The sequence below is a fragment of the Melanostigma gelatinosum genome (assembly GCF_949748355.1).
Source record: "Melanostigma gelatinosum genome assembly, chromosome: 8".
Lineage (NCBI taxonomy): Eukaryota > Metazoa > Chordata > Actinopteri > Perciformes > Zoarcidae > Melanostigma > Melanostigma gelatinosum.
Window position 1 is genome coordinate 19,294,631 of NC_136641.1, and position 71,905 is coordinate 19,366,535.

The window sequence follows — 71,905 nt, forward strand, 5'->3', positions numbered from 1 at the left end:
TGTTCTCACTTTCATTCAATGAGTCTCTCCCGATGTGAAGAGGAGTACACTGTATTCCTCATAATAGCACACTCGTATTGTGTAAATGTAATGTTTTTGAATTCCTGTACCTCTTTTATAATATGATTTGTGTCTTTTAAGTCTACATGACACTCAAATAAGCAAATCAATCTCTTAACTCTGTCATAGAATGTGTGGAATTTTAATCCAAAAAGTAAAAATTGTGACTTTGCACCACTGATTGCTGTATTGTTGTCCTTCTGCATGTGTGTTATGACACCATGCATGCTGTCAATGGGATTGGATGTCTACCAAGTGTGGACATTTTTTTTATTATTATTTAACCTTTGGGACTGAACGAAAGCAGAGAGCATCTTTACTGACGTGACACTGGTTAGCACGACATCAACAAATCCATTAAAACGTCAACGATCAACGATGAGAAACATCACTATGTTGTTGGATCATGAGGACACCGTGCTCTTCAGCTGTATTTTTTTGTCAAATGCACATTTCACATATTGGAATTACGTCATTGTTATGCTCGAATGCTTTATTGTGGGTTTCTTTCGTAACTTAAGACTTCCATTTGATATTCTGTGACCATGTAATGTTTCATTCATCTTTTAAATCATGAATCAATCATAAATCTTTTGAAGGAAACATTTATTTAATACTTAAATAATATATATATGTGTTCCTAATATTCTTCTAATCCTCTTCTCTGTGTGTTCGTCATGTTTATCCAAAAGTACACTGCTACACAGCACGGCTGCATTTCTGGGAAGAAAAAAACAAAATCAGTTTTCTCTGTATCTTGTTTTTAAGACTTCTCTCTCCACCCTTCCATCTCTAATTCTTCTTCCTCACTCCTGTACTTTATTTTCAGAGTCTCTCTCTCCTCTCCATACCCCCAGTCTTTCTTTGAAGCCTCCCTCTTCTTCTCCTCTTTCTCTCCCACTCCCACTTTGTACGTCCTTCCCTGTCCGACAGTGTCACTCGTTCATGTCTCTGGTGTTCGTCGACGCTATGGGGAAGAGCATGTCACTCTCCAAGGAGAGGTTGCTGCCCAGGCCGGCCATGCGGCTCCGCAGCAGGAAGTGCGTCCTCCTCTGCAGCACCCTCTGCTGCTCCTGCTTCAGCTCCACGTAGGACCGCGAGAAGGTGTGGAAGATGGAGGTGACGGGGAAGGCCATGAGGAGGATCCCGCTCAGGATGCTGCTCAGAGCCACCACCTGGCCTGGGATGCTCCTCGGCACCATGTCCCCGTAGCCCACGGTCGTCATCGTGATGACGGCCCACCAGTAGGTAGCAGGGATGCTGGTGAACTCCTGCGTGGGGGCCATTTCATTCTCAATCAAGTACAGCAAGGGCGAATACAGCGCTATGGCCACGCACAGGAAGAGGAGGAGCAGTCCAAACTCCCGCGTGCAGCGGCGTGCGGTCAGGCCCAGAGTCTGCAGGCCCAACGAATGGCGAGCCAGCCGCATGACATAGAGGATCCGCAGGGCTCTCAGGACGCGCAGCACCAGTCCCACCTTGTCCAAGTAGCTGTTGCCGGAGCCCTTCTTTTCTTTGGAGGTGCTGTCCACCACCAGGGTGATGTAGTACGGCAGGATGGCCACCACGTCTATCAGGTTCAGCGGCTGCCTGAGGAAGGCCAGCTTGCTGCGGTCTTGAATGAAGCGCAGGGTGAACTCCAGGGAGAACCAGGCCACGCACACCGTCTCCACTATGAAGATGTTGTAGCACATCTGGGAACATTTGCCCTGGTAAAGACACTTGAGTTAGCATGGTCATCATCAGCATGTGCGAGTGGTAGCTGTAGTCACTAGAGGGAACCACTTCTATGTGAAATGAAGGAGCGAAGGACTCTGGGAGGCTGCAGCATTGCACACAACGTGCACAATGTTTCTCCAACAAACAAAACAAAGAAAGGAAAGAGATTTGCTCATCATAGACGAAGCTATGCCAGTTATGATTTAATGTATGAGTCGAGCCATGAAAACAGAGCAACTGTAACCTCAAAAATGGTCCTTCTTTATCATCTATGTTTTAAGCTTTTTTTTGGAAAGCTTTGTGTTTTGTGTGACACGGTGATGATGCTGAATCAGTGCGTGGCTGAGAAGGCTCAAAGCATTTCAAAGCACATGGCACGGAGCCTTTGAACGCAGTCCATATCAGGGAGAAATATCATTGTGAAACACACTCCCACAGAGGAGGAGATGGTTTGAGTAGACCCATACAAGCACCTGACAACTCCAGTAAACCTGTCTCTCACTCCGAGAGAGGAACACTTACACACTTTTAATCAGAGGCGTCGGAGTTGTTAGAATGCAATTACTGGCACTTTCAATTAAAAAGCGTGATTGAAACATACACCGAGCATAGCAGGTTCAAATACAAGTGTGTCAGGTCGAATAGAACACTGGAACTTCATCAGTGCAGTCGTTGTATTTCTTTCATTTTGTTTTCATTATCCCGGTTACATTTTCCCAGAACATTGCCTGATGATTGACTTAATGACTGTACAAGAGATGATGTTAAAACTCGTCCCACGTTTAAAGCGCTTAATGCACTGGAGCACCCACACGATAAATGAAACGTAAAGAGTGACAGTCCAAGATTAAAGTAACTACTGGATCTGAAAGGTGAGTCAGCAGCATGACATATACGTTTAGCAGTATCTCAAATAAAAACCGTTGAGCTTTTGGTTTCGCTCTCCGCCCACTGACAGTACCCCACATGCAGTATCTGTACTTGATTTCCTGAGTGCGTACAAGAAGTAAAGGTAGAACATTTAAAAACTACTAAAACATTTCTTTGAAATGGAAAGCAAAGTGGTGGAAGCTGCTCTCCACTTCCATCCAAAGTAGGTATTTCTACAAAAGATAGATTGATTCATTTTAATTAAAAAACTGATGTTCCTTTACGCTGCAAGAAAATATTGTGTGTGACTCAAATATTGTCCTTTATATTTGACTGAAGAGGCCAGTGTGCTAATTATGGTTGTGATTGAAGTCAAACAAAAATATGAAAGCAGATTGAGACGTCTTCAAATCCAATTTTGTTTTCTTCAATGGCAAAACAACCTGCTTTCTAAGCAGCAGGCTGTTTTAAACGACATGACAGATGAGACATGCCGTCATTAGAATGTTCTAATGACTGCTTTTCAGAATAACATGTCAATTTTCAAAGCCAATCTCACCAGTGTGGGGTTCAAATGTTCACTGTCTATACTTTGGTGTGACTTTATGACAGACTCACAACAGACAATGAAGTTGTGTTGGGCCATGTCTTCACTTTTACTTCTCCTCTCTGACATGACAACACTTGACTCTGACAACAACATGTTTTGTACTTAGTAACTTTTTTTGTGTTATGTCAAAGTCATGAGCCTACTCACCGCCTCCTCCTCTTCCCTCATGGCGGGCATGGTGCTGATGGATAGGTTGACGGCAGTGATGGTGACAAACATCACTGACAGACAAGCAAAGATCTTCCCCGGCAGGCCTGAGTGAGGCCTCTCCACCATGTCTCTTAGCTTGCCCATGTACCGATTGAGTCTGGACTCTGCTGCGTGTCCACTGTCCGAATCCAGCAGATCCTCCAGGAGTTCCTCCTCCTCCTCCGCTCTCTCCATCGCTTCAAACTCCTCCACGCGCTGCAGCAGACGCCGGCGACAGCACCACTCCATGCTCTCCTCGGGGACCCCCCAGTAGAGCAGCTCCTCCCTGAAGGAGAGGGCGCACATCTCCCTGAGGGACCGCAGCTTACCCGCCCGCAGGAAGGTCAGGATGGTACGGAAGGCACAGGGGCTGCGGTCGAAGAAGAAATCGTTCTGCGCGACGTCATAGTCATCACAAACACGCATGATCTCGTCAAAGCTGCTGCAGAGGTGCAGCTGGCCCAGACGAGACAAGGGGAAGTCCTCTAAGGTGGTCCAGGGCAGCTGGTAACGCAGGCCACCCACATTGATGATGGCGTGGAGTTTACGGGCGCTGGACAGCAGGGTGTCGCCATGGATGGAGCTGAGCTCAGGGGCACGCTGCGCCCTCTTGTAGAAGGCCCCCTTTTGAGCCTCCTCTTCATGTAGGGGAGGCGGCTCAAAGGAGGAATCAGAGGCACAGCTCAGGGCACTGTAGTCATAGTCGGAGCCATCACCCGCCAACAGGGTCATCTTTACTGGTCCACTCACATCCCTGTGACACAGGAGAAAAGCCTTTCAGCTGCTCAGTCTGTAAGAAATCTTTTAACCGGCGTTCACATTTACAGAGACACATGAGAACCCACACAGGAAAGAAACCTTTCAGCTGATCAGTTTGCTGTGATAGATTTGTGCGCAACAGAGATCTAAAGGTACACATGAATACCCACACAGTAAACAATCCCCTTTAGCTGTTCTGGTTGCAGTAAAGTTTCCGTTTGTGATAAAAGCTTTCAGCACGAGTCACCTCTGAAGTTACACATGATTAACCGCGGTTCAACTACACTGATTTCAATACAAAAAGTTATTCACTGAATGAGCGCCAACTGTACAGTTTGAAATAGTTTTGATGATTATATTGATGATTGATTTGATAATGTAAGTTTAAGACGATGGTTTTACCTGCATCTGTGCACAGTATATTGTATTCAAATGATTTCATCAATAAAAATAAAAGGTTTGTGTATTTCACTGGTTCATACATAGTTTTACGTAGCACACTTTGTTCGTCAGGATTAAATCCATCAGTGACTGGAGTGTGACTCAATAGTTCTTTATCTTACTTGGCAGTTTGCACTCTTTGCTGCTGCCATTACTGGTATACAATTGTCATCTTGTCTGACACAAACTCATAAAAAGAATAAAAAAGGTCCTTAGATAACGCAATCTACACATTCTTCGGAGTCACAAACCAACAACATCCTTCTCTCGATCTATAGTTCCTTCCAGTTGATCAACAGGCCGACACATTCCTGAATGTGTTTTAAAAATGTCTTTTTTAGATTGCCGGTGGCTTTTGATCGTACAACATCAAACAGTGGCAACAATCAAACACAAATAGAGAACACATGTCATTGATTGAACACAATCACTCAAAATAGATTTCACTTGTATCAAATGATGTGACACAACCAATATAAGCCAGTTGAGAGAGCAAACAGGTGGTTGAAGGTGGGAAGGAGAAAGTCTGAGACTGGATAGAAGAAACAATGTGAGAGGACGAGGACAAGTGCGTATGGGAGATGGGCTACGAGGAGGAAGAGGAAGACAAAGAGTGGAAATATCTGATGAAATTCGAGCAACAGTCATAGACCATGTTATAGTCCACGGACGGACAATGAGGGAAGCAGGACTTAGAGTGCACCCCAATTTGAGCCGGTTTTCTGTGTCCACCATAGTAAGGACATTCAGAGAAGAGAACAGGTACAGTATGCTACTGTATTTTTTGTAATTGAAAATTTACTGTACTACACTACAAATGTCTATTGAAACAGCTGCATATAAAGCTCATCACTGTATGTATTGTACTGCATGAATATTTTTTGTAACTGCACATCTACTTTTTGTAGAACTGCAAGGCTGCCACATGCAGGTGGAAGGAGAGCTATATTCACTCAGGAGCAAGAGACCGTTACAGTGGGCATGGTCCTTCAAGATCATTTAATACGACTCAGAGAAATCCAGGAACGAGTGATACAAGACAACACACACTTCCAGGGAATCGACAGTGTGAGCATTTCCACAATTGACCGTGTTCTCCATCGTAACAGGATACGAATGAAACAAGTATACAGAGTACCTTTTGAGCGCAACTCACCAAGGGTGAAAGAAGTGCGAGCTCAGCATGTGCAAGTAAGTGTACATTCAGACACATTTACTGGAATCCAGATTGTCTACAGTACTGCCACATACTATGTGAATGACATTACTCTTCAGTACATACAATGTATGTGAATCAGAAGTGCATACAGTAGGCCTAATTGAACTCTACAATATAGCACTGTCTCTGTACAACTTACTAAATTCTACATACATTATATTGTATTCCTACACAGACAATATTTGACTTGGAATCCTTGGACAGACCCCATGAGTTAATCTTTGTCGATGAAGCAGGCTTCAATCTGACAAAGAGGAGAAGGAGAGGCCGAAACGTGATTGGACAGCGGGCCATTGTTGAAGTCCCTGGTCAACGAGGTGGCAATGTCACAATCTGTGCTGCTATCAGCAACCATAGTGTTCTACATCACCATGTTACACTCGGGCCATATAACACCCAGCATCTTCTAAGATTTCTGGCCAATCTAAGAGATATTTTATTTGAGCAGCAGGGTCAGGAGCTAAATGAGAATCCCATTCCCACCTATGTGATAGTGCTGGACAATGTCAGTTTCCACCGATCTGCTCAGGTAAGGGAATGGTTTAACATCAATGGTCAGTTTATGACCTTGTACCTCCCTCCATACTCTCCTTTCCTGAATGCGATTTGAGGAGTTTTTCTCCTCATGGAGATGGAAAGTGTATGATAGAGTCTATCATACACTTTCCAGGGGTTCTTAACCTTTTTGACCTCGGGGCCCAACTTTTCAAGTACAAAGTGTCCCGGGGCCCACTCTGACTATATGCATCAAAAGTGTCAGACAACCTGTAGGTCATACAGAAACAGAGCAGTGGGCCTTCAGAGTCAGTAAAAATTTAAGATTTTTGTCCGCATAAAATAAAAAAGTATGTTTCAGTATAAATAACTGCCGGTGGCTGTATCTGTACAGGTAAAGGACAGTATAGGGCTGTAACTACACTATCAGTGAACAACTGCCTCAAATTTGAAGAAGATTGGACAAAGTATGACCATTCTACAGTGTTTCTTCCATGAAGAGATCCAGGCGGAGCTCTAAAAGGACATTTGGAGACCCAAATGGACACATGGTACCCACATGATATTCTGACACACTAAAGGTGTTTCTCCCTTTATATTTTGATATTATATTATTTTACTTTTATTATAAGCCTTTGCAAATTGCAAAAACTATGTATATGTGGTCGAAGACATGGTGTGTGAGTAGCGCACTTCCTGTGCTTAATGGCTGAGACCGAGCGCACGAACGAGAATGAGAATAGCTCAGTTACGCAAACGTTGGTTGACGGGTTACGGAAGAGGAGGATAAGGTTTGTACTATAAGTACTAGCGTTTTCTGAAGGCAGGAGCTCCATGGTAACATCCGCTAGCACGTTGTCGGGTCTGTAATGTGTCTTTTTCCGTCGAAATGCTGCAAGATACGACTTGCAGCGGTTATGGCGACTTTGGACAGTGTGTGGGCTCCTTTTGTGGAGAAACCATAAGAAATGAAAGAAAATCGATGATTTCTTTGCAAGGATGAGGATTTTGGGCATGCTGGGATACCAAACACGGACATGTTTTGTGACGTATTTGCGCAAACAAGCCGTAGGACCGGAAGGGGAGGGGATCGAGGATGCCGGTGTTGAACAGGCAAAACCCTTGTTCAATAAATGAGATGATAGAATGTGATGATCACAAAGACATTTATTATCATGTGTATGTAAACCTGCATACACAACAAGAAGCCCAGCAGACGTTCCCACGAGCGTTGGATGTTTCGTCGCTACGTGTCGCTTTATTTCTGAAGGCTTCAGTGCTTCGTTTGATAGCATTAGCTCACATTCCACACACTGAGCACTCGGCTCTGCCTCGTTGCCTCCGTTCACAAAGCCGTACTTAAGAAAGTCAGGGTTCTACTTGCGCACACATTTAGACTTTTGGGGGGTATGGCACCACTGTCGTGTTCATTTTTTATTTTGAATAACTTATCCATAACTTTCGCTACAGGCGAGCGGCTAGCGGCTAGCTGAGTGTCTTCTTCTGCTTATTGCAGCTTGTTAAACAACAGACTGACGCATTACCGCCACCAGGTGGTGGGAAGCTGTATTGTAACTGAGCGTCTCATGGATAACAGTGATATCTCTGGTGTCTTCAATTGATCAATGCGGTCCCGCGGCCCACAGGTGCAAAACTGAAAGTTTTTCGCGGCCCTCTAGGTGGCGCTCGCGGCCCAATCATGGGCCGCGGCCCTATGGTTAAGAATCACTAGACAACCCTACACCAGAGTCAATCTGCTGCAAGCCATGGAATTATCCTGTGGTGATATAGGTGAGGAATCATGTCAGGGCTGGATATAATGTCAGGAGAGAAAATATTGCTTGTGATGTCAACAAAGTGCTCTGGCCTGACCCAGCCCAAAGACAAGAAGAAGCACATTGATGACATGTTGACTCCTTTGATTTTTGTCCCTTTTACTGTAGTATTGTATACTGTAGTAGGCCTACAGTGCATTGTAGGCTGTATAATGTACAATAAACAAATTGTATGGCCTTGAACACCGTGCTGTCTATTTGTTACAGTAACAGTACTGACTGCTCAATAGATTTTGACTGGTTGCAGGTTCATATCAAGAAAGAACAAGAATTATAGTATCACAGAGACAAAGGACACGTTTGTGAGATGCAGGGTACAGTACTTTACAAATAGGGGTACAAGGAGGAGGAAGAACAAAAGAAATTGCAAAGAGCAAACATGGTAGTAATTTCTGATCAATTTTGAGTTCCTGTAATAGAACATGTTTTCGTTCATATGAAATTTGTTTTGAGATTAAAAATCTACTTCTCCCTGAGAACTATATGTTTTGAACAATGTATTTTCTATTCATTGGTGTATTGTTTACTGACTGCTTGATGGTGTATATTATTTTGATCACTTTGTTTGTGATTTGAGAGCAGTGTTTGATTTTGAGCACAGGTAAAACTGTTTTGAGGCGAAAGTTTCATTTTGCAAGAGGATTCAGAGGTTTTGTAAATAGTGCTTGAAGATGAGGTTTTGTGTTTACAGTTTTGAGAGAATGGGTGACCGTTTCAAGAAATGTGTCTTAGCAATCGAGAAAAACTGCAACGTTGTAGACCGCGATTGTGTCTGTGCCGAACATTTAAGTCAGCTTGCATCCGTTTTCATTTGAAAGTCTTTTTTTTTTTTTTTTCAAAACTGCTGACTTCAAACGTGAGCCCTGTCCTGCGACTGCAGCCTTAATGTAGGCGATTTAAAATAAAATGAACGAGAGCAAAAATACATAACCTGTTTTGTGCATCATTTTTGTGGGTAAAAATCACACTTTGTACTCTTGTGACACAATGCCGCCATCTGCTGTTCAAAGGAGGTATCATGTCTCACGTACCAGCACGAGCTGCAGGAATACGGGTTTACACTCACTTTTGGCCTCTTTTTTGTTGCAATATTGGGTTGTTCTTTTCTGGGAAAGTGGGAAAAACAGTAAATACCATTGTACTTATCGTCAGATCTATCGTGCTCTTAATGAAGCAGTGATGTCATAAATCTGTTAATTTACTAATTCACACAGTCTGAGATTTATTGCCAGCTGTCTTTTTTTTTGCATTTGTCAGTTTAAACTGTGATTATAATATTCATTAAAGGTCCACGTCCCGAGCTCTGATTGGTCGGTGTGTATTTGAAGAAAATTAATTAAATCACACGTTGCTGAGGGAGCAGAGGGGCAGAAAACGGTCTGAAGGGAATTCATTGGTGATATTTTGTCTTCAATAAATAAATGTTGGAAAACAATCACTTGAGTCGTCTCGTTCCATGACCCACAACTGTTACATATGTACCAGATGGAAGGTCACTGAAGATAGGAGTAATGACATACTATTTTATTAGTTTAAAGGGCTTTTGTTACCCACCAAGTTGCAGCGGAACCGGATGTTCCTCGTAGAACCTGTCTGAATGGATTTGTATCTGTTGAACATGTGCTGATAGAGTGGAAGAAGTTCAGGGTGGAAAGAGAAAGACTGAAGAACAGAGTGGTAGATACAGGAAGGGAGTGGAGCATCAAAGGCTTAGAGACAGGGGACAAACAAGTTCAGCTTAAAAGGGCTTTATTTAATATTTTGAATGGAACGGGTTAAAAGGCCAGAATATGACTGCAATATGAAGTTTATTTTCTAATTGTTTCATTATATTTATAAATGACATTGTTATTGTGTTTAAATGACAACTGTCATAAAGTCATGATGTTACACACTCCGGTCCAGTAGGTGGCGCCTTAAACATTGGTTTGTAGTCCGCCATTAAAGTGAAAGAAGAAGAAGAAGACTAATCTCCTGGTAGCCTATAAAGCTATTGAAGTTAGCTTAGCATGCTACCTGGAAACAGACGGACGGGGACGGAAGTGACCAACACAGCGCTAGTCAGAGTTTAATGAGAGTAAACGGTGTTTTTAACGGAGTTCGTCTGGAGGAAAACTTTCTGTGGTTTAGTGAAAATGTCTAAAGTAGACATGTTGAGATATTTACTCAACCAGCGACTAACTGCGGGTGATGAAGAGATAATTGGTATGTTTGAAAGAACGATAGCAGAGTACGAGGAGGAACTCTCTCGTTCAAAAGAGGCGAATAAGCGACAACGGGAACTTCTGGACGCTGTTCTCAACCCGGAAATTCGGATACAAAGAGCACGTGGGTTCACTTTATTTCTTCTCTCAAACACTGTTCATGCTCCGGCTGATAACTTTTAATGTAGTTTGGAGTGAGACTCTGTTGCAGTTCGTCGTTTTCTTCTTCTCCTGATTTAATACCTGCAAACGTGTCCATGAGGTGGACACACCAGTCTGTCGTGTGGTGCGGATGGGGCCTCTATTTCATGAAGTATTACTACTGATAGTGTAATTCAGTTTGTAACTGCATTTTCTTTTGTTCGTATATTAAATTCCTTTTGATTTAAACTTCAACCAGCTGATTCGGCCCTGCTTAATGATGGAAGAAAGAGAGCAGGGGGGGGGGGGGCTGCGTCTTCTCCTCTGCATGCTTCTTGTCCTCTGGAACAAGGAGGGGGGCTTTTTCCTTTACCTTTTGTTTGAGAAATTTTGAACATAACAGTATTATGTGCGTGTGTGTGTGTGCTCATTTGCAATAGTGTTGCGTGTGTCATAGAGCAAAGGTTTGAATCTCCGGGTGAGGCACTCACGCGCTCCCCGTACAAAGAGGGAGCTCTGACACGCAGGCGGTAGCTTAAAACTGATAACTAGTTGTGTTGTGAATCGGGTTAGTCGGTGGGATATTGTGTAGCAACCTGCAGGAACAGCAGGTGCTTGGCACCTCTTTCACCTCTTATGAGTTTGCAGGTATGCTGATTTGTTCTCTCAGCTTCTAGATGACAGGAAATGTTTCAACTTAAAGTACAAGTTTGTTCTCTTTGATAACACCACATGGATTTGGCAGCTTAAAATGGTTCATATGTTCATGGTCACATAAGTTGATTACATTATTGTATTATCTGGTTCTAGTGATACTCTGGAAGTGTATGTCCAGGAGACTATTTGCTCAATTCTAAAATGTCTTTGTAACCCCTCTGTGTGTGTTTACTGTTTTCCTGCAGACGTCCAGCAGCTGTTGTTGGTTAAAGAAGAGGTTCCCTCTGAGCAGCAGGAGTGGAGCTCCAGTCTGGACCAGGAGGACCCAGAGCCCTCACACATTAAAGAAGAACAGGAGGACCCAGAGCCCTCACACATTAAAGAAGAACAGGAGGACCCAGAGCCCTCACACATTAAAGAAGAACAGGAGGAACTCTGCACCAGTCAGGAAGGAGAGCAGCTTCAAGGTCTGGAGGAGGCTGATGTCAAGTTCTCATTCACTCCTGTGAAGAGTGAAGATGAAGAAGAGGAAGCTCAGTCCTCACAGCTTCATCAAAGGCAAACTGAACAGATGGGAACAGAAGCTGATGGAGAAGACTGTGGAGGACCAGAACCAGACAGGAACTTGGATCCAGATAGATATCCAGAACCAGATACTGATGAGAAGACTGGAGACTCTTCTGACACTGATGAGGGTGGTGATGGGGAGAAGACCAGAGAACCTCAGTCAGGTTTAAACTATGTGAAACCTGATGAAGTCCGTGTCACTGATTCAAGATGTAGCGCTGGTGAAAAACATTTTAGATGCTCTGAGTGTGAGAAAACATTTGGCAAGAGGGGAACTCTGAAGACACACATGAGAACCCACACAGGAGAAAAACCTTTCAGCTGCTCAGTCTGTAAGACATCTTTTAACCAGCATTCAACTTTACAGAGACACATGAGAACCCACACAGGAGAAAAGCCTTTCAGCTGCTCAGTCTGTAAGAAATCTTTTAACCAGCATTCAAGTTTACAGAACCACATGAGAACCCACACAGGAGAAAAGCCTTTCAGCTGCTCAGTCTGTAAGAAATCTTTTAACATGCGTTCACATTTACAGAGCCACATGAGAACCCACACAGGAAAGAAACCTTTCAGCTGATCAGTTTGCTGTGATAGATTTGTGCGCAACAGAGATCTAAAGGTACACATGAATACCCACACAGGAAACCATCCCCTTTAGCTGTTCTGGTTGCAGTAAAGTTTCCGTTTGTGATAAAAGCTTTCAGCACGAGTCACCTCTGAAGTTACACATGATTAACCGCGGTTCAACTACACTGATTTCAATACAAAAAGTTATTCACTGAATGAGCGCCAACTGTACAGTTTGAAATAGTTTTGATGATTATATTGATGATTGATTTGATAATGTAAGTTTAAGACGATGGTTTTACCTGCATCTGTGCACAGTATATTGTATTCAAATGATTTCATCAATAAAAATAAAAGGTTTGTGTATTTCACTGGTTCATACATAGTTTTACGTAGCACACTTTGTTCGTCAGGATTAAATCCATCAGTGACTGGAGTGTGACTCAATAGTTCTTTATCTTACTTGGCAGTTTGCACTCTTTGCTGCTGCCATTACTGGTATAAAATTGTCATCTTGTCTGACACAAACTCATAAAAAGAATAAAAAAGGTCCTTAGATAACGCAATCTACACATTCTTCGGAGTCACAAACCAACAACATCCTTCTCTCGATCTATAGTGCCTTCCAGTTGATCAACAGGCCGACACATTCCTGAATGTGTTTTAAAAATGTCTTTTTTAGATTGCCGGTGGCTTTTGATCGTACAACATCCTTCAAATGAATAGATCTCTGAACTCTCTCTTCAACAAAATCAGTCACATTTAGGTTATTCAATGAGTCTTTTGATCACTAATGTAACAATATGTTCTCACTTTCATTCAATGAGTCTCCCGATGTGAAGAGGAGTACACAGTATTCCTCATAATAGCACACTCGTATTGTGTAAATGTAATGTTTTTGAATTCCTGTACCTCTTTTATAATATGATTTGTGTCTTTTAAGTCTACATGACACTCAAATAAGCAAATCAATCTCTTAACTCTGTCATAGAATGTGTGGAATTTTAATCCAAAAAGTAAAAATTGTGACTTTGCACCACTGATTGCTGTATTGTTGTCCTTCTGCATGTGTGTTATGACACCATGCATGCTGTCAATGGGATTGGATGTCTACCAAGTGTGGACTTTTTATTTTTATTATTTAACCTTTGGGACTGAACGAAAGCAGAGAGCATCTTTACTGACGTGACACTGGTTAGCACGACATCAACAAATCCATTAAAACGTCAACGATCAACGATGAGAAACATCACTATGTTGTTGGATCATGAGGACACCGTGCTCTTCAGCTGTATTTTTTTGTCAAATGCACATTTCACATATTGGAATTACGTCATTGTTATGCTCGAATGCTTTATTGTGGGTTTCTTTCGTAACTTAAGACTTCCATTTGATATTCTGTGACCATGTAATGTTTCATTCATCTTTTAAATCATGAATCAATCATAAATCTTTTGAAGGAAACATTTATTTAATACTTAAATAATATATATATGTGTTCCTAATATTCTTCTAATCCTCTTCTCTGTGTGTTCGTCATGTTTATCCAAAAGTACACTGCTACACAGCACGGCTGCATTTCTGGGAAGAAAAAAACAAAATCAGTTTTCTCTGTATCTTGTTTTTAAGACTTCTCTCTCCACCCTTCCATCTCTAATTCTTCTTCCTCACTCCTGTACTTTATTTTCAGAGTCTCTCTCTCCTCTCCATACCCCCAGTCTTTCTTTGAAGCCTCCCTCTTCTTCTCCTCTTTCTCTCCCACTCCCACTTTGTACGTCCTTCCCTGTCCGACAGTGTCACTCGTTCATGTCTCTGGTGTTCGTCGACGCTATGGGGAAGAGCATGTCACTCTCCAAGGAGAGGTTGCTGCCCAGGCCGGCCATGCGGCTCCGCAGCAGGAAGTGCGTCCTCCTCTGCAGCACCCTCTGCTGCTCCTGCTTCAGCTCCACGTAGGACCGCGAGAAGGTGTGGAAGATGGAGGTGACGGGGAAGGCCATGAGGAGGATCCCGCTCAGGATGCTGCTCAGAGCCACCACCTGGCCTGGGATGCTCCTCGGCACCATGTCCCCGTAGCCCACGGTCGTCATCGTGATGACGGCCCACCAGTAGGTAGCAGGGATGCTGGTGAACTCCTGCGTGGGGGCCATTTCATTCTCAATCAAGTACAGCAAGGGCGAATACAGCGCTATGGCCACGCACAGGAAGAGGAGGAGCAGTCCAAACTCCCGCGTGCAGCGGCGTGCGGTCAGGCCCAGAGTCTGCAGGCCCAACGAATGGCGAGCCAGCCGCATGACATAGAGGATCCGCAGGGCTCTCAGGACGCGCAGCACCAGTCCCACCTTGTCCAAGTAGCTGTTGCCGGAGCCCTTCTTTTCTTTGGAGGTGCTGTCCACCACCAGGGTGATGTAGTACGGCAGGATGGCCACCACGTCTATCAGGTTCAGCGGCTGCCTGAGGAAGGCCAGCTTGCTGCGGTCTTGAATGAAGCGCAGGGTGAACTCCAGGGAGAACCAGGCCACGCACACCGTCTCCACTATGAAGATGTTGTAGCACATCTGGGAACATTTGCCCTGGTAAAGACACTTGAGTTAGCATGGTCATCATCAGCATGTGCGAGTGGTAGCTGTAGTCACTAGAGGGAACCACTTCTATGTGAAATGAAGGAGCGAAGGACTCTGGGAGGCTGCAGCATTGCACACAACGTGCACAATGTTTCTCCAACAAACAAAACAAAGAAAGGAAAGAGATTTGCTCATCATAGACGAAGCTATGCCAGTTATGATTTAATGTATGAGTCGAGCCATGAAAACAGAGCAACTGTAACCTCAAAAATGGTCCTTCTTTATCATCTATGTTTTAAGCTTTTTTTTGGAAAGCTTTGTGTTTTGTGTGACACGGTGATGATGCTGAATCAGTGCGTGGCTGAGAAGGCTCAAAGCATTTCAAAGCACATGGCACGGAGCCTTTGAATGCAGTCCATATCAGGGAGAAATATCATTGTGAAACACACTCCCACAGAGGAGGAGATGGTTTGAGTAGACCCATACAAGCACCTGACAACTCAACAAGTAAACCCGTCTCTCACTGCGAGAGAGGAACACTTACACACTTTTAATCAGAGGCGTCGGAGTTGTTAGAATGCAATTACTGGCACTTTCAATTAAAAAGCGTGATTGAAACATACACCGAGCATAGCAGGTTCAAATACAAGTGTGTCAGGTCGAATAGAACACTGGAACTTCATCAGTGCAGTCGTTGTATTTCTTTCATTTTGTTTTCATTATCCCGGTTACATTTTCCCAGAACATTGCCTGATGATTGACTTAATGACTGTACAAGAGATGATGTTAAAACTCGTCCCACGTTTAAAGCGCTTAATGCACTGGAGCACCCACACGATAAATGAAAGGCAAAGAGTGACAGTCCAAGATTAAAGTAACTACTGGATCTGAAAGGTGAGTCAGCAGCATGACATATACGTTTAGCAGTATCTCAAATAAAAACCGTTGAGCTTTTGGTTTCGCTCTCCGCCCACTGACAGTACCCCACATGCAGTATCTGTACTTGATTTCCTGAGTGCGTACAAGAAGTAAAAGTAGAACATTTAAAAACGACTAAAACATTTCTTTTAAATGGAAAGCAAAGTGGTGGAAGCTGCTCTCCACTTCCATCCAAAGTAGGTATTTCTACAAAAGATAGATTGATTCATTTTAATTAAAAAACTGATGTTCCTTTACTCTGCAAGAAAATATTGTGTGTGACTCAAATATTGTCCTTTATATTTGACTGAAGAGGCCAGTGTGCTAATTATGGTTGTGATTGAAGTCAGACAAAAATATGAAAGCAGATTGAGACGTCTTCAAATCCAATTTTGTTTTCTTAAATGGCAAAACAACCTGCTTTCTAAGCAGCAGGCTGTTTTAAACGACATGACAGATGAGACATGCCGTCATTAGAATGTTCTAATGACTGCTTTTCAGAATAACATGTCAATTTTCAAAGCCAATCTCACCAGTGTGGGGTTCAAATGTTCACTGTCTATACTTTGGTGTGACTTTATGACAGACTCACAACAGACAATGAAGTTGTGTTGGGCCATGTCTTCACTTTTACTTCTCCTCTCTGACATGACAACACTTGACTCTGACAACAACATGTTTTGTACTTAGTAACTTTTTTTGTGTTATGTGAAAGTCATGAGCCTACTCACCGCCTCCTCCTCTTCCCTCATGGCGGGCATGGTGCTGATGGATAGGTTGACGGCAGTGATGGTGACAAACATCACTGACAGACAAGCAAAGATCTTCCCCGGCAGGCCTGAGTGAGGCCTCTCCACCATGTCTCTTAGCTTGCCCATGTACCGATTGAGTCTGGACTCTGCTGCGTGTCCACTGTCCGAATCCAGCAGATCCTCCAGGAGTTCCTCCTCCTCCTCCGCTCTCTCCATCGCTTCAAACTCCTCCACGCGCTGCAGCAGACGCCGGCGACAGCACCACTCCATGCTCTCCTCGGGGACCCCCCAGTAGAGCAGCTCCTCCCTGAAGGAGAGGGCGCACATCTCCCTGAGGGACCGCAGCTTACCCGCCCGCAGGAAGGTCAGGATGGTACGGAAGGCACAGGGGCTGCGGTCGAAGAAGAACTCGTTGTGCGCGACGTCATAGTCATCACAAACACGCATGATCTCGTCAAAGCTGCTGCAGAGGTGCAGCTGGCCCAGACGAGACAAGGGGAAGTCCTCTAAGGTGGTCCAGGGCAGCTGGTAACGCAGGCCACCCACATTGATGATGGCGTGGAGTTTACGGGCGCTGGACAGCAGGGTGTCGCCATGGATGGAGCTGAGCTCAGGGGCACGCTGCGCCCTCTTGTAGAAGGCCCCCTTTTGAGCCTCCTCTTCATGTAGGGGAGGCGGCTCAAAGGAGGAATCAGAGGCACAGCTCAGGGCACTGTAGTCATAGTCGGAGCCATCACCCGCCAACAGGGTCATCTTTACTGGTCCACTCACATCCCTGTGCTCAGCCTGCCACCATCACACCGTCACCTTCAGAGGGGAAACAGAGAATGAACAGATTAGTCTTATACAGAAGGGCATTTGTATTTTAAAAATGTATTAAACGGACGTGTATGGCTTTGATGTACTTAAAACCTACTTAAACTCATAGGGACTGTGTGAAGAGTCTGAGCAATACTGACACTGTTATGCCTCTATAAACATTGACATCCCTTTTACTTAAGGATGACTAATACCACGGACCGTTATAGTGGGCATGGTCCTTCAAGATCATTTAATACGACTCAGAGAAATCCAGGAACGAGTGATACAAGACAACACACACTTCCAGGGAATCGACAGTGTGAGCATTTCCACAATTGACCGTGTTCTCCATCGTAACAGGATACGAATGAAACAAGTATACAGAGTACCTTTTGAGCGCAACTCACCAAGGGTGAAAGAAGTGCGAGCTCAGCATGTGCAAGTAAGTGTACATTCAGACACATTTACTGGAATCCAGATTGTCTACAGTACTGCCACATACTATGTGAATGACATTACTCTTCAGTACATAGAATGTATGTGAATCAGAAGTGCATACAGTAGGCCTAATTGAACTCTACAATATAGCACTGTCTCTGTACAACTTACTAAATTCTACATACATTATATTGTATTCCTACACAGACAATATTTGACTTGGAATCCTTGGACAGACCCCATGAGTTAATCTTTGTCGATGAAGCAGGCTTCAATCTGACAAAGAGGAGAAGGAGAGGCCGAAACGTGATTGGACAGCGGGCCATTGTTGAAGTCCCTGGTCAACGAGGTGGCAATGTCACAATCTGTGCTGCTATCAGCAACCATAGTGTTCTACATCACCATGTTACACTCAGGCCATATAACACCCAGCATCTTCTAAGATTTCTGGCCAATCTAAGAGATATTTTATTTGAGCAGCAGGGTCAGGAGCTAAATGAGAATCCCATTCCCACCAATGTGATAGTGCTGGACAATGTCAGTTTCCACCGAGCTGCTCAGGTGGATGGTTTAACATCAATGGTCAGTTTATGACCTTGTACCTCCCTCCATACTCTCCTTTCCTGAATGCGATTTGAGGAGTTTTTCTCCTCATGGAGATGGAAAGTGTATGATAGACAACCCTACACCAGAGTCAATCTGCTGCAAGCCATGGAATTATCCTGTGGTGATATAGGTGAGGAATCATGTCAGGGCTGGATATAATGTCAGGAGAGAAGATATTGCTTGTGATGTCAACAAAGTGCTCTGGCCTGACCCAGCCCAAAGACAAGAAGAAGCACATTGATGACATGTTGACTCCTTTGATTTTTGTCCCTTTTACTGTAGTATTGTATACTGTAGTAGGCCTACAGTGCATTGTAGGCTGTATAATGTACAATAAACAAATTGTATGGCCTTGAACACCGTGCTTTCTATTTGTTACAGTAACAGTACTGACTGCTCAATAGATTTTGACTGGTTGCAGGTTCATATCAAGAAAGAACAAGAATTCCAGTGTCACAGAGACAAAGGACACGTTTGTGAGATGCAGGGTACAGTACTGTAAAAATAGGGGTACAAGGAGGAGGAAGAACAAAAGAAATTGCAAAGAGCAAACATGGTAGTAATTTCTGATCAATTTTGAGTTCCTGTAATAGAACATGTTTTCGTTCATATGAAATTTGTTTTGAGATTAAAAATCGACTTCTCCCTGAGAACTATATGCTTTGAACAATGTGTTTTCTATTCATTGGTGTATTGTTTACTGACTGCTTGACGGTGTATATTATTTTGATCACTTTGTTTGTGATTTGAGAGCAGTGTTTGATTTTGAGCACAGGTAAAACTGTTTTGAGGCGAAAGTTTCATTTTGCAAGAGGATTCAGAGGTTTTGTAAATAGTGCTTGAAGATGAGGTTTTGTGTTTACAGTTTTGAGAGAATGGGTGACCGTTTCAAGAAATGTGTCTTAGCAATCGAGAAAAACTGCAACGTTGTAGACCGCGATTGTGTCTGTGCCGAACATTTAAGTCAGCTTGCATCCGTTTTCATTTGAAAGTCTTTTTTTTTTTTTTTCAAAACTGCTGACTTCAAACGTGAGCCCTGTCCTGCGACTGCAGCCTGGCTTAATGTAGGCGATTTAAAATAAAATGAACGAGAGCAAAAATACAGAACCTGTTTTGTGCATCATTTTTGTGGGTAAAAATCACACTTTGTACTCTTGTGACACAATGCGGCCATCTGCTGTTCAAAGGAGGTATCATGTCTCACGTACCAGCACGAGCTGCAGGAATACGGGTTTACACTCACTTTTGGCCTCTTTTTTGTTGCAATATTGGGTTGTTCTTTTCTGGGGAAGTGGGAAAAACAGTAAATACCATTGTACTTATCGTCAGCTCTATCGTGCTCTTAATGAAGCAGTGATGTCATAAATCTGTTAATTTACTAATTCACACAGTCTGAGATTTATTGCCAGCTGTCTTTTTTTTTGCATTTGTCAGTTTAAACTGTGATTATAATATTCATTAAAAAGGTCCACGTCCCGAGCTCTGATTGGTCGGTGTGTATTTGAAGAAAATTAATTAAATCACACGTTACTGAGGGAGCAGAGGGGCAGAAAACGGTCTGAAGGCAATTCATTGGTGATATTTTGTCTTCAATAAATAAATGTTGGAAAACAATCACTTGAGTCGTCTCGTTCCACGACCCACAACTGTTACATATGTACAGATGGAAGGTAACTGAAGATAGGAGTAATGACATACTATTTTATTAGTTTAAGGGGCTTTTGTTACCCACCAAGTTGCAGCGGAACCGGATGTTCCTCGTAGAACCTGTCTGAATGGATTTGTATCTGTTGAACATGTGCTGATAGAGTGGAAGAAGTTCAGGGTGGAAAGAGAAAGACTGAAGAACAGAGTGGTAGATACAGGAAGGGAGTGGAGCATCAAAGGCTTAGAGACAGGGGACAAACAAGTTCAGCTTAAAAGGGCTTTATTTAATATTTTGAATGGAACGGGTTAAAAGGCCAGAATATGACTGCAATATGAAGTTTATTTTCTAATTGTTTCATTATATTTATAAATGACATTGTTATTGTGTTTAAATGACAACTGTCATAAAGTCATGATGTTACACACTCCGGTCCAGTAGGTGGCGCCTTAAACATTGGTTTGTAGTCCGCCATTAAAGTGAAAGAAGAAGAAGAAGAAGAAGACTAATCTCCTGGTAGCCTATAAAGCTATTGAAGTTAGCTTAGCATGCTACCTGGAAACAGACGGACGGGGACGGAAGTGACCAACACAGCGCTAGTCAGAGTTTAATGAGAGTAAACGGTGTTTTTAACGGAGTTCGTCTGGAGGAAAACTTTCTGTGGTTTAGTGAAAATGTCTAAAGTAGACATGTTGAGATATTTACTCAACCAGCGACTAACTGCGGGTGATGAAGAGATAATTGGTATGTTTGAAAGAACGATAGCAGAGTACGAGGAGGAACTCTCTCGTTCAAAAGAGGCGAATAAGCGACAACGGGAACTTCTGGACGCTGTTCTCAACCCGGAAATTCGGATACAAAGAGCACGTGGGTTCACTTTATTTCTTCTCTCAAACACTGTTCATGCTCCGGCTGATAACTTTTAATGTAGTTTGGAGTGAGACTCTGTTGCAGTTCGTCGTTTTCGTCTTCTCCTGATTTAATACCTGCAAACGTGTCCATGATGTGGACACACCAGTCTGTCGTGTGGTGCGGATGGGGCCTCTATTTCATGAAGTATTACTACTGATAGTGTAATTCAGTTTGTAACTGCATTTTCTTTTGTTCGTAATATATTAAATTCCTTTTGATTTAAACTTCAACCAGCTGATTCGGCCCTGCTTAATGATGGAAGAAAGAGAGCAGGGGGGGGGGCTGCCTCTTCTCCTCTGCATGCTTCTTGTCCTCTGGAACAAGGAGGGGGGCTTTTTCCTTTACCTTTTGTTTGAGAAATTTTGAACATAACAGTATTATGTGCGTGTGTGTGTGTGCTCATTTGCAATAGTGTTGCGTGTGTCATAGAGCAAAGGTTTGAATCTCCGGGTGAGGCACTCACGCGCTCCCCGTACAAAGAGGGAGCTCTGACACGCAGGCGGTAGCTTAAAACTGATAACTAGTTGTGTTGTGAATCGGGTTAGTCGGTGGGATATTGTGTAGCAACCTGCAGGAACAGCAGGTGCTTGGCACCTCTTTCACCTCTTATGAGTTTGCAGGTATGCTGATTTGTTCTCTCAGCTTCTAGATGACAGGAAATGTTTCAACTTAAAGTACAAGTTTGTTCTCTTTGATAACACCACATGGATTTGGCAGCTTAAAATGGTTCATATGTTCATGGTCACATAAGTTGATTACATTATTGTATTATCTGGTTCGAGTGATACTCTGGAAGTGTATGTCCAGGAGACTATTTGCTCAATTCTAAAATGTCTTTGTAACCCCTCTGTGTGTGTTTACTGTTTTCCTGCAGACGTCCAGCAGCTGTTGTTGGTTAAAGAAGAGGTTCCCTCTGAGCAGCAGGAGTGGAGCTCCAGTCTGGACCAGGAGGACCCAGAGCCCTCACACATTAAAGAAGAACAGGAGGAACTCTGCACCAGTCAGGAAGGAGAGCAGCTTCAAGGTCTGGAGGAGGCTGATGTCAAGTTCTCATTCACTCCTGTGAAGAGTGAAGATGAAGAAGAGGAAGCTCAGTCCTCACAGCTTCATCAAAGGCAAACTGAACAGATGGGAACAGAAGCTGATGGAGAAGACTGTGGAGGACCAGAACCAGACAGGAACTTGGATCCAGATAGATATCCAGAACCAGATACTGATGAGAAGACTGGAGACTCTTCTGACACTGATGAGGGTGGTGATGGGAAGAAGACCAGAGAACCTCAGTCAGGTTTAAACTATGTGAAACCTGATGAAGTCCGTGTCACTGATTCAAGATGTAGCGCTGGTGAAAAACATTTTAGATGCTCTGAGTGTGAGAAAACATTTAGAACAAAGGGAACTCTGAACAGACACATGAGAACCCACACAGGAGAAAAACCTTTCAGCTGCTCAGTCTGTAAGAAATCTTTTAACATGCGTTCACATTTACAGATACACATGAGAACCCACACAGGAGAAAAACCTTTCAGCTGCTCAGTCTGTAAGAAATCTTTTAACCATCGTTCACATTTACAGAGACACATGAGAACCCACACAGGAGAAAAACCTTTCAGCTGCTCAGTCTGTAAGAAATCTTTTAACCGGCATTCACATTTACAGTACCACATGAGAACCCACACAGGAGAAAAGCCTTTAAGCTGATCAGTTTGCTGTGATAGATTTGTGCGCAACAGAGATCTAAAGGTACACATGAATACCCACACAGGAAACGATCCCCTTTAGCTGTTCTGGTTGCAGTAAAGTTTCGGTTTGTGATAAAAGCTTTCAGCACGAGTCACCTCTGAAGTTACACATGATTAACCGCGGTTCAACTACACTGATTTCAATACAAAAAGTTATTCACTGAATGAGCGCCAACTGTACAGTTTGAAATAGTTTTGATGATTATATTGATGATTGATTTGATAATGTAAGTTTAAGACGATGGTTTTACCTGCATCTGTGCACAGTATATTGTATTCAAATGATTTCATCAATAAAAATAAAAGGTTTGTGTATTTCACTGGTTCATACATAGTTTTACGTAGCACACTTTGTTCGTCAGGATTAAATCCATCAGTGACTGGAGTGTGACTCAATAGTTCTTTATCTTACTTGGCAGTTTGCACTCTTTGCTGCTGCCATTACTGGTATAAAATTGTCATCTTGTCTGACACAAACTCATAAAAAGAATAAAAAAGGTCCTTAGATAACGCAATCAACACATTCTTCGGAGTCACAAACCAACAACATCCTTCTCTCGATCTATAGTTCCTTCCAGTTGATCAACAGGCCGACACATTCCTGAATGTGTTTTAAAAATGTCTTTTTTAGATTGCCGGTGGCTTTTGATCGTACAACATCCTTCAAATGAATAGATCTCTGAACTCTCTTCAACAAAATCAGTCACATTTAGGCTATTCAATGAGAGTCTTTTGATCACTAATGTAACAATATGTTCTCACTTTCATTCAATGAGTCTCTCCCGATGTGAAGAGGAGTACACAGTATTCCTCATAATAGCACACTCGTATTGTGTAAATGTAATGTTTTTGAATTCCTGTACCTCTTTTATAATATGATTTGTGTCTTTTAAGTCTACATGACACTCAAATAAGCAAATCAATCTCTTAACTCTGTCATAGAATGTGTGGAATTTTAATCCAAAAAGTAAAAATTGTGACTTTGCACCACTGATTGCTGTATTGTTGTCCTTCTGCATGTGTGTTATGACACCATGCATGCTGTCAATGGGATTGGATGTCTACCAAGTGTGGACTTTTTTTTTTTATTATTTAACCTTTGGGACTGAACGAAAGCAGAGAGTATCTTTACTGACGTGACACTGGTTAGCACGACATCAACAAATCCATTAAAACGTCAACGATCAACGATGAGAAACATCACTATGTTGTTGGATCATGAGGACACCGTGCTCTTCAGCTGTATTTTTTTGTCAAATGCACATTTCACATATTGGAATTACGTCATTGTTATGCTCGAATGCTTTATTGTGGGTTTCTTTCGTAACTTAAGACTTCCATTTGATATTCTGTGACCATGTAATGTTTCATTCATCTTTTAAATCATGAATCAATCATAAATCTTTTGAAGGAAACATTTATTTAATACTTAAATAATATATATATGTGTTCCTAATATTCTTCTAATCCTCTTCTCTGTGTGTTCGTCATGTTTATCCAAAAGTACACTGCTACACAGCACGGCTGCATTTCTGGGAAGAAAAAACAAAATCAGTTTTCTCTGTATCTTGTTTTTAAGACTTCTCTCTCCACCCTTCCATCTCTAATTCTTCTTCCTCACTCCTGTACTTTATTTTCAGAGTCTCTCTCTCCTCTCCATACCCCCAGTCTTTCTTTGAAGCCTCCCTCTTCTTCTCCTCTTTCTCTCCCACTCCCACTTTGTACGTCCTTCCCTGTCCGACAGTGTCACTCGTTCATGTCTCTGGTGTTCGTCGACGCTATGGGGAAGAGCATGTCACTCTCCAAGGAGAGGTTGCTGCCCAGGCCGGCCATGCGGCTCCGCAGCAGGAAGTGCGTCCTCCTCTGCAGCACCCTCTGCTGCTCCTGCTTCAGCTCCACGTAGGACCGCGAGAAGGTGTGGAAGATGGAGGTGACGGGGAAGGCCATGAGGAGGATCCCGCTCAGGATGCTGCTCAGAGCCACCACCTGGCCTGGGATGCTCCTCGGCACCATGTCCCCGTAGCCCACGGTCGTCATCGTGATGACGGCCCACCAGTAGGTAGCAGGGATGCTGGTGAACTCCTGCGTGGGGGCCATTTCATTCTCAATCAAGTACAGCAAGGGCGAATACAGCGCTATGGCCACGCACAGGAAGAGGAGGAGCAGTCCAAACTCCCGCGTGCAGCGGCGTGCGGTCAGGCCCAGAGTCTGCAGGCCCAACGAATGGCGAGCCAGCCGAATGACATAGAGGATCCGCAGGGCTCTCAGGACGCGCAGCACCAGTCCCACCTTGTCCAAGTAGCTGTTGCCGGAGCCCTTCTTTTCTTTGGAGGTGCTGTCCACCACCAGGGTGATGTAGTACGGCAGGATGGCCACCACGTCTATCAGGTTCAGCGGCTGCCTGAGGAAGGCCAGCTTGCTGCGGTCTTGAATGAAGCGCAGGGTGAACTCCAGGGAGAACCAGGCCACGCACACCGTCTCCACTATGAAGATGTTGTAGCACATCTGGGAACATTTGCCCTGGTAAAGACACTTGAGTTAGCATGGTCATCATCAGCATGTGCGAGTGGTAGCTGTAGTCACTAGAGGGAACCACTTCTATGTGAAATGAAGGAGCGAAGGACTCTGGGAGGCTGCAGCATTGCACACAACGTGCACAATGTTTCTCCAACAAACAAAACAAAGAAAGGAAAGAGATTTGCTCATCATAGACGAAGCTATGCCAGTTATGATTTAATGTATGAGTCGAGCCATGAAAACAGAGCAACTGTAACCTCAAAAATGGTCCTTCTTTATCATCTATGTTTTAAGCTTTTTTTTGGAAAGCTTTGTGTTTTGTGTGACACGGTGATGATGCTGAATCAGTGCGTGGCTGAGAAGGCTCAAAGCATTTCAAAGCACATGGCACGGAGCCTTTGAACGCAGTCCATATCAGGGAGAAATATCATTGTGAAACACACTCCCACAGAGGAGGAGATGGTTTGAGTAGACCCATACAAGCACCTGACAACTCCAGTAAACCCGTCTCTCACTCCGAGAGAGGAACACTTACACACTTTTAATCAGAGGCGTCGGAGTTGTTAGAATGCAATTACTGGCACTTTCAATTAAAAAGCGTGATTGAAACATACACCGAGCATAGCAGGTTCAAATACAAGTGTGTCAGGTCGAATAGAACACTGGAACTTCATCAGTGCAGTCGTTGTATTTCTTTCATTTTGTTTTCATTATCCCGGTTACATTTTCCCAGAACATTGCCTGATGATTGACTTAATGACTGTACAAGAGATGATGTTAAAACTCGTCCCACGTTTAAAGCGCTTAATGCACTGGAGCACCCACACGATAAATGAAACGTAAAGAGTGACAGTCCAAGATTAAAGTAACTACTGGATCTGAAAGGTGAGTCAGCAGCATGACATATACGTTTAGCAGTATACTCTCAAATAAAAACCATTGAGCTTTTGGTTTCGCTCTCCGCCCACTGACAGTACCCCACATGCAGTATCTGTACTTGATTTCCTGAGTGCGTACAAGAAGTAAAAGTAGAACATTTAAAAACGACTAAAACATTTCTTTGAAATGGAAAGCAAAGTGGTGGAAGCTGCTCTCCACTTCCATCCAAAGTAGGTATTTCTACAAAAGATAGATTGATTCATTTTAATTAAAAAACTGATGTTCCTTTACTCTGCAAGAAAATATTGTGTGTGACTCAAATATTGTCCTTTATATTTGACTGAAGAGGCCAGTGTGCTAATTATGGTTGTGATTGAAGTCAAACAAAAATATGAAAGCAGATTGAGACGTCTTCAAATCCAATTTTGTTTTCTTCAATGGCAAAACAACCTGCTTTCTAAGCAGCAGGCTGTTTTAAACGACATGACAGATGAGACATGCCGTCATTAGAATGTTCTAATGACTGCTTTTCAGAATAACATGTCAATTTTCAAAGCCAATCTCACCAGTGTGGGGTTCAAATGTTCACTGTCTATACTTTGGTGTGACTTTATGACAGACTCACAACAGACAATGAAGTTGTGTTGGGCCATGTCTTCACTTTTACTTCTCCTCTCTGACATGACAACACTTGACTCTGACAACAACATGTTTTGTACTTAGTAACTTTTTTTGTGTTATGTCAAAGTCATGAGCCTACTCACCGCCTCCTCCTCTTCCCTCATGGCGGGCATGGTGCTGATGGATAGGTTGACGGCAGTGATGGTGACAAACATCACTGACAGACAAGCAAAGATCTTCCCCGGCAGGCCTGAGTGAGGCCTCTCCACCATGTCTCTTAGCTTGCCCATGTACCGATTGAGTCTGGACTCTGCTGCGTGTCCACTGTCCGAATCCAGCAGATCCTCCAGGAGTTCCTCCTCCTCCTCCGCTCTCTCCATCGCTTCAAACTCCTCCACGCGCTGCAGCAGACGCCGGCGACAGCACCACTCCATGCTCTCCTCGGGGACCCCCCAGTAGAGCAGCTCCTCCCTGAAGGAGAGGGCGCACATCTCCCTGAGGGACCGCAGCTTACCCGCCCGCAGGAAGGTCAGGATGGTACGGAAGGCACAGGGGCTGCGGTCGAAGAAGAACTCGTTGTGCGCGACGTCATAGTCATCACAAACACGCATGATCTCGTCAAAGCTGCTGCAGAGGTGCAGCTGGCCCAGACGAGACAAGGGGAAGTCCTCTAAGGTGGTCCAGGGCAGCTGGTAACGCAGGCCACCCACATTGATGATGGCGTGGAGTTTACGGGCGCTGGACAGCAGGGTGTCGCCATGGATGGAGCTGAGCTCAGGGGCACGCTGCGCCCTCTTGTAGAAGGCCCCCTTTTGAGCCTCCTCTTCATGTAGGGGAGGCGGCTCAAAGGAGGAATCAGAGGCACAGCTCAGGGCACTGTAGTCATAGTCGGAGCCATCACCCGCCAACAGGGTCATCTTTACTGGTCCACTCACATCCCTGTGCTCAGCCTGCCACCATCACACCGTCACCTTCAGAGGGGAAACAGAGAATGAACAGATTAGTCTTATACAGAAGGGCATTTGTATTTTAAAAATGTATTAAACGGACATTTATGGCTTTCATGTACTTAAAACCTACTTAAACTCATAGGGACTGTGTGAAGAGTCGGAGCAATACTGACACTGTTATGCCACTATAAACATTGACATCCCTTTTACTTAAGGATGAGTAATACCACGGTGCAGCAGTATTGCAGCAGGAGGCACTTAGATTATTGATATTTTAATGGCCACATGAAGGCAAAGTCATGTGTATTATATTTCATGCAGGCAAGCATAGACCTGCTCGAAATATTCCACCACAAGACCTCTGATATTGTTAAGAGAAGAAATGTATTGTAAATCACTGCAGTTTTTCATGGTGGTTAACCAACCTCGTTTTTCTAATGGTCAAACTATGTCCACCCAAATTTCAGGCAACATCAGAAAATCCCTGTAATGATGGTCAAACTTTGTTAAAGCTCTGAAAATGCAGTGTTCCAGTAGTACAAAAGGTTTGTTGAAGGGAACAGTTGATCATTTTAAATGTTTCTATAATGTTCGTCAAGTTAGATCAATTGACTGCTTTGTATGGACAACAGTGAAAAGACTATTCTAACATGTAAACTGTATAAAATAGGGAAATAGTCTCTGTGAGCCGGTTTTCTGTGTCCACCATAGTAAGGACATTCAGAGAAGAGAACAGGTACAGTATGCTACTGTATTTTTGTAATTGAAAATGTACTGTACTACACTACAAATGTCTATTGAAACAGCTGCATATAAAGCTCATCACTGTATGTATTGTACTGCATGAATATTATTTGTAACTGCACATCTACTTTTTGTAGAACTGCAAGGCTGCCACATGCAGGTGGAAGGAGAGCTATATTCACTCAGGAGCAAGAGACCGTTACAGTGGGCATGGTCCTTCAAGATCATTTAATACGACTCAGAGAAATCCAGGAACGAGTGATACAAGACAACACACACTTCCAGGGAATCGACAGTGTGAGCATTTCCACAATTGACCGTGTTCTCCATCGTAACAGGATACGAATGAAACAAGTATACAGAGTACCTTTTGAGCGCAACTCACCAAGGGTGAAAGAAGTGCGAGCTCAGCATGTGCAAGTAAGTGTACATTCAGACACATTTACTGGAATCCAGATTGTCTACAGCAGGGATTCCCAAAGTGGGGTGCGCGCACCCCTGGGGGTGCGCGAGCTGCCTCTAGGGGGTGCGCGAGAGGAAAAATGTAATCGCGGTGCAGTCCTGTCTCCTAAAAATTACGTTCCCCCAAAACTAAAATGCATTCTCAATTACGTTTTACCACGAACGTATTTTCTCCCTGATTACGTTTGTGTTTGACGTACAAATACGTTTCTCATCAACATATCTTTGCTGTACTGTAGTCTTTATTATTTTTTCTGTGATCTGCCTCGCCTCTGCCCCGCCACCCACAAGTTATTGACCCGCGGCCTGTTCCGAGGGCTGACAGACCTGACGATCGGGTGCCTCACGGCGGGGACGGCTGGAGACCTCGCGTCCTGGCGCCAACGAGTGAGCGCCGGCCACTCGGAACCATAAAACCAAGTCCCGGATTTCACCCGGGGGACATTCTGGAGGTATTGTGACCGGGTGATGTGCCTCGTTGCTGGGGAGGTATGAGCCGAGAGTGGCGGGGTGTTATGGAGGTATATATTACAACTCGGTGTTGTTCCCGTGCGTGGATGAGCGCATTTCTGCCGGAGACAGGCGGCGTGTTGTGGTAGTATTCTGACCGCGTAATAGGGAGAAGGCGAGGCGGTGGTGGAGAGGGAAAAATGTTAAAGAGATGGTGGAATGTATGATTGGAGAGAGAGAAGCGAAAAAGTTGGACGTGATCCCGCGTCCAACAACACTGTTGCGCGCATCGATGCTTTGTCCGAAGACATCCTGGCTGCATTGGTCGGTCGCGTGAAGAAGAGTGAGTTTTACTCTCTGCAAGTAGACGAGCCTACAGATGTGGCCAATCTGGCCAATCGTCCGTTACCTTCGTAACGTTACGTCCGTTACCTTTTCGAAGGCACGGTGCAGGAAGAGTTTTTGTGTTTTTTATCTTGTAAACAAACGCCACGCGCGAGCAAACTGTTCTCTCATTTGTCCGATTTTTATGCGGCTCTGTTGCTTTTTTTTTTTAAGGTGTGTGTGTGTGTGTGGGGGGGGGGGTTGGGGGTGCGTGAACCCGGTTGGGATGTAGAAGGGGGTGCGTGGCCTAAAAAGTTTGGGAACCGCTGGTCTACAGTACTGCCACATACTATGTGAATGACATTACTCTTCAGTACATACAATGCATGTGAATCAGAAGTGCATACAGTAGGCCTAATTGAACTCTACAATATAGCACTGTCTCTGTACAACTTACTAAATTCTACATACATTATATTGTATTCCTACACAGACAATATTTGACTTGGAATCCTTGGACAGACCCCATGAGTTAATCTTTGTCGACGAAGCAGGCTTCAATCTGACAAAGAGGAGAAGGAGAGGCCGAAACGTGATTGGACAGCGGGCCATTGTTGAAGTCCCTGGTCAACGAGGTGGCAATGTCACAATCTGTGCTGCTATCAGCAACCATAGTGTTCTACATCACCATGTTACACTCCGGCCATATAACACCCAGCATCTTCTAAGATTTCTGGCCAATCTAAGAGATATTTTATTTGAGCAGCAGGGTCAGGAGCTAAATGAGAATCCCATTCCCACCTATGTGATAGTGCTGGACAATGTCAGTTTCCACCGAGCTGCTCAGGTAAGGGAATGGTTTAACATCAATGGTCAGTTTATGACCTTGTACCTCCCTCCATACTCTCCTTTCCTGAATGCGATTTGAGGAGTTTTTCTCCTCATGGAGATGGAAAGTGTATGATAGACAACCCTACACCAGAGTCAATCTGCTGCAAGCCATGGAATTAGCCTGTGGTGATATAGGTGAGGAATCATGTCAGGGCTGGATATAATGTCAGGAGAGAAGATATTGCTTGTGATGTCAACAAAGTGCTCTGGCCTGACCCAGCCCAAAGACAAGAAGAAGCACATTGATGACATGTTGACTCCTTTGATTTTTGTTCCTTTTACTGTAGTATTGTATACTGTAGTAGGCCTACAGTGCATTGTAGGCTGTATAATGTACAATAAACAAATTGTATGGCCTTGAACACCGTGCTTTCTATTTGTTACAGTAACAGTACTGACTGCTCAATAGATTTTGACTGGTTGCAGGTTCATATCAAGAAAGAACAAGAATTACAGTGTCACAGAGACAAAGGACACGTTTGTGAGATGCAGGGTACAGTACTGTACAAATAGGGGTACAAGGAGGAGGAAGAACAAAAGAAATTGCAAAGAGCAAACATGGTAGTAATTTCTGATCAATTTTGAGCTACTGTAATAGAACATGTTTTCGTTCATATGAAATTTGTTTTGAGATTAAAAATCTACTTCTCCCTGAGAACTATATGTTTTGAACAATGTGTTTTCTATTCATTGGTGTATTGTTTACTGACTGCTTGACGGTGTATATTATTTTGATCACTTTGTTTGTGATTTGAGAGCAGTGTTTGATTTTGAGCACAGGTAAAACTGTTTTGAGGCGAAAGTTTCATTTTGCAAGAGGATTCAGAGGTTTGGTAAATAGTGCTTGAAGATGAGGTTTTGTGTTTACAGTTTTGAGAGAATGGGTGACCGTTTCAAGAAATGTGTCTTAGCAATCGAGAAAAACTGCAACGTTGTAGACCGCGATTGTGTCTGTGCCGAACATTTAAGTCAGCTTGCATCCGTTTTCATTTGAAAGTCTTTTTTTTTTTTTTTTTCAAAACTGCTGACTTCAAACGTGAGCCCTGTCCTGCGACTGCAGCCTTAATGTAGGCGATTTAAAATAAAATGAACGAGAGCAAAAATACATAACCTGTTTTGTGCATCATTTTTGTGGGTAAAAATCACACTTTGTACTCTTGTGACACAATGCCGCCATCTGCTGTTCAAAGGAGGTATCATGTCTCACGTACCAGCACGAGCTGCAGGAATACGGGTTTACACTCACTTTTGGCCTCTTTTTTTGCTGCAATATTGGGTTGTTCTTTTCTGGGAAAGTGGGAAAAACAGTAAATACCATTGTACTTATCGTCAGATCTATCGTGCTCTTAATGAAGCAGTGATGTCATAAATCTGTTAATTTACTAATTCACACAGTCTGAGATTTATTGCCAGCTGTCTTTTTTTTTGCATTTGTCAGTTTAAACTGTGATTATAATATTCATTAAAGGTCCACGTCCCGAGCTCTGATTGGTCGGTGTGTATTTGAAGAAAATTAATTAAATCACACGTTGCTGAGGGAGCAGAGGGGCAGAAAACGGTCTGAAGGCAATTCATTGGTGATATTTTGTCTTCAATAAATAAATGTTGGAAAACAATCACTTGAGTCGTCTCGTTCCATGACCCACAACTGTTACATATGTACAGATGGAAGGTCACTGAAGATAGGAGTAATGACATACTATTTTATTAGTTTAAGGGGCTTTTGTTACCCACCAAGTTGCAGCGGAACCGGATGTTCCTCGTAGAACCTGTCTGAATGGATTTGTATCTGTTGAACATGTGCTGATAGAGTGGAAGAAGTTCAGGGTGGAAAGAGAAAGACTGAAGAACAGAGTGGTAGATACAGGAAGGGAGTGGAGCATCAAAGGCTTAGAGACAGTGTTGAGAATAAATCTCATGTTGAGGAGAAAACTCAGGTGAACAGACTTAGGTCGAGGCGTTTAGCTCAATTCAAGCAATAAGGTTTATTTGTGACAGAAGTATTATGTCCAGCAGTTAAAACGTGCACGGACCTAAAAAGTTCACTCTGTAGGAGTGAATGAAAAGCTAAAAGGCGCTTAGACAGAGTGCGCATGCGTTCATATATTAGGTCCTCCTTTTGGAGCCTATTGGTCAAAGCAATAGTAGGAGGCGGATTTGTTTCTAGCATTCAAATGGCCCGATGGAGCACTGAGCATCTCCGCCCACACTGGCTCACGTCCGGGATCCACCTTCTCTGGAACGTCAGTGTGTGAGATGTTGATTCAGCCGCATATTGTTATGTTCGGCCAACTAGATAAGCTAGGCGCTAGATATGCAAGGGCGCCTCTTTCTATCTCTAAGATGGAGCAGGCAGTTGAGACTGGTTCTCTGTAAGACTATGTGACATTTAACTGGGGCAAAAGCTATCCTTCAGAGTTCTAGTAATTTCCACTTTGTTCAGGCGAGTGCGAGAGTGCCCCACCTGGCGTTTTTGACCTTCTTGTACTAGAACTCACATATCCGCGTATAAGCTGTGTTTAACATTGAATGAATGTATATTTTTATTTACAAATCCCCCTTTTCACACCTGCTAGGTGTGAACTTCTATGTTTTGGAATTACTCATTCAATGGCTGTAACTCTATGTTTAGGTCCGTATCATCTGAATCGTCTGGATCGGAAACTGGTGGGGTGCTATGTCTAGTTCGGGTGTGTGTCTGATTCGGGGATGGAGAGGGAAGAGGGGCAGTTGAATGAGATGGGTGCTGGTGTGTCTGATACTTGGTTTCTAATCCCCAGATCAGTAAGGCAACTAGTATGCCCATTCCCACCCCCATTATAGTTTTCTTCCCACATCCCACCCCTTCCCAGGTGAAGCGCTGCCGACCTCGGTCGGCGGGGTTTGCATAAGGGTCCCCTAGACAGCGTCTAAGTTCCTGATGCATTTTCCAAATTAGTGCGAATTTCTCCTAGTGTTCTGGTTGGTACCGGTGCTGGGACACAATGTGTCAGGTGGTGCCAAGGGGCGCCTGATTTGCCCTTGACCTGGACCGAGTGTGAAGTAACCTCCTTCACCTCGTACGGCCCAGTCCACCTGGGGTCAGTCCACTTGCGCTTGTGAACCTTGACCCTGACCCAATCACCTACTTGTATCTGCTTTCCAGCTGCCGCTGCTTCAGGTACTGCTCGAGTCCTCTCGATCTGCTTGGAGAGAGCTTCAGCAAGGGAAGTTAGGGCACTCATATAGTCAGACATTTCAATCTGCTGTACATCCAGAGGTGGCATATGACCTCCATCTCTGGGTGGACCTGGCATCGGCCGGCCAGTCATGATCTCGTGTGGGGAGAGATGTGTTTCTCCCCCTTTTCCGGACCTCATGGCCATAAGGGCCAGGGGCAGGGCCTCAACCCATGTTAATTTGGAGCCCGCGCAAACTTTGGCAATTTTGGCCTTAAGGGTCTGATTCGCTCGTTCCACCAGGCCCTGAGATTGCGGGTGATAGACTGACCCGAATCGGTGTGTGATTCCCAGAAATTGCTCTACCTGTGCGAGCATGGTGTTGCTAAAGTGTGATCCGTTATCAGAGCGGATGCATCTCGGCACTCCGTAACGGGGAATCAGTTCTGTCTGCAGCCACCTTACAACTGTCTGCGAGTCTTCTCTCTTGGTGGGAATTGCTTCCACCCATCTTGAAAATCTGTCTACCATTACCAAGATGTACCTCTTTCCCTGCACTCTGTTCTCTAGTCCCATATCTGTATAATCTATGCTGATGTCTTGGAAACAGGCAGAGGGCACGGGATAAGATCCCATCGGTGTCTTGAATGGTTTTCTTGGGTTGTGATTTCCACAAATTTGACATTCATCGCAGAAGAGGAAAGATATCGCTTCCATGTGCGGATGCCACCATAGTTGTTTTAAATTGTCCAATGTCCGTCTCTTTCCCTCGTGTGTAGGTCCGTGGGCCCCTGGTAGGAGTGCTGCACACAGTTCTGCTGAGGCAACCACTCTGCCGTCGTGGGCTCTCCACAGACCTTCTTTGTCTTTTGAGGCTCCTTTTCGTGTCCATTCGGACCATTCCTAAGGTCCTGCTTTCTTTTGATGTTCTTTGATGTGCTCGATTGTGAGCTCAGGTGGGCCGGAAATGGTTTTGAAGAATGATACATCAGTACCTGTCTCTCACCCCCCCTTTTTCTGGAAGAGTACAGCATTGAGTAGGCTGTCTCTTTCGGAAACATCAAGGTGGAACGGTAGGGAGTAGTCTGGGGACATGAGTGCAGTGGACGTGCAAGTGCTTGCTTCAAGTGGGAGCTGAGAATGGTGGTGTTGTTGGTGTAGGCTGGGATATGGGCTCGTGAGTAGCCTGTTAAACCCTAGATTTCGCGGCGGCCTCAGCCGCGTCGTGTTCTTTGAGTTGTTTCTTGAGTAGGGCCTTCTGCAAGGTCTTAATTTCTGTTTCACTTCCAGCCTCAGTTTGAATGTGCTTGGAGAGGTAATGTCGGAGCTGGGCGTTCCACATGTCTTGTGTCATTTCTTCTAGGCCAACCACTGCGTCCATGCTCTGGCGAGGTCCATCAGGTAGGCCTCGTTTTACCATTGTGCGCCATAGTGCCACTGTGGTAATGCTTGCATCATGTGGTTCTCTGAAGGCCTCGCGCCACACCTGTTCTGCTCTGGCCAGATACAGGGGTGGGGGCTCTGCCGGGGTCCAGATGAATGCTGCCACTGCGCCTTGGTTCACTGGAGTGGGGAACTTAGTTCTGAGCTCCTGCCACAACGCTGTACGATATCGATCAAAGGGGTCGGCATCTGGTGCCACACCGGCGCCTGCCATGTATAGTAGGGTAGTACACTGGGTTGGGTCCAGACAGCGGAAGAGAAGTGCTCTCAGGTCGCCTACCGCCAGCTGACGGCCAGCTGTCAAAGCTTCCGTGAGCTGAATCCACGGATCGGCTCCTGCATGGAGGGATGGAAGCTGTTGTACCATGCTGGTCATGTCTGCAAACCCAAAAGGCACAAATTGATCACGCAGTGGGTCCGCGAGAGTGGGGGCTGCTCTCAGGGGATATTCACCGGCATCAATCTCTTCTGTTTCTCCTTTGAGGGGCGGGCCATGGGGCCGAAGGTGATACTGGGGGGGAGGAACCAGAGGAAGTGCTGGAGACAGGCCAGTTGAGGGCGGGGGAGGGGCCGAGGCCAGAGATGCCTGGCCCGGTTCCTGTGCAGTCTTTTCCAGACCTACCGGGGCTTGAGTGGTAGGGGTGATGTCGAGGGGGGTAATGTCAAGGGGGGTGATGTCGAGTGACTGATGGGGCCTGGTTTGTTCTTTTCCGGTCGGCATGTCCACCTGTATCCGATCCGTCATGGCCGTTCCTAGTGCCATCATTGCCACTCGCTGTTCCTCTTCTCTGTCTTTGCGGGCTTGCTTCAGGGGGTTAATGAACACACGTCGTTTGGTTTGATTATTCTCTGCTGTCTGTGCGTAGGCCACTCGTTTTGTCGAATCTTTGGCAAAGAATCGGAGGTTGTTGGCTGATGGAGGCAGTGGACTGGCCGCCCACCACCAGCCCTCCTTTGTCCATCGTTTCATGCAGTTATCCCAATGAATCGTGTCTCTCTTCCATGCAGTCTTGCCTCTTGTGTCTGTTACAGCTTCTTTCAGTTTTGCACGCAGTGCTCCTGAGTAGCCACCAGATGGAGCCACAGCTCCAGCCATGTCTTCTTGTGTTGTTCTTTTCTTTTTCAGTTCAAGTTTTTTTTTTTTTTTTTTTCTTCAATCAATCTTTTTCAATTCCAATCCTCTTTTCCAGTTCCAATCCTCTTTTTCTTTTCAAAATGTTTTTTTTTTTTCCCAATTCCAATCCTTTTTTCAATTCAAAATGTTTTAGGTGCTGTACTCCCGAATGTCCAACAGAGGGAGCCAAAGCTCCTGTGAAATGTTCTTGTGCCCTCTGTACGTTGTTATCTCTCCCTGCTTTGGCTGCAGCTGTCTTTCTTATCTAAGATGTTCACTCCCTTGCCTCTGTGCCTTTGCCTGCTGTGTCTTCGCTCCTAACTCTGTTCACGGTTCCTATGGAACACAATTTCCAATAAATCTGTAATCTTTGTAACTCTACCAGTAAAACTAACACGTATATTAACCCTCAGCTTTCCTCTTCTATTCTAGTGTTTTGTGGTTCTGTGTTTGAGTGCAAAGTTTGTGTCTTATGCGTGTGCTCTGCTCCACTGACCGTCAATCTCTGAGAAGCACACCAACCTGGTGAAAAACACTACAACTTTACAACTACACATGTACTCTCTAACACCTGTACGCTTCACACAGTCACTCACATCCATACCAGATTGACACCATACACTGCCGTCACTGAAATACGCACAAATCACATATAGATCTGCTCTTATAGCGTTTTCACGAGCACGGTCCCGAAGGAGATGGATACCTAATAGGCATTACTCAACACTCAATCGACCATACACTGCCGTGATTCCACAAATAATCGCACACAGACCTCGTCAGGAAAGGTCTATTGACCTTATTGTTTACAGTGTACGCCTTGTGCGAACCCGGTCCCTAAGGAAATGGCGAATTCTTGTGCATTCTCTGAATTCCGACCTGTGTCTCCCTGAGACATTACCCAGCACTCAATCGACCACACACAGCCGTGATTCCACAAATAATCGCACACAGACCTCGTCAGGAAAGGTCTATTGACCTTTTTGTTTACAGTGTACGCCTTGTGCGAGCACGGTTCCTAAGAAAGTGGCGATATCTTGTGCTACAATTGAATCGATGTCTCCCTGAGATCATCTATGCTGCATGCAAACCCATACACTGCCACTTCTGCAATACTGGTACACAAACCTCATCAATTACCTCATCAATTTGACCTCATCAATTTATTTTTCTCAATTAAAATTCTCTGGATGGATCTTCGTTTTACAGTGTACAACATTGCATGAACCTGGTCCCTTTAGGAAATGGCGTTTTGCAGTCTCCAGACACACTACAGTCACATCAGCGTATTCCAACAACATTTCTATATACTTGATCCAAATCTCAGCTTGCAACTTCGCATAAATCAACAGTGTGGCCCGGAATTCAGTCTTTCAGACCGTCATTGGTCAGCGAACCGAAGCTTTCGCCACGGCTGTGTAACCTCCGAACAGTTATCAAAACTTACACGGTGAACACGATGCCAGTTTATAGAACTTACAATCCTTAATTTCTGTTAGATCCACTCACACACATGTACATTCTATGCTAAAAACCCCCACTGCTGTCATAACAATCCTGTCACAATGCTTCGTCAATTTATCTTTAAAAATTTAGTCAAAGCAATTCATACTCACACCCGGTACTTCTGATCAATTCAATTTGGTTTTTCCTACATACAATTCTGCAGATTTCATTTAAATAGGCTCTGCTCACCTTTTGATTCAGCGCTGTTTGATCAGTTCCCCGAGGTGATAAGAATCGTTCCGGCAGGCCTCCGGAATCCCCAGCCTCTCGGGAAAACACCTGTTGTTTTGTCTGTGGACAGAAGAAAAAGTCCGTCACGAGATGTCTCTCCTACTGATCGTTAAGAACCATCCTCTGCTACCATGTTGAGAATAAATCTCATGTTGAGGAGAAAACTCAGGTGAACAGACTTAGGTCGAGGCGTTTAGCTCAATTCAAGCAATAAGGTTTATTTGTGACAGAAGTATTATGTCCAGCAGTTAAAACGTGCACGGACCTAAAAAGTTCACTCTGTAGGAGTGAATGAAAAGCTAAAAGGCGCTTAGACAGAGTGCGCATGCGTTCATATATTAGGTCCTCCTTTTGGAGCCTATTGGTCAAAGCAATAGTAGGAGGCGGATTTGTTTCTAGCATTCAAATGGCCCGATGGAGCACTGAGCATCTCCGCCCACACTGGCTCACGTCCGGGATCCGCCTTCTCTGGAACGTCAGTGTGTGAGATGTTGATTCAGCCGCATATTGTTATGTTCGGCCAACTAGATAAGCTAGGCGCTAGATATGCAAGGGCGCCTCTTTCTATCTCTAAGATGGAGCAGGCAGTTGAGACTGGTTCTCTGTAAGACTATGTGACATTTAACTGGGGCAAAAGCTATCCTTCAGAGTTCTAGTAATTTCCACTTTGTTCAGGCGAGTGCGAGAGTGCCCCACCTGGCGTTTTTGACCTTCTTGTACTAGAACTCACATATCCGCGTATAAGCTGTGTTTAACATTGAATGAATGTATATTTTTATTTACAACAGGGGACAAACAAGTTCAGCTTAAAAGGGCTTTATTTAATATTTTGAATGGAACAGGTTAAAAGGCCAGAATATGACTGCAATATGAAGTTTATTTTCTAATTGTTTCATTATATTTATAAATGACATTGTTATTGTGTTTAAATGATAACTGTCATAAAGTCATGATGTTACACACTCCGGTCCAGTAGGTGGCGCCTTAAACATTGGTTTGTAGTCCGCCATTAAAGTGAAAGAAGAAGAAGAAGAAGACTAATCTCCTGGTAGCCTATAAAGCTATTGAAGTTAGCTTAGCATGCTACCTGGAAACAGACAGACGGGGACGGAAGTGACCAACACAGCGCTAGTCAGAGTTTAATGAGAGTAAACGGTGTTTTTAACGGAGTTCGTCTGGAGGAAAACTTTCTGTGGTTTAGTGAAAATGTCTAAAGTAGACATGTTGAGATATTTACTCAACCAGCGACTAACTGCGGGTGATGAAGAGATAATTGGTATGTTTGAAAGAACGATAGCAGAGTACGAGGAGGAACTCTCTCGTTCAAAAGAGGCGAATAAGCGACAACGGGAACTTCTGGACGCTGTTCTCAACCCGGAAATTCGGATACAAAGAGCACGTGGGTTCACTTTATTTCTTCTCTCAAACACTGTTCATGCTCCGGCTGATAACTTTTAATGTAGTTTGGAGTGAGACTCTGTTGCAGTTCGTCGTTTTCTTCTTCTCCTGATTTAATACCTGCAAACGTGTCCATGATGTGGACACAACAGTCTGTCGTGTGGTGCGGATGGGGCCTCTATTTCATGAAGTATTACTACTGATAGTGTAATTCAGTTTGTAACTGCATTTTCTTTTGTTCGTATATTAAATTCCTTTTGATTTAAACTTCAACCAGCTGATTCGGCCCTGCTTAATGATGGAAGAAAGAGAGCAGGGGGGGGGGGCTGCCTCTTCTCCTCTGCATGCTTCTTGTCCTCTGGAACAAGGAGGGGGGCTTTTTCCTTTACCTTTTGTTTGAGAAATTTTGAACATAACAGTATTATGTGCGTGTGTGTGCTCATTTGCAATAGTGTTGCGTGTGTCATAGAGCAAAGGTTTGAATCTCCGGGTGAGGCACTCACGCGCTCCCCGTACAAAGAGGGAGCTCTGACACGCAGGCGGTAGCTTAAAACTGATAACTAGTTGTGTTGTGAATCGGGTTAGTCGGTGGGATATTGTGTAGCAACCTGCAGGAACAGCAGGTGCTTGGCACCTCTTTCACCTCTTATGAGTTTGCAGGTATGCTGATTTGTTCTCTCAGCTTCTAGATGACAGGAAATGTTTCAACTTAAAGTACAAGTTTGTTCTCTTTGATAACACCACATGGATTTGGCAGCTTAAAATGGTTCATATGTTCATGGTCACATAAGTTGATTACATTATTGTATTATCTGGTTCTAGTGATACTCTGGAAGTGTATGTCCAGGAGACTATTTGCTCAATTCTAAAATGTCTTTGTAACCCCTCTGTGTGTGTTTACTGTTTTCCTGCAGACGTCCAGCAGCTGTTGTTGGTTAAAGAAGAGGTTCCCTCTGAGCAGCAGGAGTGGAGCTCCAGTCTGGACCAGGAGGACCCAGAGCCCCCACACATTAAAGAAGAACAGGAGGAACTCTGCACCAGTCAGGAAGGAGAGCAGCTTCAAGGTCTGGAGGAGGCTGATGTCAAGTTCTCATTCACTCCTGTGAAGAGTGAAGATGAAGAAGAGGAAGCTCAGTCCTCACAGCTTCATCAAAGGCAAACTGAACAGATGGGAACTCTGAAGATACACATGAGAACCCACACAGGAGAAAAACCTTTCAGCTGCTCAGTCTGTAAGAAATCTTTTAACCGGCATTCAACTTTACAGGACCACATGAGAACCCACACAGGAGAAAAACCTTTCAGCTGCTCAGTCTGTAAGAAATCTTTTAACCAGCGTTCAACTTTACAGAGACACATGAGAACCCACACAGGAGAAAAGCCTTTAAGCTGCTCAGTCTGTAAGAAATCTTTTAACATGCGTTCAGATTTACAGAGACACATGAGAACCCACACAGGAGAAAAACCTTTCAGCTGCTCAGTCTGTAAGAAATCTTTTAACCAGCGTTCAACTTTACAGAACCACATGAGAACCCACACAGGAGAAAAACCTTTCAGCTGCTCAGTCTGTAAGAAATCTTTTAACCAGCGTTCACATTTACAGAGACACATGAGAACCCACACAGGAGAAAAACCTTTCAGCTGATCAGTTTGCTGTGATAGATTTGTGCGCAACAGAGATCTAAAGGTACACATGAATACCCACACAGGAAACAATCCCCTTTAGCTGTTCTGGTTGCAGTAAAGTTTCCGTTTGTGATAAAAGCTTTCAGCACGAGTCACCTCTGAAGTTACACATGATTAACTGCGGTTCAACTCCACTGATTTCAATACAAAAAGTTATTCACTGAATGAGCGCCAACTGTACAGTTTGAAATAGTTTTGATGATTATATTGATTGATTTGATAATGTAAGTTTAAGACGATGGTTTTACCTGCATCTGTGCACAGTATATTGTATTCAAATGATTTCATCAATAAAAATAAAAGGTTTGTGTATTTCACTGGTTCATACATAGTTTTACGTAGCACACTTTGTTCGTCAGGATTAAATCCATCAGTGACTGGAGTGTGACTCAATAGTTCTTTATCTTACTTGGCAGTTTGCACTCTTTGCTGCTGCCATTACTGGTATAAAATTGTCATCTTGTCTGACACAAACTCATAAAAAGAATAAAAAAGGTCCTTAGATAACGCAATCTACACATTCTTTGGAGTCACAAACCAACAACATCCTTCTCTCGATCTATAGTGCCTTCCAGTTGATCAACAGGCCGACACATTCCTGAATGTTTTAAAAATGTCTTTTTTAGATTGCCGGTGGCTTTTGATCGTACAACATCCTTCAAATGAATAGATCTCTGAACTCTCTCTTCAACAAAATCAGTCACATTTAGGTTATTCAATGAGAGTCTTTTGATCACTAATGTAACAATATGTTCTCACTTTCATTCAATGAGTCTCTCCCGATGTGAAGAGGAGTACACAGTATTCCTCATAATAGCACACTCGTATTGTGTAAATGTAATGTTTTTGAATTCCTGTACCTCTTTTATAATATGATTTGTGTCTTTTAAGTCTACATGACACTCAAATAAGCAAATCAATCTCTTAACTCTGTCATAGAATGTGTGGAATTTTAATCCAAAAAGTAAAAATTGTGACTTTGCACCACTGATTGCTGTATTGTTGTCCTTCTGCATGTGTGTTATGACACCATGCATGCTGTCAATGGGATTGGATGTCTACCAAGTGTGGACTTTTTTTTATTTATTATTTAACCTTTGGGACTGAACGAAAGCAGAGAGCATCTTTACTGACGTGACACTGGTTAGCACGACATCAACAAATCCATTAAAACGTCAACGATCAACGATGAGAAACATCACTATGTTGTTGGATCATGAGGACACCGTGCTCTTCAGCTGTATTTTTTTGTCAAATGCACATTTCACATATTGGAATTACGTCATTGTTATGCTCGAATGCTTTATTGTGGGTTTCTTTCGTAACTTAAGACTTCCATTTGATATTCTGTGACCATGTAATGTTTCATTCATCTTTTAAATCATGAATCAATCATAAATCTTTTGAAGGAAACATTTATTTAATACTTAAATAATATATATATGTGTTCCTAATATTCTTCTAATCCTCTTCTCTGTGTGTTCGTCATGTTTATCCAAAAGTGCACTGCTACACAGCACGGCTGCATTTCTGGGAAGAAAAAAAAAATCAGTTTTCTCTGTATCTTGTTTTTAAGACTTCTCTCTCCACCCTTCCATCTCTAATTCTTCTTCCTCACTCCTGTACTTTATTTTCAGAGTCTCTCTCTCCTCTCCATACCCCCAGTCTTTCTTTGAAGCCTCCCTCTTCTTCTCCTCTTTCTCTCCCACTCCCACTTTGTACGTCCTTCCCTGTCCGACAGTGTCACTCGTTCATGTCTCTGGTGTTCGTCGACGCTATGGGGAAGAGCATGTCACTCTCCAAGGAGAGGTTGCTGCCCAGGCCGGCCATGCGGCTCCGCAGCAGGAAGTGCGTCCTCCTCTGCAGCACCCTCTGCTGCTCCTGCTTCAGCTCCACGTAGGACCGCGAGAAGGTGTGGAAGATGGAGGTGACGGGGAAGGCCATGAGGAGGATCCCGCTCAGGATGCTGCTCAGAGCCACCACCTGGCCTGGGATGCTCCTCGGCACCATGTCCCCGTAGCCCACGGTCGTCATCGTGATGACGGCCCACCAGTAGGTAGCAGGGATGCTGGTGAACTCCTGCGTGGGGGCCATTTCATTCTCAATCAAGTACAGCAAGGGCGAATACAGCGCTATGGCCACGCACAGGAAGAGGAGGAGCAGTCCAAACTCCCGCGTGCAGCGGCGTGCGGTCAGGCCCAGAGTCTGCAGGCCCAACGAATGGCGAGCCAGCCGCATGACATAGAGGATCCGCAGGGCTCTCAGGACGCGCAGCACCAGTCCCACCTTGTCCAAGTAGCTGTTGCCGGAGCCCTTCTTTTCTTTGGAGGTGCTGTCCACCACCAGGGTGATGTAGTACGGCAGGATGGCCACCACGTCGATCAGGTTCAGCGGCTGCCTGAGGAAGGCCAGCTTGCTGCGGTCTTGAATGAAGCGCAGGGTGAACTCCAGGGAGAACCAGGCCACGCACACCGTCTCCACTATGAAGATGTTGTAGCACATCTGGGAACATTTGCCCTGGTAAAGACACTTGAGTTAGCATGGTCATCATCAGCATGTGCGAGTGGTAGCTGCAGTCACTAGAGGGAACCACTTCTATGTGAAATGAAGGAGCGAAGGACTCTGGGAGGCTGCAGCATTGCACACAACGTGCACAATGTTTCTCCAACAAACAAAACAAAGAAAGGAAAGAGATTTGCTCATCATAGACGAAGCTATGCCAGTTATGATTTAATGTATGAGTCGAGCCATGAAAACAGAGCAACTGTAACCTCAAAAATGGTCCTTCTTTATCATCTATGTTTTAAGCTTTTTTTTGGAAAGCTTTGTGTTTTGTGTGACACGGTGATGATGCTGAATCAGTGCGTGGCTGAGAAGGCTCAAAGCATTTCAAAGCACATGGCACGGAGCCTTTGAACGCAGTCCATATCAGGGAGAAATATCATTGTGAAACACACTCCCACAGAGGAGGAGATGGTTTGAGTAGACCCATACAAGCACCTGACAACTCAACAAGTAAACCCGTCTCTCACTCCGAGAGAGGAACACTTACACACTTTTAATCAGAGGCGTCGGAGTTGTTAGAATGCAATTACTGGCACTTTCAATTAAAAAGCGTGATTGAAACATACACCGAGCATAGCAGGTTCAAATACAAGTGTGTCAGGTCGAATAGAACACTGGAACTTCATCAGTGCAGTCGTTGTATTTCTTTCATTTCGTTTTCATTATCCCGGTTACATTTTCCCAGAACATTGCCTGATGATTGACTTAATGACTGTACAAGAGATGATGTTAAAACTCGTCCCACGTTTAAAGCGCTTAATGCACTGGAGCACCCACACGATAAATGAAAGGTAAAGAGTGACAGTCCAAGATTAAAGTAACTACTGGATCTGAAAGGTGAGTCAGCAGCATGACATATACGTTTAGCAGTATCTCAAATAAAAACCGTTGAGCTTTTGGTTTCGCTCTCCGCCCACTGACAGTACCCCACATGCAGTATCTGTACTTGATTTCCTGAGTGCGTACAAGAAGTAAAAGTAGAACATTTAAAAACTACTAAAACATTTCTTTTAAATGGAAAGCAAAGTGGTGGAAGCTGCTCTCCACTTCCATCCAAAGTAGGTATTTCTACAAAAGATAGATTGATTAATTTTAATTAAAAAACTGATGTTCCTTTACTCTGCAAGAAAATATTGTGTGTGACTCAAATATTGTCCTTTATATTTGACTGAAGAGGCCAGTGTGCTAATTATGGTTGTGATTGAAGTCAAACAAAAATATGAAAGCAGATTGAGACGTCTTCAAATCCAATTTTGTTTTCTTAAATGGCAAAACAACCTGCTTTCTAAGCAGCAGGCTGTTTTAAACGACATGACAGATGAGACATGCCGTCATTAGAATGTTCTAATGACTGCTTTTCAGAATAACATGTCAATTTTCAAAGCCAATCTCACCAGTGTGGGGTTCAAATGTTCACTGTCTATACTTTGGTGTGACTTTATGACAGACTCACAACAGACAATGAAGTTGTGTTGGGCCATGTCTTCACTTTTACTTCTCCTCTCTGACATGACAACACTTGACTCTGACAACAACATGTTTTGTACTTAGTAACTTTTTTTGTGTTATGTCAAAGTCATGAGCCTACTCACCGCCTCCTCCTCTTCCCTCATGGCGGGCATGGTGCTGATGGATAGGTTGACGGCAGTGATGGTGACAAACATCACTGACAGACAAGCAAAGATCTTCCCCGGCAGGCCTGAGTGAGGCCTCTCCACCATGTCTCTTAGCTTGCCCATGTACCGATTGAGTCTGGACTCTGCTGCGTGTCCACTGTCCGAATCCAGCAGATCCTCCAGGAGTTCCTCCTCCTCCTCCGCTCTCTCCATCGCTTCAAACTCCTCCACGCGCTGCAGCAGACGCCGGCGACAGCACCACTCCATGCTCTCCTCGGGGACCCCCCAGTAGAGCAGCTCCTCCCTGAAGGAGAGGGCGCACATCTCCCTGAGGGACCGCAGCTTACCCGCCCGCAGGAAGGTCAGGATGGTACGGAAGGCACAGGGGCTGCGGTCGAAGAAGAACTCGTTGTGCGCGACGTCATAGTCATCACAAACACGCATGATCTCGTCAAAGCTGCTGCAGAGGTGCAGCTGGCCCAGACGAGACAAGGGGAAGTCCTCTAAGGTGGTCCAGGGCAGCTGGTAACGCAGGCCACCCACATTGATGATGGCGTGGAGTTTACGGGCGCTGGACAGCAGGGTGTCGCCATGGATGGAGCTGAGCTCAGGGGCACGCTGCGCCCTCTTGTAGAAGGCCCCCTTTTGAGCCTCCTCTTCATGTAGGGGAGGCGGCTCAAAGGAGGAATCAGAGGCACAGCTCAGGGCACTGTAGTCATAGTCGGAGCCATCACCCGCCAACAGGGTCATCTTTACTGGTCCACTCACATCCCTGTGCTCAGCCTGCCACCATCACACCGTCACCTTCAGAGGGGAAACAGAGAATGAACAGATTAGTCTTATACAGAAGGGCATTTGTATTTTAAAAATGTATTAAACGGACGTTTATGGCTTTGATGTACTTAAAACCTACTTAAACTCATAGGGACTGTGTGAAGAGTCTGAGACTGGATAGAAGAAACAATGTGAGAGGACGAGGACGAGGACAAGTGCGTATGCGAGGTGGGCGACGAAGAGGAGGAGGGCAAGAAAGAGGAAGAGGAAGACAAAGAGTGGAAATATCTGATGAAATTCGAGCAACAGTCATAGACCATGTTATAGTCCACGGACTGACAATGAGGGAAGCAGGACTTAGACTGCACCCCAATTTGAGCCGGTTTTCTGTGTCCACCATAGTAAGGACATTCAGAGAAGAGAACAGGTACAGTATGCTACTGTATTTTTGTAATTGAAAATTGACTGTACTACACTACAAATGTCTATTGAAACAGCTGCATATAAAGCTCATCACTGTATGTATTGTACTGCATGAATATTTTTTGTAACTGCACATCTACTTTTTGTAGAACTGCAAGGCTGCCACATGCAGGTGGAAGGAGAGCTATATTCACTCAGGAGCAAGAGACCGTTACAGTGGGCATGGTCCTTCAAGATCATTTAATACGACTCAGAGAAATCCAGGAACGAGTGATACAAGACAACACACACTTCCAGGGAATCGACAGTGTGAGCATTTCCACAATTGACCGTGTTCTCCATCGTAACAGGATACGAATGAAACAAGTATACAGAGTACCTTTTGAGCGCAACTCACCAAGGGTGAAAGAAGTGCGAGCTCAGCATGTGCAAGTAAGTGTACATTCAGACACATTTACTGGAATCCAGATTGTCTACAGTACTGCCACATACTATGTGAATGACATTACTCTTCAGTACATACAATGTATGTGAATCAGAAGTGCATACAGTAGGCCTAATTGAACTCTACAATATAGCACTGTCTCTGTACAACTTACTAAATTCTACATACATTATATTGTATTCCTACACAGACAATATTTGACTTGGAATCCTTGGACAGACCCCATGAGTTAATCTTTGTCGACGAAGCAGGCTTCAATCTAACAAAGAGGAGAAGGAGAGGCCGAAACGTGATTGGACAGCGGGCCATTGTTGAAGTCCCTGGTCAACGAGGTGGCAATGTCACAATCTGTGCTGCTATCAGCAACCATAGTGTTCTACATCACCATGTTACACTCAGGCCATATAACACCCAGCATCTTCTAAGATTTCTGGCCAATCTAAGAGATATTTTATTTGAGCAGCAGGGTCAGGCGCTAAATGAGAATCCCATTCCCACCTATGTGATAGTGCTGGACAATGTCAGTTTCCACCGATCTGCTCAGGTAAGGGAATGGTTTAACATCAATGGTCAGTTTATGACCTTGTACCTCCCTCCATACTCTCCTTTCCTGAATGCGATTTGAGGAGTTTTTCTCCTCATGGAGATGGAAAGTGTATGATAGACAACCCTACACCAGAGTCAATCTGCTGCAAGCCATGGAATTAGCCTGTGGTGATATAGGTGAGGAATCATGTCAGGGCTGGATATAATGTCAGGAGAGAAAATATTGCTTGTGATGTCAAAAAAGTGCTCTGGCCTGACCCAGCCCAAAGACAAGAAGAAGCACATTGATGACATGTTGACTCCTTTGATTTTTGTCCCTTTTACTGTAGTATTGTATACTGTAGTAGGCCTACAGTGCATTGTAGGCTGTATAATGTACAATAAACAAATTGTATGGCCTTGAACATCGTGCTTTCTATTTGTTACAGTAACAGCACTGACTGCTCAATAGATTTTGACTGGTTGCAGGTTCATAACAAGAAAGAACAAGAATTACAGTGTCACAGAGACAAAGGACACGTTTGTGAGATACAGGGTACAGTACTGTACAAATAGGGGTACAAGGAGGAGGAAGAACAAAAGAAATTGCAAAGAGCAAACATGGTAGTAATTTCTGATCAATTTTGAGTTCCTGTAATAGAACATGTTTTCGTTCATATGAAATTTGTTTTGAGATTAAAAATCTACTTCTCCCTGAGAACTATATGTTTTGAACAATGTGTTTTCTATTCATTGGTGTATTGTTTACTGACTGCTTGACGGTGTATATTATTTTGATCACTTTGTTTGTGATTTGAGAGCAGTGTTTGATTTTGAGCACAGGTAAAACTGTTTTGAGGCGAAAGTTTCATTTTGCAAGAGGATTCAGAGGTTTTGTAAATAGTGCTTGAAGATGAGGTTTTGTGTTTACAGTTTTGAGAGAATGGGTGACCGTTTCAAGAAATGTGTCTTAGCAATCGAGAAAAACTGCAACGTTGTAGACCGCGATTGTGTCTGTGCCGAACATTTAAGTCAGCTTGCATCCGTTTTCATTTGAAAGTCTTTTTTTTTTTTTTTCAAAACTGCTGACTTCAAACGTGAGCCCTGTCCTGCGACTGCAGCCTTAATGTAGGCGATTTAAAATAAAATGAACGAGAGCAAAAATACATAACCTGTTTTGTGCATCATTTTTGTGGGTAAAAATCACACTTTGTACTCTTGTGACACAATGCCGCCATCTGCTGTTCAAAGGAGGTATCATGTCTCACGTACCAGCACGAGCTGCAGGAATACGGGTTTACACTCACTTTTGGCCTCTTTTTTTGCTGCTATATTGGGTTGTTCTTTTCTGGGAAAGTGGGAAAAACAGTAAATACCAATGTACTTATCGTCAGATCTATCGTGCTCTTAATGAAGCAGTGATGTCATAAATCTGTTAATTTACTAATTCACACAGTCTGAGATTTATTGCCAGCTGTCTTTTTTTTTGCATTTGTCAGTTTAAACTGTGATTATAATATTCATTAAAGGTCCACGTCCCGAGCTCTGATTGGTCGGTGTGTATTTGAAGAAAATTAATTAAATCACACGTTGCTGAGGGAGCAGAGGGGCAGAAAACGGTCTGAAGGCAATTCATTGGTGATATTTTGTCTTCAATAAATAAATGTTGGAAAACAATCACTTGAGTCGTCTCGTTCCATGACCCACAACTGTTACATATGTACCAGATGGAAGGTCACTGAAGATAGGAGTAATGACATACTATTTTATTAGTTTAAGGGGCTTTTGTTACCCACCAAGTTGCAGCTTAAAAGGGCTTTATTTAATATTTTGAATGGAACGGGTTAAAAGGCCAGAATATGACTGCAATATGAAGTTTATTTTCTAATTGTTTCATTATATTTATAAATGACATTGTTATTGTGTTTAAATGACAACTGTCATGAAGTCATGATGTTACACACTCCGGTCCAGTAGGTGGCGCCTTAAACATTGGTTTGTAGTCCGCCATTAAAGTGAAAGAAGAAGAAGAAGAAGACTAATCTCCTGGTAGCCTATAAAGCTATTGAAGTTAGCTTAGCATGCTACCTGGAAACAGACGGACGGGGACGGAAGTGACCAACACAGCGCTAGTCAGAGTTTAATGAGAGTAAACGGTGTTTTTAACGGAGTTCGTCTGGAGGAAAACTTTCTGTGGTTTAGTGAAAATGTCTAAAGTAGACATGTTGAGATATTTACTCAACCAGCGACTAACTGCGGGTGATGAAGAGATAATTGGTATGTTTGAAAGAACGATAGCAGAGTACGAGGAGGAACTCTCTCGTTCAAAAGAGGCGAATAAGCGACAACGGGAACTTCTGGACGCTGTTCTCAACCCGGAAATTCGGATACAAAGAGCACGTGGGTTCACTTTATTTCTTCTCTCAAACACTGTTCATGCTCCGGCTGATAACTTTTAATGTAGTTTGGAGTGAGACTCTGTTGCAGTTCGTCGTTTTCGTCTTCTCCTGATTTAATACCTGCAAACGTGTCCATGAGGTGGACACACCAGTCTGTCGTGTGGTGCGGATGGGGCCTCTATTTCATGAAGTATTACTACTGATAGTGTAATTCAGTTTGTAACTGCATTTTCTTTTGTTCGTATATTAAATTCCTTTTGATTTAAACTTCAACCAGCTGATTCGGCCCTGCTTAATGATGGAAGAAAGAGAGCAGGGGGGGGGGGCTGCCTCTTCTCCTCTGCATGCTTCTTGTCCTCTGGAACAAGGAGGGGGGCTTTTTCCTTTACCTTTTGTTTGAGAAATTTTGAACATAACAGTATTATGTGCGTGTGTGTGTGTGCTCATTTGCAATAGTGTTGCGTGTGTCATAGAGCAAAGGTTTGAATCTCCGGGTGAGGCACTCACGCGCTCCCCGTACAAAGAGGGAGCTCTGACACGCAGGCGGTAGCTTAAAACTGATAACTAGTTGTTCAAAGTTCAAAAGTTCAAAGTTCAAAGTTCACTTTATTGTCAAAGTTTCCACATGTGTTATGCATACAGAGAATTTGAAATGCCGTTTCTCTCAGTCCCACAGTGTAATATAGACATGAACATATAACATATAATAGAATAAATAGAATAAAATAGGAAAAAAAGTTAAGAACATAAGGGCCTAGATAAGGATTAACAAGTAGCAGCAGAGAATAAAAAGTGACTGGTGCTGGATGAGGGAAGGGTGTGTGAGGGGGGTTTATGTTCGTAGCAGCAGAGAATAAAGTTAAAATAAGTAAATAAAAAAGTGACTGGTGCTGGATGAGGGAAGGGGTGTGAGGGGGAGTAGATGTCCTGGTATGTTCCATTTGAGGCAGTGGGGAAAGGTGGGTGAGGGGGAGGGTAGAGAGGTCAGGGGAGAGATGGCAGAGATGGCAGGGGGGGAGAGAGGGGGAGCGAGAGGAGAGAGGGAGGGAGAGAGTTCAGCATCCTGACCGCCTGGTGGAAGAAGCTGTTCCTCAGCCGGGTAGAGCTCGAACGGAGACTGCGGAACCTTCTCCCTGAAGGCAGGAGGCTGAAGAGGCTGTTGGAGGGGTGGGTGGGGTCACCCGCAATGCCGAGTGCTTTGCGGGTGAGGCGGGTGTTGTAAATGTCCTGTAGTGTAGGGAGTGAGACTCCGATGATCCTCTGGGCAGAGTTCACAATGCGCTGCAGGCTCAGTCTTGCGGTTGGAGGCGGTGCAGCTTCCGAACCACAGCGTGATGCAGCTGCTGAGGATGCTCTCAGTGGCGCCTCGGTAGAATGAGAGCATGATGGGGGGGGGGGGGGCTCCTGCTCGCTTGAGCTTCCTGATGAAGTACAGGCGTTGCTGGGCCTTCTTTGCCAGTGCAGTGGTGTTGCTGTTCCAGGTGAGGTCATCTGTGATTGTCACACCCAGGAATTTGGTGCTGCTCACCTGTTCCACAGCAGCACCATTGATGGTCAGAGGGAGGGGGGGTTGGGAGTGGGTTCTCCTGAAGTCAACAACAATCTCCTTTGTTTTCCCCACATTGAGGAAGAGATTGTTATTTTGGCACCAACGGACCAGCTGGTTCACTTCCTTCCTGTAGTTAGTCTCATCGTTGTGGCTGATGAGACCTACCACGGTAGTGTCGTCAGCGAACTTCACGATGTGGTTGGAGCTGTAGTTGGGTTTACAGTCATGGGTCAGCAGGGTGAAGAGAAGGGGGCTGAGCACACAACCTTGGGGGGCCCCCGTACTCAGTGTTAGTGTGTTCGAAGTGTTGTTGTTGACCCGAACAGCTTGTGGTCTCTGTGTGAGGAAGTCCAACAACCAGTTGCAGAGAGAGGGGCTGAGGCCCAGGTCTGTAAGTTTACACACAAGCTGCTGGGGGATGATTGTATTGAATGCTGAGCTGAAATCTATGAACAGCATTCTGACGTAGGAGTTCTTAGTGTCCAGGTGTGTGAGGGCTGGGTGTAGAGCGGAGGAGATTGCATCCTCTGTGGACCGTTTAGTTCGGTAAGCAAACTGAAACTGGTCCAGGGAGGGAGGAAGGGTGGATTTGATCTGCTTCATGACCAGCCTTTCGAAGCACTTCATGATGGTAGAAGTCAATGCGACGGGGCGGTAGTCGTTGAAGCAGACTGGAGATGACTTCTTCGGCACAGGAATGATGGTGGTTTCCTTGAAGCACGTGGGAACAACAGCCTGGCTCAGGGAGGTGTTAAAGATGTCGGTGAGGACATCCGTGAGCTCCTCTGCGCAGTCCCTCAGCACACGACCAGGAATGTTGTCAGGTCCCGCAGCCTTGCGGGTATTAATCCTCAGCAGTGTGCTCCTCACACTGGCTGGGGACAGGCACAGAGCCTGGTCGTCGGTGGGGGGGGTGGTTTTCTGCGCAGGTGTGTTGTTCTGTGCTTCGAAGCGTGCAAAGAAGCCATTGAGGTTGTTAAGCAGGGAGGTGTGACTGTCACAGGTCTGTGGCGGTAGTTTGTAGTCCGTTATGGTCCTAATGCCCTGCCACAGGCTCCGTGAGTCCCTGCTGTCTTTGAAATGTCCTGTGATTTTCCTGGTGTACAGTCGTTTAGCTTTCCTGATGCCACGGCACAGGTCAGCCCTGGCTGCTCCCAGCCCAGCTGGGTCTCCAGCTCTGAAGGCGGTGTCGCGAGCCTTGAGCAGTGTGCGGACCTCCCCTGTCAGCCATGGCTTCTGGTTGGCTCGGATGGTGATGGCTCTGGTGGTAGTTACATCATCAATGCACTTGGTGATGTAACCTGTGACTGTCTCTGTGTATTCTTGAATGTTAATGTGATGGTTGTAGGTGGCTGCCTGCTTGAACATGACCCAGTCTGTAGTACCAAAGCAGTCCTGAAGTGCAGCAGTACTGTCCTCTGGCCACACCCGTACCTGTTTTGAAACCGGTTTGGTAACCTTTACCCTTGCTCTGTAGGCCGGTTCCAGCAAGACAGTGAGGTGGTCGGAGAGGCCAATGTGGGGGAGGGGGGACGCCTTGTACGCTCCCTTGATCGATGTGTAGACTAGGTCTAATTTGTTGTTTTCCCTGGTTGGAAAATCAACATGCTGGTATATTTTAGGCAGAACAGTTTTTAGGTTAGCATGGTTGAAGTCTCCAGCAGCGATGAGAAGGCCGTCTGGGTGTGCTGTCTGTTGCTCACTGATGGCTCTGTAAAGTTCACTGAGTGCCTCCTCTCTGTCCTTGTTGTTGGGGCTCGGAGGTATATAAACAGCCACCAGTAGAATGGCTGAAAACTCCCTCGGCAGGTAAAAAGGACGGCACTTTAAAACCATAAACTCCACCAGCGGGGAACAGTGTTGGTTAACAACAGTAGCGTCTCGACACCAAGCATCACTGATGTAAACACACACACCGCCGCCGCGGGACTTACCCCCGCTAACTATGTCTCTGTCTGCTCGGTAGCATGTTAGCTTGTCCAGTTGAATAGCGGAGTCCGGGATGTTGTGGTGGAGCCATGTTTCCGTGAACACGTAAACACAGCAGTCCCTCACCTCACGCTTGGTTCTGAGTAGCCGTATATTGTCCATCTTGTTGTCCAGTGAACGGACATTTGCCATGAGTAATGTTGGAATTGCCGGCTTGTATGGGCTAGCCGCTAGCCTAGCCCGGATACCTCCACGCTTTCCCCGCTTTTGCTTCCTCTCGCACCGCTTGCGCTGTCTCCTTACCGGGTGGGGGTTGACACAATGGGGGGAGCAGAGAAGTCCCAGGCTGCTAAGATCCACGGAGAGTTTGGCTTCCAAGTTGAAGAAAGTTGTACTTTTTCCAAGAAGAAACTCACGGCTGTATTGTTGTGTTTTGCGATATAAGTCCGTCGGGCATGACGAACACAGCGGCAAACTAGACAAACTAGACGAAAAAGACGAAAACACTGTTTTTCCGGGACCGCGAGGGGCCGCTGCGACTGCTCGCGCCGCCAACATCATATAATGTTGTGTTGTGAATCGGGTTATTCGGTGGGATATTGTGTAGCAACCTGCAGGAACAGCAGGTGCTTGGCACCTCTTTCACCTCTTATGAGTTTGCAGGTATGCTGATTTGTTCTCTCAGCTTCTAGATGACAGGAAATGTTTCAACTTAAAGTACAAGTTTGTTCTCTTTGATAACACCACATGGATTTGGCAGCTTAAAATGGTTCATATGTTCATGGTCACATAAGTTGATTACATTATTGTATTATCTGGTTCTAGTGATACTCTGGAAGTGTATGTCCAGGAGACTATTTGCTCAATTCTAAAATGTCTTTGTAACCCCTCTGTGTGTGTTTACTGTTTTCCTGCAGATGTCCAGCAGCTGTTGTTGGTTAAAGAAGAGGTTCCCTCTGAGCAGCAGGAGTGGAGCTCCAGTCTGGACCAGGAGGACCCAGAGCCCTCACACATTAAAGAAGAACAGGAGGACCCAGAGCCCTCACACATTAAAGAAGAACAGGAGGACCCAGAGCCCTCACACATTAAAGAAGAACAGGAGGAACTCTGCACCAGTCAGGAAGGAGAGCAGCTTCAAGGTCTGGAGGAGGCTGATGTCAAGTTCTCATTCACTCCTGTGAAGAGTGAAGATGAAGAAGAGGAAGCTCAGTCCTCACAGCTTCATCAAAGGCAAACTGAACAGATGGGAACAGAAGCTGATGGAGAAGACTGTGGAGGACCAGAACCAGACAGGAACTTGGATCCAGATAGATATCCAGAACCAGATACTGATGAGAAGACTGGAGACTCTTCTGACACTGATGAGGGTGGTGATGGGAAGAAGACCAGAGAACCTCAGTCAGGTTTAAACTATGTGAAACCTGATGAAGTCCGTGTCACTGATTCAAGATGTAGCGCTGGTGAAAAACATTTTAGATGCTCTGAGTGTGAGAAAACATTTGGCCGGAGGGGAACTCTGAAGATACACATGAGAACCCACACAGGAGAAAAACCTTTCAGCTGCTCAGTCTGTAAGAAATCTTTTAACATGCGTTCACATTTACAGAGACACATGAGAACCCACACAGGAGAAAAACCTTTCAGCTGCTCAGTCTGTAAGAAATCTTTTAACCAGCGTTCAACTTTACAGGACCACATGAGAACCCACACAGGAGAAAAACCTTTCAGCTGCTCAGTCTGTAAGAAATCTTTTAACCGGCGTTCACAGTTACAGAGACACATGAGAACCCACACAGGAGAAAAACCTTTCAGCTGCTCAGTCTGTAAGAAATCTTTTAACCAGCGTTCACATTTACAGTACCACATGAGAACCCACACAGGAAAGAAACCTTTCAGCTGATCAGTTTGCTGTGATAGATTTGTGCGCAACAGAGATCTAAAGGTACACATGAATACCCACACAGTAAACGATCCCCTTTAGCTGTTCTGGTTGCAGTAAAGTTTCCGTTTGTGATAAAAGCTTTCAGCACGAGTCACCTCTGAAGTTACACATGATTAACCGCGGTTCAACTACACTGATTTCAATACAAAAAGTTATTCACTGAATGAGCGCCAACTGTACAGTTTGAAATAGTTTTGATGATTATATTGATGATTGATTTGATAATGTAAGTTTAAGACGATGGTTTTACCTGCATCTGTGCACAGTATATTGTATTCAAATGATTTCATCAATAAAAATAAAAGGTTTGTGTATTTCACTGGTTCATACAGTTGTACATGGCACACTTTGTTCGTCAGGATTAAATCCATCAGTGACTGGAGTGTGACTCAATAGTTCTTTATCTTACTTGGCAGTTTGCACTCTTTGCTGCTGCCATTACTGGTATAAAATTGTCATCTTGTCTGACACAAACTCATAAAAAGAATAAAAAAGGTCCTTAGATAACGCAATCTACACATTCTTCGGAGTCACAAACCAACAACATCCTTCTCTCGATCTATAGTTCCTTCCAGTTGATCAACAGGCCGACACATTCCTGAATGTTCACTTTTTTAGATTGCCGGTGGCTTTTGATGGTACAACATCCTTCAAATGAATAGATCTCTGAACTCTCTCTTCAACAAAATCAGTCACATTTAGTCTATTCAATGAGAGTCTTTTGATCACTAATGTAACAATATGTTCTCACTTTCATTCAATGAGTCTCTCCCGATGTGAAGAGGAGTACACAGTATTCCTCATAATAGCACACTCGTATTGTGTAAATGTAATGTTTTTGAATTCCTGTACCTCTTTTATAATATGATTTGTGTCTTTTAAGTCTACATGACACTCAAATAAGCAAATCAATCTCTTAACTGTCATAGAATGTGTGGAATTTTAATCCAAAAAGTAAAAATTGTGACTTTGCACCACTGATTGCTGTATTGTTGTCCTTCTGCATGTGTGTTATGACACCATGCATGCTGTCAATGGGATTGGATGTCTACCAAGTGTGGACTTTTTTTTATTTATTATTTAACCTTTGGGACTGAACGAAAGCAGAGAGCATCTTTACTGACGTGACACTGGTTAGCACGACATCAACAAATCCATTAAAACGTCAACGATCAACGATGAGAAACATCACTATGTTGTTGGATCATGAGGACACCGTGCTCTTCAGCTGTATTTTTTTGTCAAATGCACATTTCACATATTGGAATTACGTCATTGTTATGCTCGAATGCTTTATTGTGGGTTTCTTTCGTAACTTAAGACTTCCATTTGATATTCTGTGACCATGTAATGTTTCATTCATCTTTTAAATCATGAATCAATCATAAATCTTTTGAAGGAAACATTTATTTAATACTTAAATAATATATATATGTGTTCCTAATATTCTTCTAATCCTCTTCTCTGTGTGTTCGTCATGTTTATCCAAAAGTGCACTGCTACACAGCACGGCTGCATTTCTGGGAAGAAAAAAAAAATCAGTTTTCTCTGTATCTTGTTTTTAAGACTTCTCTCTCCACCCTTCCATCTCTAATTCTTCTTCCTCACTCCTGTACTTTATTTTCAGAGTCTCTCTCTCCTCTCCATACCCCCAGTCTTTCTTTGAAGCCTCCCTCTTCTTCTCCTCTTTCTCTCCCACTCCCACTTTGTACGTCCTTCCCTGTCCGACAGTGTCACTCGTTCATGTCTCTGGTGTTCGTCGACGCTATGGGGAAGAGCATGTCACTCTCCAAGGAGAGGTTGCTGCCCAGGCCGGCCATGCGGCTCCGCAGCAGGAAGTGCGTCCTCCTCTGCAGCACCCTCTGCTGCTCCTGCTTCAGCTCCACGTAGGACCGCGAGAAGGTGTGGAAGATGGAGGTGACGGGGAAGGCCATGAGGAGGATCCCGCTCAGGATGCTGCTCAGAGCCACCACCTGGCCTGGGATGCTCCTCGGCACCATGTCCCCGTAGCCCACGGTCGTCATCGTGATGACGGCCCACCAGTAGGTAGCAGGGATGCTGGTGAACTCCTGCGTGGGGGCCATTTCATTCTCAATCAAGTACAGCAAGGGCGAATACAGCGCTATGGCCACGCACAGGAAGAGGAGGAGCAGTCCAAACTCCCGCGTGCAGCGGCGTGCGGTCAGGCCCAGAGTCTGCAGGCCCAACGAATGGCGAGCCAGCCGCATGACATAGAGGATCCGCAGGGCTCTCAGGACGCGCAGCACCAGTCCCACCTTGTCCAAGTAGCTGTTGCCGGAGCCCTTCTTTTCTTTGGAGGTGCTGTCCACCACCAGGGTGATGTAGTACGGCAGGATGGCCACCACGTCTATCAGGTTCAGCGGCTGCCTGAGGAAGGCCAGCTTGCTGCGGTCTTGAATGAAGCGCAGGGTGAACTCCAGGGAGAACCAGGCCACGCACACCGTCTCCACTATGAAGATGTTGTAGCACATCTGGGAACATTTGCCCTGGTAAAGACACTTGAGTTAGCATGGTCATCATCAGCATGTGCGAGTGGTAGCTGTAGTCACTAGAGGGAACCACTTCTATGTGAAATGAAGGAGCGAAGGACTCTGGGAGGCTGCAGCATTGCACACAACGTGCACAATGTTTCTCCAACAAACAAAACAAAGAAAGGAAAGAGATTTGCTCATCATAGACGAAGCTATGCCAGTTATGATTTAATGTATGAGTCGAGCCATGAAAACAGAGCAACTGTAACCTCAAAAATGGTCCTTCTTTATCATCTATGTTTTAAGCTTTTTTTTGGAAAGCTTTGTGTTTTGTGTGACACGGTGATGATGCTGAATCAGTGCGTGGCTGAGAAGGCTCAAAGCATTTCAAAGCACATGGCACGGAGCCTTTGAACGCAGTCCATATCAGGGAGAAATATCATTGTGAAACACACTCCCACAGAGGAGGAGATGGTTTGAGTAGACCCATACAAGCACCTGACAACTCAACAAGTAAACCCGTCTCTCACTCCGAGAGAGGAACACTTACACACTTTTAATCAGAGGCGTCGGAGTTGTTAGAATGCAATTACTGGCACTTTCAATTAAAAAGCGTGATTGAAACATACACCGAGCATAGCAGGTTCAAATACAAGTGTGTCAGGTCGAATAGAACACTGGAACTTCATCAGTGCAGTCGTTGTATTTCTTTCATTTTGTTTTCATTATCCCGGTTACATTTTCCCAGAACATTGCCTGATGATTGACTTAATGACTGTACAAGAGATGATGTTAAAACTCGTCCCACGTTTAAAGCGCTTAATGCACTGGAGCACCCACACGATAAATGAAACGTAAAGAGTGACAGTCCAAGATTAAAGTAACTACTGGATCTGAAAGGTGAGTCAGCAGCATGACATATACGTTTAGCAGTATACTCTCAAATAAAAACCGTTGAGCTTTTGGTTTCGCTCTCCGCCCACTGACAGTACCCCACATGCAGTATCTGTACTTGATTTCCTGAGTGCGTACAAGAAGTAAAAGTAGAACATTTAAAAACGACTAAAACATTTATTTTAAATGGAAAGCAAAGTGGTGGAAGCTGCTCTCCACTTCCATCCAAAGTAGGTATTTCTACAAAAGATAGATTGATTCATTTTAATTAAAAAACTGATGTTCCTTTACTCTGCAAGAAAATATTGTGTGTGACTCAAATATTGTCCTTTATATTTGACTGAAGAGGCCAGTGTGCTAATTATGGTTGTGATTGAAGTCAAACAAAAATATGAAAGCAGATTGAGACGTCTTCAAATCCAATTTTGTTTTCTTAAATGGCAAAACAACCTGCTTTCTAAGCAGCAGGCTGTTTTAAACGACATGACAGATGAGACATGCCGTCATTAGAATGTTCTAATGACTGCTTTTCAGAATAACATGTCAATTTTCAAAGCCAATCTCACCAGTGTGGGGTTCAAATGTTCACTGTCTATACTTTGGTGTGACTCTATGACAGACTCACAACAGACAATGAAGTTGTGTTGGGCCATGTCTTCACTTTTACTTCTCCTCTCTGACATGACAACACTTGACTCTGACAACAACATGTTTTGTACTTAGTAACTTTTTTTGTGTTATGTCAAAGTCATGAGCCTACTCACCGCCTCCTCCTCTTCCCTCATGGCGGGCATGGTGCTGATGGATAGGTTGACGGCAGTGATGGTGACAAACATCACTGACAGACAAGCAAAGATCTTCCCCGGCAGGCCTGAGTGAGGCCTCTCCACCATGTCTCTTAGCTTGCCCATGTACCGATTGAGTCTGGACTCTGCTGCGTGTCCACTGTCCGAATCCAGCAGATCCTCCAGGAGTTCCTCCTCCTCCTCCGCTCTCTCCATCGCTTCAAACTCCTCCACGCGCTGCAGCAGACGCCGGCGACAGCACCACTCCATGCTCTCCTCGGGGACCCCCCAGTAGAGCAGCTCCTCCCTGAAGGAGAGGGCGCACATCTCCCTGAGGGACCGCAGCTTACCCGCCCGCAGGAAGGTCAGGATGGTACGGAAGGCACAGGGGCTGCGGTCGAAGAAGAACTCGTTGTGCGCGACGTCATAGTCATCACAAACACGCATGATCTCGTCAAAGCTGCTGCAGAGGTGCAGCTGGCCCAGACGAGACAAGGGGAAGTCCTCTAAGGTGGTCCAGGGCAGCTGGTAACGCAGGCCACCCACATTGATGATGGCGTGGAGTTTACGGGCGCTGGACAGCAGGGTGTCGCCATGGATGGAGCTGAGCTCAGGGGCACGCTGCGCCCTCTTGTAGAAGGCCCCCTTTTGAGCCTCCTCTTCATGTAGGGGAGGCGGCTCAAAGGAGGAATCAGAGGCACAGCTCAGGGCACTGTAGTCATAGTCGGAGCCATCACCCGCCAACAGGGTCATCTTTACTGGTCCACTCACATCCCTGTGCTCAGCCTGCCACCATCACACCGTCACCTTCAGAGGGGAAACAGAGAATGAACAGATTAGTCTTATACAGAAGGGCATTTGTATTTTAAAAATGTATTAAACGGACGTTTATGGCTTTGATATACTTAAAACCTACTTAAACTCATAGGGACTGTGTGAAGAGTCGGAGCAATACTGACACTGTTATGCCACTATAAACATTGACATCCCTTTTACTTAAGGATGAGTAATACCACGGTGCAGCAGTATTGCAGCAGGAGGCACTTAGATTATTGATATTTGAATGGCCACATGAAGGCAAAGTCATGTGTATTATATTTCATGCAGGCAAGCATAGACCTGCTCGAAATATTCCACCACAAGACCTCTGATATTGTTAAGAGAAGAAATGTATTGTAAATCACTGCAGTCTTTCATGGTGGTTAACCAACCTCGTTTTTCTAATGGTCAAACTATGTCCACCCAAATTTCAGGCAACATCAGAAAATCCCTGTAATGATGGTCAAACTTTGTTAAAGCTCTGAAAATGCAGTGTTCCAGTAGTACAAAAGGTTTGTTGAAGGGAACAGTTGATCATTTTAAATGTGTCTATAATGTTCGTCAAGTTAGATCAATTGACTGCTTTGTATGGACAACAGTGAAAAGACTATTCTAACATGTAACCTGTATAAAATAGGGAAATAGTCTCTGTGACGTCACCCATTGATTTCTCAGGTATCATTGTGGAGCTTGGTGGCTCCAGCCCTTGCCATCTTGGCAGTGACGACACAGCTTAAAAGTGGAAGTATTTTTACTGCCTCTCAACTGCGCTCAACATGGCGACGACGTCAGCCATTTTTTTGTAGCGGGCTGTAAACATTTCTGCTATAAAGTTGGTTGTTAACATGGTGATCTATGGGGACTGACCCGCTTTAGGAGCCAGACTCAAGTTGCCATTTGAGAAAGTTTTTGCCACTGGCCTCATTTTTCCACATCAGACGTTGCCACTTGGGAACTACGCTCATTAGCTTTTCTGCTGAGATTTTGCTGTGTAGACTGACACCACTCTCATCTAATTACGGAGCAGCAGTGTCGATTAGCTTAGCACAGTTTAGCTTAGCATAAAGACTGGAAGCAGGGGGCAAACAGCTAGCCTGCCGGGCAACCTCACTGCAAAGACAAGACCAGCATAATGTAACTCCCCTTAAATCCACAACTTTGATTTCATATTTTGTACGAGTTTAACTAATTTCGATGGAACATGTTAATTATTGAGCTTTAGCACTGCTGGTACACGGATTTTTGAACTGTGGAGAGAACCGGTCTTGCTGGCTGTCCCTACTTTCGTTCGTTATACTTAGCTAAGCTAGCTAACTCTGGGCTACAGCTTCATGGTTAGCGCATGAACATGAGAGATGTATTGAACTTCTCATGTCACTCTTGGAAAGAAAGCAATTAAGCGTGCTTCCCAAAATGTCAAATTACAAAACAATTAATTAAGCTTCCAAACCTACAACCTTTATACACTAATTGCATTACAAAACCAACATGTCTGTGCCATTATCAAAACAGTACGAATATGTCAGTTATGTTTCATTAAACATGATCACTGAACTTGATAAATTAGGCATCGAGGGATAACAATTTCACTCCCAACTGCGTGCATGAACATCTGTTACCCACAGCAGCCTGGGAATTATACATAATGGCCTGATGTTATACTGGCTGTTATAATTCACTGAGCTAACTGCTTTGTGCAGCTGTTGAACACAAAGATGATTCCACCGTTTCTTCTCGGCATTGAGATGCTTTTCAAGCAAAACCAGATAGATAAATCAACAGGGCGAGAGATAAAGAACAATGTGTCTAAAAATAGGAGAGAGAAGGAAAGAGAAGATGTTGACTGTATGTCACCAGTGCAGGGGGTACCTCGTGGCCTGTGTCCAAACTAATTTAATCAATTACAGTAATTTAGGGGGAGGCAGGTTAGCCAGTCTGGAATTAAAATGTCAATGCCTGGATTTGCTGCACCACCAATTCTGGGTCAGGAAGGAGGCCTCGGTTTCTAAAAACGGGGATGTGAATGTGTCACTGAATAGTTATTAGGCACCTGCACTGTCAGCCTCTGTGAGCCCCTGATTATAGTCAGCACCATCTCCCTCCCAGGAAATTAGAGCAAACTCTGCAACACTCTGCCTGTATTAATAACCTACACTACATCCTAATGCTGTTTGATTTCGGGCATTATTTGATAGTTCACATGTGGAAAAGAATGTAAGACTGAAATATGTCTCTAATGGATCCTTAGTTGCACAATTTCCATATTTTAAGCACAACTATTGTCTATCACATCATCACTAGTGCCGCTTAATAAAACCAACACACAAGAATAAAAAAAATCATTTCTTAAAAACAGAGTAAAATCCCTCCTTTTTGCTGCTACAAATCCGTAAAATTCTCACATCCTCCCTCCATGCGGCGGAGGTTATCGATACGCCTACAATGCACCGCCAGTGTGGATGTGCACAGGCCTCAGCCACTCTCCAACTCGATTAAATCACACTTAACCCCTTGAGGCTGTTTGATTTCTCCCTCTGCCTCAAAATCTGTTAGAAAGTACAATGGGCCGTCTCGTAACACTTCTCACTCACTGGGCGGCTGCGTTGCCCAGAGCAGAATGCGTGTCATTAGCCTGGTAAAACCTGCCACACGGCTTCATGCCGGTCAGCATCAGTTTGCACGTCATTGGCTTCATACACAGTTCAAGGATATTGAATCCACGGGATAGAATGTGTTTTTTTTTACGAGGTTTTTTGACGAGGTTTTTTTTGACGAGGACAAGTGCGTATGCGAGGTGGGCGACGAAGAGGAGGAGGGCAAGAAAGAGGAAGAGGAAGACAAAGAGTGGAAATATCTGATGAAATTCGAGCAACAGTCATAGACCATGTTATAGTCCACGGACGGACAATGAGGGAAGCAGGACTTAGAGTGCACCCCAATTTGAGCCGGTTTTCTGTGTCCACCATAGTAAGGACATTCAGAGAAGAGAACAGGTACAGTATGCTACTGTATTTTTGTAATTGAAAATGTACTGTACTACACTACAAATGTCTATTGAAACAGCTGCATATAAAGCTCATCACTGTATGTATTGTACTGCATGAATATTTTTTGTAACTGCACATCTACTTTTTGTAGAACTGCAAGGCTGCCACATGCAGGTGGAAGGAGAGCTATATTCACTCAGGAGCAAGAGACCGTTACAGTGGGCATGGTCCTTCAAGATCATTTAATACGACTCAGAGAAATCCAGGAACGAGTGATACAAGACAACACACACTTCCAGGGAATCGACAGTGTGAGCATTTCCACAATTGACCGTGTTCTCCATCGTAACAGGATACGAATGAAACAAGTATACAGAGTACCTTTTGAGCGCAACTCACCAAGGGTGAAAGAAGTGCGAGCTCAGCATGTGCAAGTAAGTGTACATTCAGACACATTTACTGGAATCCAGATTGTCTACAGTACTGCCACATACTATGTGAATGACATTACTCTTCAGTACATACAATGTATGTGAATCAGAAGTGCATACAGTAGACCTAATTGAACTCTGCAATATAGCACTGTCTCTGTACAACTTACTAAATTCTACATACATTATATTGTATTCCTACACAGACAATATTTGACTTGGAATCCTTGGACAGACCCCATGAGTTAATCTTTGTCGATGAAGCAGGCTTCAATCTGACAAAGAGGAGAAGGAGAGGCCGAAACGTGATTGGACAGCGGGCCATTGTTGAAGTCCCTGGTCAACGAGGTGGCAATGTCACAATCTGTGCTGCTATCAGCAACCATAGTGTTCTACATCACCATGTTACACTCGGGCCATATAACACCCAGCATCTTCTAAGATTTCTGGCCAATCTAAGAGATATTTTATTTGAGCAGCAGGGTCAGGAGCTAAATGAGAATCCCATTCCCACCTATGTGATAGTGCTGGACAATGTCAGTTTCCACCGAGCTGCTCAGGTAAGGGAATGGTTTAACATCAATGGTCAGTTTATGACCTTGTACCTCCCTCCATACTCTCCTTTCCTGAATGCGATTTGAGGAGTTTTTCTCCTCATGGAGATGGAAAGTGTATGATAGACAACCCTACACCAGAGTCAATCTGCTGCAAGCCATGGAATTATCCTGTGGTGATATAGGTGAGGAATCATGTCAGGGCTGGATATAATGTCAGGAGAGAAAATATTGCTTGTGATGTCAACAAAGTGCTCTGGCCTGACCCAGCCCAAAGACAAGAAGAAGCACATTGATGACATGTTGACTCCTTTGATTTTTGTCCCTTTTACTGTAGTATTGTATACTGTAGTAGGCCTACAGTGCATTGTAGGCTGTATAATGTACAATAAACAAATTGTATGGCCTTGAACACCGTGCTTTCTATTTGTTACAGTAACAGCACTGACTGCTCAATAGATTTTGACTGGTTGCAGGTTCATATCAAGAAAGAACAAGAATTACAGTGTCACAGAGACAAAGGACACGTTTGTGAGATGCAGGGTACAGTACTGTACAAATAGGGGTACAAGGAGGAGGAAGAACAAAAGAAATTGCAAAGAGCAAACATGGTAGTAATTTCTGATCAATTTTGAGCTACTGTAATAGAACATGTTTTCGTTCATATGAAATTTGTTTTGAGATTAAAAATCTACTTCTCCCTGAGAACTATATGTTTTGAACAATGTGTTTTCTATTCATTGGTGTATTGTTTACTGACTGCTTGACGGTGTATATTATTTTGATCACTTTGTTTGTGATTTGAGAGCAGTGTTTGATTTTGAGCACAGGTAAAACTGTTTTGAGGCGAAAGTTTCATTTTGCAAGAGGATTCAGAGGTTTTGTAAATAGTGCTTGAAGATGAGGTTTTGTGTTTACAGTTTTGAGAGAATGGGTGACCGTTTCAAGAAATGTGTCTTAGCAATCGAGAAAAACTGCAACGTTGTAGACCGCGATTGTGTCTGTGCCGAACATTTAAGTCAGCTTGCATCCGTTTTCATTTGAAAGTCTTTTTTTTTTTTTTTTTTTAACTGCTGACTTCAAACGTGAGCCCTGTCCTGCGACTGCAGCCTTAATGTAGGCGATTTAAAATAAAATGAACGAGAGCAAAAATACATAACCTGTTTTGTGCATCATTTTTGTGGGTAAAAATCACACTTTGTACTCTTGTGACACAATGCCGCCATCTGCTGTTCAAAGGAGGTATCATGTCTCACGTACCAGCACGAGCTGCAGGAATACGGGTTTACACTCACTTTTGGCCTCTTTTTTGTTGCAATATTGGGTTGTTCTTTTCTGGGGAAGTGGGAAAAACAGTAAATACCATTGTACTTATCGTCAGATCTATCGTGCTCTTAATGAAGCAGTGATGTCATAAATCTGTTAATTTACTAATTCACACAGTCTGAGATTTATTGCCAGCTGTCTTTTTTTTTGCATTTGTCAGTTTAAACTGTGATTATAATATTCATTAAAAAGGTCCACGTCCCGAGCTCTGATTGGTCGGTGTGTATTTGAAGAAAATTAATTAAATCACACGTTGCTGAGGGAGCAGAGGGGCAGAAAACGGTCTGAAGGCAATTCATTGGTGATATTTTGTCTTCAATAAATAAATGTTGGAAAACAATCACTTGAGTCGTCTCGTTCCATGACCCACAACTGTTACATATGTACAGATGGAAGGTCACTGAAGATAGGAGTAATGACATACTATTTGATTAGTTTAAGGGGCTTTTGTTACCCACCAAGTTGCAGCGGAACCGGATGTTCCTCGTAGAACCTGTCTGAATGGATTTGTATCTGTTGAACATGTGCTGATAGAGTGGAAGAAGTTCAGGGTGGAAAGAGAAAGACTGAAGAACAGAGTGGTAGATACAGGAAGGGAGTGGAGCATCAAAGGCTTAGAGACAGGGGACAAACAAGTTCAGCTTAAAAGGGCTTTATTTAATATTTTGAATGGAACGGGTTAAAAGGCCAGAATATGACTGCAATATGAAGTTTATTTTCTAATTGTTTCATTATATTTATAAATGACATTGTTATTGTGTTTAAATGACAACTGTCATAAAGTCATGATGTTACACACTCCGGTCCAGTAGGTGGCGCCTTAAACATTGGTTTGTAGTCCGCCATTAAAGTGAAAGAAGAAGAAGAAGAAGACTAATCTCCTGGTAGCCTATAAAGCTATTGAAGTTAGCTTAGCATGCTACCTGGAAACAGACGGACGGGGACGGAAGTGACCAACACAGCGCTAGTCAGAGTTTAATGAGAGTAAACGGTGTTTTTAATCGGAGTTCGTCTGGAGGAAAACTTTCTGTGGTTTAGTGAAAATGTCTAAAGTAGACATGTTGAGATATTTACTCAACCAGCGACTAACTGCGGGTGATGAAGAGATAATTGGTATGTTTGAAAGAACGATAGCAGAGTACGAGGAGGAACTCTCTCGTTCAAAAGAGGCGAATAAGCGACAACGGGAACTTCTGGACGCTGTTCTCAACCCGGAAATTCGGATACAAAGAGCACGTGGGTTCACTTTATTTCTTCTCTCAAACACTGTTCATGCTCCGGCTGATAACTTTTAATGTAGTTTGGAGTGAGACTCTGTTGCAGTTCGTCGTTTTCTTCTTCTCCTGATTTAATACCTGCAAACGTGTCCATGAGGTGGACACAACAGTCTGTCGTGTGGTGCGGATGGGGCCTCTATTTCATGAAGTATTACTACTGATAGTGTAATTCAGTTTGTAACTGCATTTTCTTTTGTTCGTATATTAAATTCCTTTTGATTTAAACTTCAACCAGCTGATTCGGCCCTGCTTAATGATGGAAGAAAGAGAGCAGGGGGGGGGGGGCTGCCTCTTCTCCTCAGCATGCTTCTTCTCCTCTGGAACAAGGAGGGGGGCTTTTTCCTTTACCTTTTGTTTGAGAAATTTTGAACATAACAGTATTATGTGCGTGTGTGTGTGTGCTCATTTGCAATAGTGTTGCGTGTGTCATAGAGCAAAGGTTTGAATCTCCGGGTGAGGCACTCACGCGCTCCCCGTACAAAGAGGGAGCTCTGACACGCAGGCGGTAGCTTAAAACTGATAACTAGTTGTGTTGTGAATCGGGTTAGTCGGTGGGATATTGTGTAGCAACCTGCAGGAACAGCAGGTGCTTGGCACCTCTTTCACCTCTTATGAGTTTGCAGGTATGCTGATTTGTTCTCTCAGCTTCTAGATGACAGGAAATGTTTCAACTTAAAGTACAAGTTTGTTCTCTTTGATAACACCACATGGATTTGGCAGCTTAAAATGGTTCATATGTTCATGGTCACATAAGTTGATTACATTATTGTATTATCTGGTTCTAGTGATACTCTGGAAGTGTATGTCCAGGAGACTATTTGCTCAATTCTAAAATGTCTTTGTAACCCCTCTGTGTGTGTTTACTGTTTTCCTGCAGACGTCCAGCAGCTGTTGTTGGTTAAAGAAGAGGTTCCCTCTGAGCAGCAGGAGTGGAGCTCCAGTCTGGACCAGGAGGACCCAGAGCCCTCACACATTAAAGAAGAACAGGAGGAACTCTGCACCAGTCAGGAAGGAGAGCAGCTTCAAGGTCTGGAGGAGGCTGATGTCAAGTTCTCATTCACTCCTGTGAAGAGTGAAGATGAAGAAGAGGAAGCTCAGTCCTCACAGCTTCATCAAAGGCAAACTGAACAGATGGGAACAGAAGCTGATGGAGAAGACTGTGGAGGACCAGAACCAGACAGGAACTTGGATCCAGATAGATATCCAGAACCAGATACTGATGAGAAGACTGGAGACTCTTCTGACACTGATGAGGGTGGTGATGGGAAGAAGACCAGAGAACCTCAGTCAGGTTTAAACTATGTGAAACCTGATGAAGTCCGTGTCACTGATTCAAGATGTAGCGCTGGTGAAAAACATTTTAGATGCTCTGAGTGTGAGAAAACATTTGGCCAGAGGGGAACTCTGAAGATACACATGAGAACCCACACAGGAGAAAAACCTTTCAGCTGCTCAGTCTGTAAGAAATCTTTTAATGAGCGTTCAACTTTACAGAGACACATGAGAACCCACACAGGAGAAAAACCTTTCAGCTGCTCAGTCTGTAAGAAATCTTTTAACATGCGTTCACATTTACAGAGCCACATGAGAACCCACACAGGAGAAAAGCCTTTCAGCTGCTCAGTCTGTAAGAAATCTTTTAACCATCGTTCAACTTTACAGAGACACATGACAACCCACACAGGAGAAAAACCTTTCAGCTGCTCAGTCTGTAAGAAATCTTTTAATGAGCGTTCAACTTTACAGAGACACATGAGAACCCACACAGGAGAAAAACCTTTCAGCTGCTCAGTCTGTAAGAAATCTTTTAACCGGCGTTCACATTTACAGAGCCACATGAGAACCCACACAGGAAAGAAACCTTTCAGCTGATCAGTTTGCTGTGATAGATTTGTGCGCAACAGAGATCTAAAGGTACACATGAATACCCACACAGTAAACAATCCCCTTTAGCTGTTCTGGTTGCAGTAAAGTTTCCGTTTGTGATAAAAGCTTTCAGCACGAGTCACCTCTGAAGTTACACATGATTAACCGCGGTTCAACTACACTGAATTCAATACAAAAAGTTATTCACTGAATGAGCGCCAACTGTACAGTTTGAAATAGTTTTGATGATTATATTGATGATTGATTTGATAATGTAAGTTTAAGACGATGGTTTTACCTGCATCTGTGCACAGTATATTGTATTCAAATGATTTCATCAATAAAAATAAAAGGTTTGTGTATTTCACTGGTTCATACATAGTTTTACGTAGCACACTTTGTTCGTCAGGATTAAATCCATCAGTGACTGGAGTGTGACTCAATAGTTCTTTATCTTACTTGGCAGTTTGCACTCTTTGCTGCTGCCATTACTGGTATAAAATTGTCATCTTGTCTGACACAAACTCATAAAAAGAATAAAAAAGGTCCTTAGATAACGCAATCTACACATTCTTCGGAGTCACAAACCAACAACATCCTTCTCTCGATCTATAGTTCCTTCCAGTTGATCAACAGGCCGACACATTCCTGAATGTGTTCACTTTTTTAGATTGCCGGTGGCTTTTGATCGTACAACATCCTTCAAATGAATAGATCTCTGAACTCTCTCTTCAACAAAATCAGTCACATTTAGGTTATTCAATGAGAGTCTTTTGATCACTAATGTAACAATATGTTCTCACTTTCATTCAATGAGTCTCTCCCGATGTGAAGAGGAGTACACAGTATTCCTCATAATAGCACACTCGTATTGTGTAAATGTAATGTTTTTGAATTCCTGTACCTCTTTTATAATATGATTTGTGTCTTTTAAGTCTACATGACACTCAAATAAGCAAATCAATCTCTTAACTCTGTCATAGAATGTGTGGAATTTTAATCCAAAAAGTAAAAATTGTGACTTTGCACCACTGATTGCTGTATTGTTGTCCTTCTGCATGTGTGTTATGACACCATGCATGCTGTCAATGGGATTGGATGTCTACCAAGTGTGGACTTTTTTTTTTAATTATTTAACCTTTGGGACTGAACGAAAGCAGAGAGCATCTTTACTGACGTGACACTGGTTAGCACGACATCAACAAATCCATTAAAACATCAACGATCAACGATGAGAAACATCACTATGTTGTTGGATCATGAGGACACCATGCTCTTCAGCTGTATTTTTTTGTCAAATGCACATTTCACATATTGGAATTACGTCATTGTTATGCTCGAATGCTTTATTGTGGGTTTCTTTCGTAACTTAAGACTTCCATTTGATATTCTGTGACCATGTAATGTTTCATTCATCTTTTAAATCATGAATCAATCATAAATCTTTTGAAGGAAACATTTATTTAATACTTAAATAATATATATATGTGTTCCTAATATTCTTCTAATCCTCTTCTCTGTGTGTTCGTCATGTTTATCCAAAAGTACACTGCTACACAGCACGGCTGCATTTCTGGGAAGAAAAAAACAAAATCAGTTTTCTCTGTATCTTGTTTTTAAGACTTCTCTCTCCACCCTTCCATCTCTAATTCTTCTTCCTCACTCCTGTACTTTATTTTCAGAGTCTCTCTCTCCTCTCCATACCCCCAGTCTTTCTTTGAAGCCTCCCTCTTCTTCTCCTCTTTCTCTCCCACTCCCACTTTGTACGTCCTTCCCTGTCCGACAGTGTCACTCGTTCATGTCTCTGGTGTTCGTCGACGCTATGGGGAAGAGCATGTCACTCTCCAAGGAGAGGTTGCTGCCCAGGCCGGCCATGCGGCTCCGCAGCAGGAAGTGCGTCCTCCTCTGCAGCACCCTCTGCTGCTCCTGCTTCAGCTCCACGTAGGACCGCGAGAAGGTGTGGAAGATGGAGGTGACGGGGAAGGCCATGAGGAGGATCCCGCTCAGGATGCTGCTCAGAGCCACCACCTGGCCTGGGATGCTCCTCGGCACCATGTCCCCGTAGCCCACGGTCGTCATCGTGATGACGGCCCACCAGTAGGTAGCAGGGATGCTGGTGAACTCCTGCGTGGGGGCCATTTCATTCTCAATCAAGTACAGCAAGGGCGAATACAGCGCTATGGCCACGCACAGGAAGAGGAGGAGCAGTCCAAACTCCCGCGTGCAGCGGCGTGCGGTCAGGCCCAGAGTCTGCAGGCCCAACGAATGGCGAGCCAGCCGCATGACATAGAGGATCCGCAGGGCTCTCAGGACGCGCAGCACCAGTCCCACCTTGTCCAAGTAGCTGTTGCCGGAGCCCTTCTTTTCTTTGGAGGTGCTGTCCACCACCAGGGTGATGTAGTACGGCAGGATGGCCACCACGTCTATCAGGTTCAGCGGCTGCCTGAGGAAGGCCAGCTTGCTGCGGTCTTGAATGAAGCGCAGGGTGAACTCCAGGGAGAACCAGGCCACGCACACCGTCTCCACTATGAAGATGTTGTAGCACATCTGGGAACATTTGCCCTGGTAAAGACACTTGAGTTAGCATGGTCATCATCAGCATGTGCGAGTGGTAGCTGTAGTCACTAGAGGGAACCACTTCTATGTGAAATGAAGGTAAAACCTGCCACACGGCTTCATGCCGGTCAGCATCAGTTTGCACGTCATTGGCTTCATACACAGTTCAAGGATATTGAATCCACGGGATAGAATGTGTTTTTTTTGGCTGCACGTTGCCAAACATCCTAATTCCTTCAGGGAAATAAAAGACAGCAAAATCTGTGGAGGATGAGTGTAATGCTCTCCTGATCATCAAATATAACAGCAATATTATTTTTTTATAATAAAAAAATATATTGATGTCTCTCTTGGAAAATGTTTCAGACATCAGAAAGGATTACAGAGACAGTTCAAACAAGCTGGAATCCACTGCGGGGTTATACACAATATTTAGGTTTTGGTAGTGTGTGTGTGTGTGTGTGTGTGTGTGTGTGTGTGTGTGTGTGTGCCGAGACACAAGCTGAATGAAGTGTTGTATCTCAACTGTCGTGATAGTAAATGTCTCACATAGTGACGTCTCGCACAAATATCTGAGAGTAAATCTGGTCTAGACCGCGAAACCAGGTTTCATTTTCTAGACAGCAGATCTGTGCGCTGATCCCGGACCAGCAGTCAGGACTGACGTGT

The 71,905-nt window shown here is 44.1% G+C and overlaps 6 protein-coding genes across 6 annotated transcripts in view; all 6 read right to left on the reverse strand.

Annotated features, from left to right (window-relative positions):
* Positions 1–896: 896 nt before the first annotated feature.
* LOC306781323 (voltage-gated potassium channel regulatory subunit KCNG1-like) lies at positions 897–4,180 on the reverse strand (the record flags this gene model as incomplete). The annotated part of the gene is made up of 2 exons (XM_079274126.1): positions 897–1,769; positions 3,407–4,180. 2 exons carry the CDS (start codon positions 4,178–4,180, stop codon positions 996–998), a joined length of 1,548 nt encoding a protein of 515 aa, XP_079130252.1. The 3' UTR covers positions 897–995.
* A 9,850-nt stretch (positions 4,181–14,030) lies between these two features.
* LOC306780491 (voltage-gated potassium channel regulatory subunit KCNG1-like) lies at positions 14,031–17,317 on the reverse strand (the record flags this gene model as incomplete). The annotated part of the gene is made up of 2 exons (XM_079272889.1): positions 14,031–14,903; positions 16,544–17,317. The coding sequence occupies 2 exons, from the start codon at positions 17,315–17,317 to the stop codon at positions 14,130–14,132; spliced, it is 1,548 nt and encodes a 515-aa protein (XP_079129015.1). The 3' UTR covers positions 14,031–14,129.
* A 7,038-nt stretch (positions 17,318–24,355) lies between these two features.
* LOC306781518 (voltage-gated potassium channel regulatory subunit KCNG1-like) lies at positions 24,356–27,642 on the reverse strand (the record flags this gene model as incomplete). The annotated part of the gene is made up of 2 exons (XM_079274408.1): positions 24,356–25,228; positions 26,869–27,642. The coding sequence occupies 2 exons, from the start codon at positions 27,640–27,642 to the stop codon at positions 24,455–24,457; spliced, it is 1,548 nt and encodes a 515-aa protein (XP_079130534.1). The 3' UTR covers positions 24,356–24,454.
* Positions 27,643–42,726: 15,084 nt separating this feature from the next.
* Positions 42,727–46,013, reverse strand: LOC306780895 (voltage-gated potassium channel regulatory subunit KCNG1-like; the record flags this gene model as incomplete). Its single annotated transcript, XM_079273417.1, has 2 exons — positions 42,727–43,599; positions 45,240–46,013. 2 exons carry the CDS (start codon positions 46,011–46,013, stop codon positions 42,826–42,828), a joined length of 1,548 nt encoding a protein of 515 aa, XP_079129543.1. The 3' UTR covers positions 42,727–42,825.
* A 10,870-nt stretch (positions 46,014–56,883) lies between these two features.
* LOC306780893 (voltage-gated potassium channel regulatory subunit KCNG1-like) lies at positions 56,884–60,173 on the reverse strand (the record flags this gene model as incomplete). Its single annotated transcript, XM_079273415.1, has 2 exons — positions 56,884–57,756; positions 59,400–60,173. The coding sequence occupies 2 exons, from the start codon at positions 60,171–60,173 to the stop codon at positions 56,983–56,985; spliced, it is 1,548 nt and encodes a 515-aa protein (XP_079129541.1). The 3' UTR covers positions 56,884–56,982.
* A 10,196-nt stretch (positions 60,174–70,369) lies between these two features.
* Positions 70,370–71,905, reverse strand: part of LOC306780711 (voltage-gated potassium channel regulatory subunit KCNG1-like) — a gene marked incomplete at its 5' end in the record, with an annotated part of 4,448 nt that continues 2,912 nt past the window's right edge. The window contains one exon of the mRNA XM_079273145.1: positions 70,370–71,242. Coding sequence (XP_079129271.1) covers positions 70,469–71,242 — 774 coding nt within the window. The 3' untranslated portion in view covers positions 70,370–70,468. The remainder of the gene's footprint in view (positions 71,243–71,905) is intronic.